At 41.7% G+C, this 72,089-nt stretch overlaps 2 protein-coding genes across 3 annotated transcripts; both read right to left on the minus strand.

Moving 5' to 3' along the window:
• Window positions 1-21,763: 21,763 nt before the first annotated feature.
• ANP32E (acidic nuclear phosphoprotein 32 family member E) lies at window positions 21,764-38,683 on the minus strand. 2 transcript variants are annotated; one of them, XM_073323532.1, is made up of 7 exons: window positions 38,437-38,683; window positions 35,017-35,166; window positions 33,595-33,717; window positions 31,954-32,119; window positions 30,207-30,364; window positions 27,412-27,463; window positions 21,764-24,980 (listed from the first exon to the last, which is right to left on the minus strand). In XM_073323532.1, the coding sequence occupies exons 1-7, from the start codon at window positions 38,488-38,490 to the stop codon at window positions 24,916-24,918; spliced, it is 768 nt and encodes a 255-aa protein (XP_073179633.1). In that variant the 5' UTR covers window positions 38,491-38,683; the 3' UTR covers window positions 21,764-24,915. The 2 variants fall into 2 exon arrangements, with proteins under 2 accessions (XP_073179633.1, XP_073179632.1); XM_073323531.1 differs by having other exon boundaries at window positions 21,764-24,983; window positions 38,437-38,682.
• A 21,120-nt stretch (window positions 38,684-59,803) lies between these two features.
• Window positions 59,804-61,806, minus strand: LOC140902688 (uncharacterized). Its single transcript, XM_073323030.1, has 2 exons — window positions 60,966-61,806; window positions 59,804-60,376 (listed from the first exon to the last, which is right to left on the minus strand). The coding sequence occupies exons 1-2, from the start codon at window positions 61,483-61,485 to the stop codon at window positions 59,856-59,858; spliced, it is 1,041 nt and encodes a 346-aa protein (XP_073179131.1). The 5' UTR covers window positions 61,486-61,806; the 3' UTR covers window positions 59,804-59,855.
• Window positions 61,807-72,089: the final 10,283 nt, after the last annotated feature.

Here is a 72,089-nt window from a genome sequence, read left to right on the forward strand (position 1 = left end):
CACCCAGTGAAGCTCCAATGGAATTTCAAGAGGAAACTGTGGCCAGTGTGGGTCTGTAGTAGAGATGCCCCAATAAAGTTGGCAGCCGGTGTCAAGTGGAGTGCCCCAGGGGTCGGTCCTGGGGCTGGTTTTGTTCAATATCTTCATAAATGATCTGGAGGATGGTGTGGATTGCACTCTCAGCAAATTTGCGGATGATACTAAACTGGGAGGAGTGGTAGATACGCTGGAGGGTAGGGATAGGATACAGAGGGACCTAGACAAATTGGAGGATTGGGCCAAAAGAAATCTGATGAGGTTCAATAAGGATAAGTGCAGGGTCCTGCACTTAGGACGGAAGAACCCAATGCACCGCTACAGACTAGGGACCGAATGGCTCGGCAGCAGTTCTGCGGAAAAGGACCTAGGGGTGACAGTGGACGAGAAGCTGGATATGAGTCAGCAGTGTGTCCTTGTTGCCAAGAAGGCCAATGGCATTTTGGGATGTATAAGTAGGGGCATAGCGAGCAGATCGAGGGACGTGATCGTCCCCCTCTATTCGACATTGGTGAGGCCTCATCTGGAGTACTGTGTCCAGTTTTGTGCCCCACACTACAAGAAGGATGTGGATAAACTGGAGAGAGTCCAGCGAAGGGCAACAAAAATGATTAGGGGTCTGGAACACATGACTTATGAGGAGAGGCTGAGGGAACTGGGATTGTTTAGTCTGCAGAAGAGAAGAATGAGGGGGGATTTGATAGCTGCTTTCAACTACCTGAGAGGTGGTTCCAGAGAGGATGGTTCTAGACTATTCTCAGTGGTAGAAGAGGACAGGACAAGGAGTAATGGTCTCAAGTTGCAGTGGGGGAGGTTTAGGCTGGATATTAGGAAAAACTTTTTCACTAGGAGGGTGGTGAAACACTGGAATGCGTTACCTAGGGAGGTGGTAGAATCTCCTTCCTTAGAGGTTTTTAAGGTCAGGCTTGACAAAGCCCTGGCTGGGATGATCTAATTGGGGATTGGTCCTGCTTTGAGCAGGGGGTTGGACTAGATGACCTCCTGAGGTCCCTTCCAACCCTGATATTCTATGATTCTATGACTCTAAGCCACACTATGAGGGGAGCTGCTGAGAGTACGGGCTCATAGGCATTGGGCCTCTGAACGGATGATCAGGGCCTATCACTAATTCTCTGGGAACCACTAGCTTTGTGCACTGAGCCCATAGTCTCCCCAGCCCCTCCACACAAATAGTGATACCCCACAACGGGATCTTCATGGAGATTACTGCCTCAGAGCCACATCATGGTTCGACCCTGACCAGTATAGAGTGTCCCGTAGAGTGTATGACATATGCACTAAAAGATTAAATTAATTCTAATTAGCTAACTATGAAAGCTCCAAGTCTGAAACTAGTCTAAGGTTAGTCACAATACATTTCTTGTTATATATGCTATAGTTTTATCCTCTAAAGCAGAATTTTTAAAAAGGAAGAAAAAAATGGGGGAAAACCCAAAGAAAGTCATTCCAGCACAGATCTTTACAACTCAGACTGGCCTGATAGGTTAGTGTTAAAAGGCTATATTACATTGGATAGTGTTTTCAACAAAGACCAGTAACTGCTCTGTGATATCAAGTTCTCAGCATGTTGGTAAGATGATTCATTAAAGTTGAATTCCATTCAACACTATCTTTGGAAGAAAATTTGAATGAATATTCAGTGTATGACCCATCATTTTTTAAAGTGGCCCATCCACTGAGGACTAATTGACCCTCTTGATTTCAAGAATTAACATTGTGCATGTGATTGTGTACTTTGACTTAATATAGTATTATTTCACTATGCTAATATTAAGAGTAATTATTTCATTTATTGCCCCTTGAAGTTTAGCATTAATGTAAAAGTGTATTCCAGCCAAAATCAACCCCAGACACAGTTCCTTCTGACAGTCTATTTCTAGACAAGATGGGAATAATTTGCAGAGGGGCTATGAGTGGAAGGCATGACCACATCAGTGAGAATATGTGGATAGACATCTCAATCATATCCCGTGACTATTAGATCACACCATATATAAAGCCCCTTCAGCAGCTCTAGTCATGGAAAGTCTGTGGGGAAAACACTTTCTGACTGTGACTGTAAGAGACCAGAATAAGTACAGCCAACTTTTGCCCTGTGCTCCTATTGCTGGCTGTGGGTTTTCTGGAGGCTGGCTATTTTGCAGTGCCAGAATTTGGCCAACTGACCTGTGTAGAAGTTACAAAGACAAAAAGAAAATCAAGCATATGCCAGTGAAAATATTGGAATAGAGACCAAAGGGCAATCAACCCTTTTAGAGTCTGCACTTATGCAATGTTATTTTAATGGACTTGCTTACTGGTTATCCAAAGTAACTTCAGCTACTGTATATGCTTGATATAACAAACTCATGTGAATGAACATAGAGAATCAATATATTTGAAAATGAATTTAAAAGTCTAGCTAAACAAAGCCATATTTCAATAAAGTACCACTAAATACTAACAAACTTCTAATATTTTATTTTGGTGGTAAAATACTTGAATTCACTTTGGCTGAATAACATTAGCTTGAAGAATTTTTATTAAACAAACTAATGATTTTTTCTACGAAAAGAAAAAGTTCAAATCCACGTCTTTTTCAAAGTTTCTTTTCATTCTCTCCAAGAGTCTGAAACTGAGATGAAGATATTTTTATAAAGCTTAACTATGCTTTTTTCCTCCCAATTTGCAATATGAGAATTTCTTTCACCTCAACACTTTTAGATTTTAGTCAATGTTTCACAGGAATTTTTTTTTATTCCTGAATTTTTTAAATTGAGGCATGTTAAGGAGTTTCTGAGGGGATTTTGGCAGAAGTTTTGGTCAAATGTTTAACATTTTCCTGTGCCTGCTTCAGCATCTGCTGTAGTAAAATCCTAATGAATATCTTTAAATATTCTCTTAGCAGTTCATGCATGTGGCCAAGTTGCATTTGTTTTGATCTGCTGTTAGGATTGTTTGGTATGTGTTTTACTGTTTCTGACAGCTTCAAATGAGTAACTAGGCTAGCAGTGTTTGTTTCTTTTCTCTGCCAATTACTTGTCTTCTGTCTCTTAAAATGAGTTGACATCATTATGGTACTTCCAAATTTGCTGTGAATTGTGGATTTTCTAGTAATCAATCCTACATTTACTATTTTGTGGTGAATTTTAGGAACTGATTTTTTTCATCTGTTTATCTTTTAAACCTTCGAATAAAAGCTATAATTTTGTGCCTCTAGGTCTTTCTGCCATTCCCTTTTCTATTTTCTTTATCTGCTTTACTGTTTCTTTATTCCCTTTGGTTTTTAAAACACTATTCTGTTCATTTGTTTTAAATGTCTTGAGTCTGAATTTATGCTCAGAATTATGCTTTATTTTTTTAAAAGAAACAGAATGAGGAGTTTTCCAAGAGTTCATGTGTGACATCTTTCTTTTCTTTTCAGCTCTTCCCATATGTTTTGGGAAGGACAGTATTCCTGGAGGCTGAGCAGTACTTTTTGATAATATTAGAATTTTCATGTTTGGTTTTTGTGTTCCTATGGGAACATGAGACTTATTTGGGGATTTTTTTATTTTAAGACTAATATCAATTCCTGTAACTTTTTCATTATCAACTGTTCTGTGTCTTGCAAAGTATTTAAGAAAATCACCAAATTTCTGCAAGAAATTATTCAAAGATGTTTCTCTTGTATTTCTTCTAAAACCAATTAGGTTTCTCCTTAGTCTTTTTGATAATTTACTCTGAACAGTAACTGGTGTAACAAAAACTGACAAATAATTGGATGAGTTATCGTGAACTACTGGATTTTTAAAATCCTTTACTCTTTTCTGTATGTGTATTTCTCTTTTTCTTCTTTCCTTCAGTACTAACGTTTGCTCCTTCTTGGCATTACTTATTGAGTTCTTTTTTCTCCAGTTAGCTTTTCTGTTCTTAATATTTTTAGTATATTTTAATGTTTTTTGGTTTTTGGCTTTTCCAGCACCGGAATATAATCTTCTGACACATTTATGAGTTTGTTTCTGATTTCTAAACTTTATATTCCTAACTTGTTCCTGCATTTTGCCTTTACTGGTCTGTTTGTTTTTTATCATACATATTTGTGTTTTATTGTATTTTCTGGAAATCCAGCTGTCATTTCTTGTGGCCCTTAGTATCGATTTTGTGAAAATAAATCTTTTTCTCCTTTTTTCCAAAAGTATTCTTCTCCTTTTTTCAGAAGCCCACCTAATCTTCTGTGAAACATCAGCGTCTACATAAATATTTCGCTTTTTCTGAGCAATGATCTCCTGAAGATTCTAAAAAAGAAAAAATATATAATACATTTTAGTATGCTCCATAGTGCACATGTGTGTGTAATATAGATAGCGGATCTATCTATCTATCTGCTGCAAGTCATAGACTACCTACTTACATTTGTAAGGTACCTAGGAATTGTCATACTGGACTGTTCCATCTAGTCCAGTATCCTGTCTTTGACAGTGGTTGTTACCAGATGCTTCAGAGAAATGAACAAGAAATCCCACAATGAACAGTTTGGAATAACTGGAAGGTTAGGAATAACAGGAGAGGCAGCTTCCTGACATCCATAAATTAGTGGTCAGTTTATAATCTGAAGCATGAAGGTTTATAATCAAACCAAAAAAATCTTAACTTATGTAACTGTAGATGTTCTCATTATTCATGTAAATGTCCCTATTCCTTTTTTGAATCCTGCTATACTCTTAGCCACAATGATAGCTTGTGGTAATGAGTACCACAGCTTAATTATGCTTTTTTGTTTTGTTTTTGTTAAGGTAAATTCCAAAAAATGTTTTGTTAAGGTAAACATACGATTGCCTCGTTTCTGAAGTGTTTTGGGGTATTTTTTGTTCAAATGCTTTAAGAAAACACATAATGTTGATTTAAAAATGCAAGGGGAGGCCTATCTTAATCAAATAAGCAGTCTGCAAGCTACAGACCAAATTTAATATATACATACTGATTCTTCACATTGATGGTTGTGTAGTCATTTATACATAGAATCATAGAATATCAGGGTTGGAAGGGACCCCTGAAGGTCATCTAGTTCAACCCCCTGCTCGAAGCAGGACCAATTCCCAGTTAAATCATCCCAGCCAGGGCTTTGTCAAGCCTGACCTTAAAAACCTCTAAGGAAGGAGATTCTACCACCTCCCTAGGTAACGCATTCCAGTGTTTCACCACCCTCTTAGTGAAAAAGTTTTTCCTAATATCCAATCTAAACCTCCCCCACTGCAACTTCAGACCATTACTCCTCGTTCTGTCATCTGCTACCATTGAGAACAGTCTAGAGCCATCCTCTTTGGAACCCCCTTTCAGGTAGTTGAAAGCAGCTATCAAATCCCCCCTCATTCTTCTCTTCTGCAGGCTAAACAATCCCAGCTCCCTCAGCCTCTCCTCATAAGTCATGTGTTCCAGTCCCCTAATCATTTTTGTTGCCCTTCGCTGGACTCTCTCCAATTTATCCACATCCTTCTTGTAGTGTGGGGCCCAAAACTGGACACAGTACTCCAGATGAAGCCTCACCAATGTCGAATAGAGGGGAACGATCACGTCCCTCGATCTGCTCGCTATGCCCCTACTTATACATCCCAAAATGCCATTGGCCTTCTTGGCAACAAGGGCACACTGCTGACTCATATCCAGCTTCTCGTCCACTGTCACCCCTAGGTCCTTTTCCGCAGAACTGCTGCCTAGCCATTCAGTCCCTAGTCTGTAGCGGTGCATTGGATTCTTCCGTCCTAAGTGCAGGACCCTGCACTTATCCTTATTGAACCTCATCAGATTTCTTTTGGCCCAATCCTCCAATTTGTCTAGGTCCTTCTGTATCCTATCCCTACCCTCCAGCGTATCTACCACTCCTCCCAGTTTAGTATCATCCGCAAATTTGCTGAGAGTGCAATCCACACCATCCTCCAGATCATTTATGAAGATATTGAACAAAACCGGCCCCAGGACCGACCCTTGGGGCACTCCACTTGATACCGGCTGCCAACTAGACATGGAGCCATTGATCACTACCCGTTGAGCCCGACAATCTAGCCAGCTTTCTACCCACCTTATAGTGCATTCATCCAGCCCATACTTCCTTAACTTGCTGTGCTTAACATGTGCAATTTGAATATAAAATATCACCAAAATCAGAGTGGCAGCATTTTACACCTTACTTTCATTCAATTTGCACATTGTAAATGACTACACAAGATACAAGGAAGTGGAGAATCAGACCTTGTCTACACTGAGAATTTATCCTGGTTGCAGCAATCATTAGTCAGCTATCAGCGCAGTTGCACTGTTGCAAACCCTGACTCCAGACAAGGAAAGCTATGATTTGTACCAGTGGCCCATACTCCTACCTGAAACTGAGGGGAAGCTCCTCTAGTACACATAGGAGTTTTCCTTATCTACAATTGAGGTTTATATTAGTTCAGCTATAATAGATGGTCATTGATTGGGAATTTGCTCTGATTTCAACAGGGCAAGTAAGGTCCTCAGGCCCTTAAGCCCATAAATTTATAAACTCATAGACTTTAAGGTCAGAAGAGACCATTGTGATCATGTCTAACCTCCTGCACATTGTAGGTCAAAAAACCTCACCCAGAGAATCTCCATCTTATATTATTACAACAAGTAACTCTTTAATAGACATTTTTTTATACCTCATTTGGAGGGTGGGGCTGCTATTGTACTAAAATAAATTAAAATAATTTAATTAAGAATAGGTTGTTTACAGAAGTATTATTGTATATTTATTATTTATATAGAGAGATTTATTGTGCAACCAATAATATGTGCAACCAATAATATATGTACACTATTCATCCCTTATTATAGATGATGTAATTCATTTGTCACAAATTTATGGGGCTTAGTTGCATTTTTAATGTTACTAGGTTTAAGTAATACTTGCATTGTTTTTACAAATTTGCAACACAAAATAGAGAAGCACAAAAGTTGAATAGCCACTTAAGTTCCAAACACAGGGGTCTCTATTGTATCTGAAGCTTTGGATTTATGTGCAGATCTTCTAATAGTGTTCTGCGTGCAAATCCTCTAAACAGAGATACCAGCGGAAGAATGGATTAAAGAAAATTTACTGGTTTATTTTTTAAAAACACAAATTCTAAATAAAAAACAATGGTGGTGGGCCCCAAATCTTCTATTAAAGGCATGTTTCCAGGCATGGGGAGGCTATCCCTGCAGCCCTGCCCCATCCGCATGAGACCCCGCTCTCTGCGGCAAGAGCCTTGAGCCCTCTGGCCCTCTCCTCTCCCCCTGCGGCCAGAGAAGCCCTGGGCCAGCTGGAACCCCAAGCCACCCTTCCCCACCCCCACCACCAGAGGATCCCCAGGCCGGCCTGAGCAGCTACAGCCCCGGACTGGGCCGAGGAGCCCCACTCCAGTGTCCTGCGGCAGTGGCTTCCTGGCCTGTTATACCCACCGCCCATGGCCTATACCTCCCTACTCACACACCCTTAACCCTCATCTGCACAAAATGGGGGAAATCAGCCACAATGTGTCCTCTATGCTTGGTCCAAGTAATGGAATGATCAGTCTTTACATTGTATTCGGTAATTGTATCTAACTTTCCATTCTTACCTTCAAAGGTAACTGTTTCCTAGGTATTACTTCCGTTGGTTCCAAATCTCCCAGAATCTTTGACATCATTTCATTAACTTCTTCATTGCTCTGGTGCATATGTGATGTCAATAATTCCCCCTCTATTGAAATAAGTTATCATAAAAAAAAAAACCTGTCATAGGGATGACCTAAACATATCAAACAAACAATAGCTTGAGTATACATTCATTTTTGGAAATTATTTGATAAAGTATATTTGTTTAGAATACTTCTGAACATTTCATATGTTTTAAAATGGAGGACTCTGCCTGGACATTACAAAGGGGTTCAGAATCATGCAGAGTCAATTAGGTACCTTAACCTCATTTTATATATATTATGGAGTTGCTAGTCGTGACTCCATAGTAAAAGAAGTCTTGAAAAATATAGTTAAAATGTGAATTTATTTAATCAGTTCTGTAGGAAAAAATATATTAGTTCCCAAACTCACAGTGCTTTTTAAAGGGATCAAATATTTAACTTTTTGTGAAAGCTTTAAGTGGTTCCATTGAATAGGTTTAATAAAATTAGAAGCATTTAAAAATATATTTTTTTTAGTGTATACTGATTTTATAACATTTCTTTGTGCCCCTCTGGTTTAATATTGCTAGAAATTAGAAACATAAAACTAATTATTATAGGATATGTGTTTAATTTAACATTTACACAATAAAGTACAGCTTATTCCATAACTACTTCCATTTATGCCACGGTATTGACAACAAACACATTTGATGATGAATGCATTTTATGATAATGTAAAGAAGGCATTTTGTTTACTACAGATAGCAAAGGCATTTTACTGCAATGAAGCCAACTTAGACTGTATTAGATAAAAGCTGCATTCTGGATTTACAGACTAAGGATAAGAAGTCACAGCAGGGCCTCCAGAACTCCAGCCTTCATACCCCCTGGTTGTCCTTGGCATCTTCCCTAGCTGTTCCATCTCCTCCTGTCAGAAGGCTTACCTCACTCTTATTTTTGCACTTCCCCTCCATTAGTATTTGTAATGCCCCAATCACACAGACAGGCAACCAAAATCAATTCAATTCATTTTATTTCAATTCAGTAATACTTTATTGGCCTGATGAGTTATACAAGTATTGCCACAGTGTAAGAGAGACAGAACTACTAAGAAAAGGAGTACTTGTGGCACCTTAGAGACTAACCAATTTATTTGAGCATGAGCTTTCGTGAGCTTCAGCTCACTTCATCGGATGCATACCGTGGAAACTGCAGCAGACTTTATATATACACAGAGAATATGAAACAATACCTCCTCCCACCCCACTGTCCTGCTGGTAATAGCTTATCTAAAGTGATCATCAGGTGGGCCATTTCCAGCACAAATCCAGGTTTTCTCACCCTCCACCCCCCCACACAAATTCACTCTCCTGCTGGTGATAGCCCATCCAAAGTGACAACTCTTTACACAATGTGCATGATAATCAAGTCGGGCTATTTCCTGCACAAATCCAGGTTTTCTCACATCCCCCCCACCCCCATACACACACAAACTCACTCTCCTGCTGGTAATAGCTCATCCAAACTGACCACTCTCCAAGTTTAAATCCAAGTTAAACCAGAACATCTGGGGGGGGGGTAGGAAAAAACAAGAGGAAACAGGCTACCTTGCATAATGACTTAGCCACTCCCAGTCTCTATTTAAGCCTAAATTAATAGTATCCAATTTGCAAATGAATTCCAATTCAGCAGTTTCTCGCTGGAGTCTGGATTTGAAGTTTTTTTGTTTTAAGATAGCGACCTTCATGTCTGTGATTGCGTGACCAGAGAGATTGAAGTGTTCTCCGACTGGTTTATGAATGTTATAATTCTTGACATCTGATTTGTGTCCGTTTATTCTTTTACGTAGAGACTGTCCAGTTTGACCAATGTACATGGCAGAGGGGCATTGCTGGCACATGATGGCATATATCACATTGGTGGATGTGCAGGTGAACGAGCCTCTGATAGTGTGGCTGATGTTATTAGGCCCTGTGATGGTGTCCCCTGAATAGATATGTGGGCACAATTGGCAACGGGCTTTGTTGCAAGGATAAGTTCCTGGGTTAGTGGTTCTGTTGTGTGGTATGTGGTTGTTGGTGAGTATTTGCTTCAGGTTGCGGGGCTGTCTGTAGGCAAGGACTGGCCTGTCTCCCAAGATTTGTGAGAGTGTTGGGTCATCCTTTAGGATAGGTTGTAGATCCTTAATAATGCGTTGGAGGGGTTTTAGTTGGGGGCTGAAGGTGACGGCTAGTGGCGTTCTGTTATTTTCTTTGTTAGGCCTGTCCTGTAGTAGGTAACTTCTGGGAACTCTTCTGGCTCTATCAATCTGTTTCTTTACTTCTGCAGGCGGGTATTGTAGTTGTAAGAAAGCTTGACAGAGATCTTGTAGGTGTTTGTCTCTGTCTGAGGGGTTGGAGCAAATGCGCTTGTATCGCAGAGCTTGGCTGTAGACGATGGATCGTGTGGTGTGGTCAGGGTGAAAGCTGGAGGCATGCAGGTAGGAATAGCGGTCAGTAGGTTTCCGGTATAGGGTGGTGTTTATGTGACCATTGTTTATTAGCACTGTAGTGTCCAGGAAGTGGATCTCTTGTGTGGACTGGACCAGGCTGAGGTTGGTGGTGGGATGGAAATTGTTGAAATCATGGTGGAATTCCTCAAGGGCTTCTTTTCCATGGGTCCAGATTATGAAGATGTCATCAATATAGCGCAAGTAGAGTAGGGGCTTTAGGGGACGAGAGCTGAGGAAGCGTTGTTCTAAATCAGCCATAAAAATGTTGGCATACTGTGGGGCCATGCGGGTACCCATAGCAGTGCCGCTGATCTGAAGGTATACATTGTCCCCAAATGTGAAATAGTTATGGGTAAGGACAAAGTCACAAAGTTCAGCCACCAGGTTAGCCGTGACATTATCGGGGATAGTGTTCTTGACGGCTTGTAGTCCATCTTTGTGTGGAATGTTGGTGTAGAGGGCTTCTACATCCATAGTAGCCAGGATGGTGTTATCAGGAAGATCACCGATGGATTGAAGTTTCCTCAAGAAGTCAGTGGTGTCTCGAAGGTAGCTGGGAGTGCTGGTAGCGTAGGGCCTGAGGAGGGAGTCTACATAGCCAGACAATCCTGCTGTCAGGGTGCCAATGCCTGAGATGATGGGGCGCCCAGGATTTCCAGGTTTATGGATCTTGGGTAGTAGATAGAATATCCCAGGTCGGGGTTCCAGGGGTGTGTCTGTGCGGATTTGATCTTGTGCTTTTTCAGGAAGTTTCTTGAGCAAATGCTGTAGTTGCTTTTGGTAACTCTCAGTGGGATCATAGGGTAATGGCTTGTAGAAACTCGTGTTGGAGAGCTGCCGAGCAGCCTCTTGTTCATATTCCGACCTATTCATGATGACAACAGCACCTCCTTTGTCAGCCTTTTTGATTATGATGTCAGAGTTGTTTCTGAGGCTGTGGATGGCATTGCGTTCCGCATGGCTGAGGTTATGGGGCAAGTGATGCTGCTTTTCCACAATTTCAGCCCGTGCACGTCGGCGGAAGCACTCTATGTAGAAGTCCAGTCTGCTGTTTCGACCTTCAGGAGGAGTCCATCTAGAATCCCTCTTTCTGTAGTGTTGGTAGGGAGACCTCTGTGGATTAGTATGCTGTTCAGAGGTATTTTGGAAATATTCCTTGAGTCGGAGACGTCGAAAATAGGATTCTAGGTCACCCCAGAACTGTATCATGTTCGTGGGGGTGGAGGGGCAGAAGGAGAGGCCCCGAGATAGAACAGCTGCTTCTGCTGGGCTGAGAGTATAGTTGGATAGGTTAACAATATTGCTAGGTGGGTTGAGGGAACCATTGCTGTGGCCCCTTGTAGCATGTAGTTTAACTTGGATTTAAACTTGGAGAGTGGTCAGTTTGGATGAGCTATTACCAGCAGGAGAGCGAGTTTGTGTGTGTATGGGGGTTGGGGGGGATGTGAGAGAACCTGGATTTGTGCAGGAAATAGCCCGACTTGATTATCATGTACATTGTGTAAAGAGTTGTCACTTTGGATGGGCTATCACCAGCAGGAGAGTGAATTTGTGTGGGGGGGTGGAGGGTGAGAAAACCTGGATTTGTGCTGGAAATGGCCCACCTGATGATCACTTTAGATAAGCTATTACCAGCAGGACAGTGGGGTGGGAGGAGGTATTGTTTCATATTCTCTGTGTATATATAAAGTCTGCTGCAGTTTCCACGGTATGCATCCGATGAAGTGAGCTGTAGCTCACGAAAGCTCATGCTCAAATAAATCGGTTAGTCTCTAAGGTGCCACAAGTACTCCTTTTCTTTTTGCGAATACAGACTAACACGGCTGTTACTCTGAGAACTACTAAGAGCTCTATCATAAGTAGGTACAGTTTGCTCAGAATGAGGCAGTATCTGCAGGGGACAATTTGTCTTTGCAACCTTTCACTTCTTAAGTAACAGTGCTTATATTCACACTGAGATTACTCTATTAACAAGTGTATGTAATAATGTTTCTAAACTAGAGTTCCATTTCTGAACAGTACTGCCCTCTTTATTTACAGTGGAGCTGCTCTGTGCCAGGCTAGATCTCTTAGCATAAATGAGACTGCTCTAATTTGTGCTGGGCTCCCACAAAGCCCAGAATATCTCAAGACATCAAGAAGGTTGTAAGGCTAATATTCAAAGAATTTTAACTTCATAACTATGGTGCCAAACAGTATCTAGGTTTCAGGAGTCCTGAATCAATTCACCAAAACACAGTTTTGTAATTTAATATAATTAAGAAGCCTAAACTGATCCTTAGCCACATCTCAGAATCACCACAGAACAAACAGTCGCTACTCAGAACAAGAGAAGCCCCAAACTTGAATAGCACTATGTTTGGAGCTAGTCTGTGCTATTTAATTAATTAATCCCTTTAATTAAGAAGCATCAAAGTTCCAAGCAATCATTAATAGAATAAACAAAACAAAAAAGCTAACACAATACAGCATTATCCTTAATAAGAGTGCTTATACAGATAAAACACATAAAAAGAGATTTAGACATTCCTATCAATTTTAGTCTTCAGTGCGTTAAATATTCAAATAATAGTCTCAGACAAAAACAATATGATCTACTTTTACCTGATTCCTTTGGCATTATGATAATATCAGGTTTAGATCTTCTTGACTTCATTGAATCAGTTTTAAAGCTGTCAATCTGTGTTAATCTGACCTTTAAAAAACATAAGTGATTCAGGAAATACTGTGTTTACACTTCTAAAGGCAGTAGTGAATGTGTTTGTTTCACTCAAAGAAAATGTAAATACAACTATCAAACTGGGGTGCTGGAACAATTTTTATAGTGAGGGTGCTGAGAGCCATTGAACCAAACTGTAAACCCTACATATAATGGAAACCGCTTCAAGCCAGGGGATGCTGTAGCACCCACAACACCCCTAGTTCCAGCACCTATGCTATCAAAAGTCTAAATTCAATAGTCATTGTGAGATCTGACAGAATCATAGTAAAAGCCAGGATGAACTGAGCCAGAATTTGGATGTGAGAATCCTAAGGAACCTTCTGGAAGTAATATTAGTCTTTAAATATCTGGTATTCTTTCTTTAGAGTAAGTGCTTAATCAAATGCTCTGTTGTAGAGCACTGTACTGCAAAATATGCAGAAGGTGTAAAATAAGTTCTTAGCAATTTACTGTTGTTAAAGATCCCATGATTATTCTGCTAAATCATGTTAACCCTGATGTCCTGAATAAATTCTAATATAGATGCTCCCATTCTGCCTACCTAAACTCTCCTTTCCAGTTTCATTTTTAGAAGACATTTTCCACTTCCTTTACTAAGTTTAAGTATTATTGTTGCATGCTGCTCAACACTGGCTGAATTTCAACAGTCGATGAAGTAATCCCTGAATACAATTTGTATGCCAGTCTCCATTTTTAAAGTATCTTGGGTTCTTTCTGATGAAAGAAGTTGTCACTGACTTACTTGTGATAGTGTGAATTTTATAAGTATTTTAAATTCAAAATACATAAGAGTTATAATATAAACCTAAGGTCATTATTATAAAATGTGAGTGAATCTATCAATTAACTTAAATGAAGTGTTATAATAAAAGTGTAAAGTGCTTCAGAATAGTATCTAGATGCTAGGTTAAATTCATCCATCATGAAACCCCATCAGTTTCAGTGGAGTCTGAAAAATGGGGAAAGCTTTCCATCATTCTTGCTCACAAAGTGCATCACAGAACTCAGTCTACACACAAGCTTGCCTAAACCTTTGAGTTTCTTTCCAAAAGACTAGACAACTCAGCTGTGCTATCAAGTACTTATATATAGCAGGGCTTATAGTTGTTTAAAGGTTTACAACAGCTGAAAACACTGGGTCTCTATTCAGGAACAAACTTTTGTTTTTAAACTTTTTAAAATTTAAGATAATAAAAAAGACACTTTCAGCAAAACAAAGTTCATCTGAAGCATGGCATTTGGTTAAGGATTTGCTTAATCACTTTCTTTACATAGGGAAAATAAACCTTAAAAATGCTGTTATAATAAAAAAATTGACTCTAAAAATCACATTGTGGTGTCCCATATGTAACTCTCCCTCAAGCATGACCAGATCCAGTATGGTCAGTACATATATCAAAATGATTTTTCTATAACCAGCACTGTGACCTGAAAATCCAATTGCATTATTACTGCCTCCTTACATCATCACTAACTAGTACAAAAGATCCTAAACTCAGAATTTAACTGACGATTCTGTCGACAATGCACACAGCTCTTTCAAATAAAACTGTATTGGTTCTGCAGTGCTAACAGTATTTAAAATTTGTTTGTGTCCATTAAGTAAACAGATAGAAATTGAAGGTACACAAGAAGCCGAAATTTAGAGTACGAAGGTGCCGGTTTTTAATAGTCACTTCTCTGATTACAACCACGTTTTAATATATTCTTCCTAATAATAAAGATTTTACCTGGTATGCAATCTTGCGACCTGAGAGAGAAGGGAAAGTTGCATAGTTTAGAAGGCTATTCGTAAGAAATCTTACTTGATACTCTTTCCAAATACTTTCTTTTGATGCTTAAACATTTTCCATCCTTTGTTAATTAGAACATACAATCTCTCAGCAGTTGTAGATTTTGAATCCAGTCTCCATTTTATTATATATTGAATTGTATAATCAATGTCATAAAATTAATTTTCAGAAACATGGAATCTTCCCTTTAATTTTACAATTTTCCAATTGTGTAATTTACTGTCATTTAGGTGGCCTTAAATACTTTCATGTGTCTTTGATGTTTTAATCCTAGGGTTGCCAGGCATCCAGTTTTCAACCGGAGTGCCTGGTTGAAAAGGGATTCTGGCAGCTCCGGTCAGCACCACTGAATGAGCCGTTAAAAGTCCGGTAGGCAGTGCAGCGGGACTAAGGCAGGCTCCCTGACTACCCTGGCTCCATGTGGCTCCCGGAAGCGGCCAGCATTTCCCTCCATCTCCTAGGCAGAGGTGCGGCCACGGGAGCTCCGTGTGCTGTCCCTGCCCCAAGTGCCGTTCCCACAGCTCCCATTGGCCCGAAATCACAGCCAATGACAGCTGTGGGGGCAGTGTCTGCAGATGGGGCCAGCACGCAGAGCCCCCTGGCTGCGCCTCTGCCTAGGAGGCAGAGGAGAATGCCGGCCACTTCTGGGAGCTGCCTGAGGTAAGCGCCGCCCGGAGCCCGTACCCCAAATCCCCTCCTGCACCACAACACCCTGCCCCAGCCCTGAGTCCCCTCCGACACTCAAACTCTCTCCCAGAGCCTGCACCCTGCACCCCCTCCCGAACCCCTACCTCCTGCCCTAGCCCTGAGCCCCCTTCCACACTCTGAACCCCTTGGCCCCAGCTCGGAGCCCCCTCCTGCACCCAAACTCCCTCCCACAATCTGAATCCCTCAGCCCGAGCCCCATACCCACACAAGAGATCACACCCCCAGCCCAGAGCCCGTACACCCTCCTACACCCTATCCCCCTGCCCCAGTCTGGAGCCCCTCCCACACTCCAAACCCCTCATTTCTACCCCACCCTGGAGTCCTCACCCCCTCCCGCACCCTAACCCTCTGCCCAGCCCAGTGAAAATGAGCGAGGATGGAGGAGAGCGAGCGAGGGAGGGAAGGGAGATTGAGTGAGCGGGGGTGGGGCCTTGGAGAAGAGGTGGAGTAGGGGGTGGGGCAGGGGTGTTCGGTTTTCTGCAATTGGAAAGTTGGCAACCCTACTTAATCCTATCCTTTTAGCAGAAAATTTTCAAAATTTATTTTGTTCCTCTTTTATCCAAAAGAAAACACCATTTTCCAAAGGTGGATATCTCCTACTTGTTTGTTTAGTTAGTGTTTCTTTGCAAAGCAGAAGTCTTTCCTGCTTGCAAGACTGGAGCAGACACACTGGGAGGATGGAGGAGAATGCATGTAATGGGAGATGCACTTGGGTAACTGAGGACAGAACTGTGCCTAAGTATTCACAACAGTTACTCTAAATTCAAACAAATTATTCTTGAGTGCTCAGTACAGTTTTATTTTTTCCTTCCCTCTCTCTGTTGAATTAACTCTCCCCTCTGATCCGCCCCAATTTTGTGTTACCCTTCTCTATTTCTTTCTTTCCATCCAGTCTGTATTGTCACTTTCATTGATGCCTTCTTTTTGGTTACTCTATGCATTGACATTGTCTACCGATCTCCTGACCTTCTTATTTGTTTCCTTCTTTCCCTACTCAGCTCTTGTTTCCGTGTTAAATTCTCACCCCTCACTCAGGTTGTCTCCCCCTTATCCACTAGATCTGTTCCATTTCTACCACTCTCTTGATTTTGCTTCCAATCTGGTTCCTTTTTTATTATTGTGTTCAAATGCACTACCATACCATTCTTTTCCCTTCCCAATCCTTTTCTAAACACTTTTATTCCCATCTCATTCAAAATATTCTCTGCCTCCTATCTTTCCCGCCCACTTTCCACTCTCATATGATCTGTGTACTGCAGAAAAATTAGATTCCTAATCTCTAAATGGCAGGAGACAGGCCCTCTCCCACTTACCCTTCTATTCTACATGTGAGCTGTCAGACAGTGCTTCACAGAGTGGGATTCAAGTAACTTTCATTTTGCTACCCACATGTCAGCAATGCATAAATGCACATTTTTAATCTGAATTTATCTTTACTGTTGAAAGAAGAACTAGTAAATACTAGAACACATCACGTATATTGTTTTAAAGCACCACATAAAACTGGCAAAAGTAACTCTTCTCTCCAACACAAAAATAAATATGTAATCGGAATCCATTTCATTTTCTGGAATAGGCTCCCTTGCCCCAATGCCAGAAGTTGACAGCTTTTATGTAATATGTGGTTTTCTTTTGATTTGTCCTGGTGTCCATTAAGTTTATTTTTGGATCTTCCCTCATTTTTGGCAGGCGAGTTAAGAGGCATGAGGATAGGGTTTCCTCATCTCAGTTATTTTTTAAAAAGGGATATGGTCAAGGTGGAAAGTCCAAAACTGAAGCTTAACATATGCTATGGTTTAAATATTTCTCTTTGTCCAGGCAAAATCATCAGCCCTAGAAAGTTAAGGCTACAACACAATAAAATCCCAGTTTTTTAGGGGACGGGCCACTGAGCAACAAATGCAGATCATGAACCTATGCATACAACATGGTGTCATCTCTCTCTACTGTGCCAGATTGCTCCATTCTTGTGGTTAAGTAGGGTATTGGATCCATGTGAACTGCAGCACTCTCACAACTCCCTCCCCAGCCACTTTAGTCTGACCTACTAGCGAACTGGAGCCATTCCCATTCTTACGAATTTACGTACCTTTTTGTGTATTTTAATATAAATGGAACATTGAATTGTATTAGCCATATGACAAATTGCAATCATAGGATACATGTAATTTGATAGATGTTTTGCTCTTGACGCAGGAACTTAATTCCAAGCAATTGCTAGGAGCCCTGCCAGGATTTCTAACTTACAGACTTGCCCAATCTCTTCTTTCAGCAGCAGAACTCACTTATTCCCCACCTCCCCTGTTGGCAGCAGGCCTGGACCAGACAGCAACCATCTATCCTGAGACCAGCACAAGAGGCAAGTCCTCATTCAATTCCCCCATCCCTCACGTTCCGCTGAAGGATCAGGGTAGCAACACTAACCACCTCAAACAGCAGGACCAAATGGAAGGCAATTCTTTGCTGAGCTACCCTATCTCCAAGGGCCCAATTAAACTCTCATTTAAATCAATGAGAGTCTATCATTAAAGGAAGTCAGATTAGGCTCCATAAACAGAATGAGCCTGCCCTCTGCTTTTCCAGCCACTTATGACCCTGCTTTTGCCCAGGGTCCTCCTTTCATAATATTTTTTTTAAAGCCCCATTTCTTGGAGGCATTTGATTAGTGAAGAACCTCAACCTTCATTTAAAGTTTCTAGCCCTTATTGCTAGAGAAAAAATTGAAAATGTGATCCGAGTACATCCCAAATGCACGGAAACCAGCAGGCAAATAAAAGGAACCAACATTGTTTTATTTTTAAACTATTTTAAAACCAATTTCATTATTATTTTGTGGCCTGACTCATGACTCGCGTTTAGCAACACCAGGTATATATATCCCATTTTCTTTTAACCACCTCTCCTCCAAACTGGTTGCTGACAAGCTCAAAACGTGCTACCCATCTTACTTGTAAGGAAATGGGGGCTTTTAGGGTTGCCAGTTCTCACAACTTTATCACAAATCTCACAATAATTGCCGCTTTTCTTAAAGCCCCAGCTCCTGAATTAATGTGATTACATGAGAATCTCAGCTTCTGTCTTTAAAAGAGTATGTTTTTAGCTCTCACAGTTACAGAGAAAAGATTGAAAACATTACCAATAAAGTCTACAGCACCAGAAAACAAAAAACCAAACAAACAGACTTCTTATTTTCTTTTTTAAAACCATGATTTTCAAGACAATCTCATAATTTTTGTGGGTGTGAGATTGGCAGCAGTGATGGTTCAGCAGTTATTTGTATCAGAATTAAAATATACCCCATGAGTGAAATATTACCTGGGGTAAGATTAAAACAGCTAGCAAGTAAGAGAAACCAGAATAGGGTTCCTGTCCCATGGAGGATAAAAGCCATAGTGCCCAATTGTGCCTCTGAGGGAGTTATGACATCTTGCCAGTATTTATTGAGAGGAAAGGTGGAGCAATGGCCTAATTGGCCTCAGAATCTCCCAGCAGACCAGCAACAAAATCAATCCTAGAGAGAGGATCTGGGGTGGTGAGGATATTTTGTAAATTGTGTACTTGATGGAATTTGCCTTATTTTGATGTTTATTTGGGCAGCAACTGACAAATTAAACAACTTTTAAAACTATGAGGGAAATGATTATTTAAAACAATCCTTGAGCTCTCTCGCCCACTACAAAAATCACATTTTCAGTCAAGATTTGAGGAGAAAGTTCAGGATTTGTGGGTGGGTGTTTCTTTTCGCGGGGGGGAGGGGTTGGGTTGAAAAATATTAACCAGCTGACAGGAATTAATTTATTTTTCAGACATTATGTAGCAAATGGTGGTTCAAAGGTGGAATATGTGGCACTGGGCGGGAGTTTCACCCCTCCTCCCTCTTCCCCCTACAAAAATAAATCATTGAGCCACAGTGGGGCAAAAGGGCGAGACGCGAAGCAGAGGGGCTGGGGAGCGACCGTTGGAGCCGAGGGGGAAGAGCTCGCGCGCCACTTCAAAGCTTAATCCCCGCGCGCCGGCTGCGCACAAGGCTGAAGGGGAGAGAGGGGGGAAGGAGGGGGGCAACTGCGGCAAATTTCAGCCAGTCAGCGGCGGGTGGCTGCCTAGCCCCTGCAGCTCCATTGGGGAAAACCCGTGGATAACGGCTTTCCCGCGCTCAGGGGCCAATCAGCTCTTGCCTCAGGCAGCCTGCGCTTGGCTGGGTGAATGGGAAGTGACAAGGCGCCCCCATTTTAGTTACCACAGGCTTCTCAGAAAAAGGCTGCTGTGTCCCCCTTGTTAGTGTGCACTGACCCGGTGGGGAACAGAGACACAATGGAGATGCAGGACAACACTGAAACAGAAGCATAGCGGCGGGGGGGGGGGGCGGGAGAACAGATACCATAGGAGAGCAAAATATGGGGCATAAAGCGAGTCACACAAGAGCGGGGAGGGAATAGGACTAAAGAGGAAGGGGCAGGAAGTGTGGGAAGAGGTAAATAGAGAAAGTATGAGGAAAAAATATGCATAGGACTCCTGTGGAGGTTGTGACAAAATGGATGACATAAGCAACAGTACAAACCTTACCACTGGTAATCAACTGCTCTTTAAGAGAAAGCACCATTCTTTGCACCCTTGATACTGACATAACTGCCCTACTACCCCACTTTCCACAAATGTGTTCAGGCAGCAGCTATCACATAAAAATAAATAAAACAGCTTTTGTCTGCCCTGTTTAAGGTTTACTAGACACTGCAAAGAGAAAGGCACGTTAGTACCGGTCAGGACAACATACTAGCCTTGGCACTCATTTTCGGAACACCTATCCCCAGGAATGCCTCAAATCTTCACATTTATTTTTGTATTTAAAAGGAAAGTACTGTGCCCTACAGTTAAGTTTTCCCCTCTGTATACTGGCATACCACAATGTAATGTTTTTACCTTTTTGCAGACTTACAAGGCTATAAAACTACTAATTCACACCCAAGATATACTCACCTACCCCTTCGCCATTATGAAAGGCAAATATTTTACTCAGTCCCAACCCTCCATCCCCTCTCCCACAAAAAATCCACCGGAGAAACAGGCACATAGGATTTTGTGAAGCTAATTTAATGCCTTTCATTCTGAAGCAGCGAAAGTGCTTCAGAAATATATCAGTGGAGTAAGCAGTCATCTAGGACAGAAAGGAGGGAGGTAACTAACTTTCACAAGTGCATCCATGGGATTTTTGTCAAGGATATTGGACCAATCTCAAAATAAAAGCAACAGGATCTCTAGCCCCTTGAAAAGTAGAGGGAGTAGCTTTCTAAAGTCCTACCTGAAGGAGACCTCAATGTTTCTACATCAGAAGAGTAAGAGACTGAGCTAGAAGTTTAGTTCCAAGAGATGTCTAGCTAACCACTTTTAAAAAGCAAAGTCCAAGCTCTTGCCTGTCATCCCACTATATCAATTTTACTTCACAAGATTGAACCAGATTTGTCTATTTACTGTAGTTGAATTGCATCCAGTTTACAGAGAAGGCAGGCAGCGCTAGCACTTGCATACTCATTTCTGCATTGAGGTTATGCAGAAAAGCATTTCAATTCTCTTGACATCATTTTAGGTTTATATATAGGTGTCAAAAATAGCTCAGGGCAGAGAAGTCACAGCAACAAAATTCAAGAACTAAATTTTTTGGTAAAATTAGAGGGCTAAGCTTAGGAAAATACAATTCTACAGAAAGTTGATTAGAAGTTTCTTTCAGGAAGCCAATATGAATCTGGGTTAGGGTAACCAGACAGCAAGTGTGAAAAATCAGGACAGTGAGTGGGTGGGGTAATAGGAGCCTATATAATAAGAAAAAGACCCAAAAATCAGGACATCTGGTCACCCTAATCTGGGTGGTCAGTTACTTAGAGTGTAAGGTCTTTGGGACAGCCACAGTATGGTGTGTAGCAAATAGGAGCTACTGCAATGCAAATAAATATCAAAACCTGTTAAGTTCACTTTTTTAAAAAACAACACATCAGTCTATCATCTTCTTAGAATCATCTTTTCACAATTGTAGTTACTTGATTCTCTGAAATATGGAATTCAAAATGCTATTGCAAAAAGTGCTATACAAAAGCTAGGTATTACTGTATTATACAAGGCAGAATTGATTCCCCCCCACCCCGCAATGACAGCCCGACTGACATGAACAACACTTAATGTATTTTAAAACTTGAGGGAAGTGCTATTACTTCAATAACAACTTTACAAGGACAGGTAGTTGCGGTTATAATAAAAGTACAGTAAGTTTCCATTAACTGAGAACAATACTGGGAAATAGCAAATACTGCTTATTCCTCTGATACAAACAAAAAATGCAGCTACTGAATGGAAGCTATATGCTAGAAAATTAATCCAATACAACAATAAATTTTCAATTTATTTGAAATAATTCAGTTTGAAAAACTTTAATTTAAAATGTACAGCACACATGGGGAAGAAACACATTTTGTTACAACTAAAAGTCATCAGAAGAGTGCTGCAGGGGTTTTTTTTTTATTATTTATTTAACACTGTCATGGCTTTATTCAAAACACAGTTGCACAAAATCAATTACTTCAAAGTTTTTAAGGAAAGGGTTTGATAAGGAACTGAACACACTATATACATACTGCCATACAAAGAGCATTAAAATAGGACAAAAACCTCTACAAAATATAAAACCCACCCTTACATATTTGCATGAAAAGACCACCCACCAAGCAAAAAAATTTTCAGGTATCTGGAGGCTCTGTGTGTTACCTTAAAAAAACAAACAAAAAAGCTGTACTATCTTGGTTATGTGTCAAGCTGACTGGCAAATGTGGAAACTATATTTAAAATGGTAACACTGTGGAAAAGACAAAAATTACTTAGCAAGTCATAGTTGCATGTGAGGTTCAGACTTTTGTTACCAGCAGCTGATGCACCACATTGTGAACTGTTTTAAAAAATGTAAGCCTGCATGTTTTATGGAAGGATCTACTAAACCCTCCAAAGGTAATTAAATAGTTTAACCTTTATAACATTGAATGATTTAAGGTAGATTTGCTGACTGAAACAAGACTGTTGATAACTTTAGTAATTTCCATCAAAAATCTCTTAATTTAAATTTCAGTTTAACGCTGTATTTAAGTACAATTTGTGTATGCCTCAGTATAAGACAGTCTAGTATAATCTTTACATTGAGAGATTTAAGTACATATTTGTAAATAGGAAGGTTTTATCATTTGCTGAGACTAAAAAAGTTAACATTCAAAGACAAACATAGGGGAAAAACTTTGAGATAGTAAAGATGAATACAAAGCAACTGCTTTGAACACAGAGCCTCCATAATGAAAGAAGGGGTGTGCACTTAATTAAGATTTTTAATTCATTTAATATTCATACAAACAAACATAGGAACTTGGATTGTGGTTGCAAATGTTGTTTCACCAATTACTTTTCTAGTGTCTCTACAGATATCCATTTAAAAGTTTAACCCATTTAATCAATATATTTCCAAATCTTTTGCCAACTGTCTCATACATTCCATTCAAATGTCTTTAAAAGTTGGCTCTGCTTTACAACCACATGAACTATGATTTACGGCTCTATTAAGAAAAAAACAGAAAAAAACCCCCAAGAAATTGGGCTTTGTGGACTTCTTTGCTCATGCGGTTTGTCTTAACTTGATTCAGGAATCATTACATTTAGGCTGTGTCTATACAAGCTAGGACTGTGATTCTCAGTAGTTCAGCCACAGTAGCACAATAATATGGTTTAGCAGTGCCGAGTACAAACCCACCTGAACCTTACGGGTACATACTCAGCACAGCTAAGCCGTGCTAAATACTGTTTATACTCATGCTAGCTCAATGAGAGCTAGCACAAGTATGCATATGCAAGCTGGAAATCACACCCTTAACTCATGGTGTAGACATAGCCTTAAAGTCTGCCAGTATGTGAAACGCCTTATTAAATATTTACAGGTAACTGTGCTATATGGGTGACTCCACTATACAGGTCCAGGAAATACCTCACGTATCTTTCCACAGTTTAAACACAGTTACTGTCAGCCAAGAAAGATATATAATAAAAAAATAGAGTCTCTTGAATAAAGCTGTGTGTGATATTTGGTTGAGTATCTATTTGAAACAATGCAAGTTAGTGTTGCATTGAGATGCCTGTTTGAAATCCAAATTACAACTGCAAAAGAGGAGTGCTGTGTCTCTGAACTTCTATTTTGCATTGGCTCAAATGGGAAGTGAGATAATCCACTGGGGCAGAATTTAAGATCTACTAGTCACAATTAACAGTCTGCCAAAGAAAAGCCTGGCCTGCATATCTTCTGCACTTGCAACCGACTATGTGAAGTGGAATAAGTTGCCGCAGCTTTCCAAGACAGAAAACTAAGAACTATTTACTGTTGAAATGGGGCCTTTAATGATTTAGCTGCAACGACACAAAAATTTTAAAAGTGACCTGCAAAGATGAGAGAATCAATCTCACACTCATTTTTTGCCTTTTTATGTTTTATAAAGGCTTTAAAAGGTTGGGGGTTTTTTAAATTTAGAAGTGTGTTTGATGGGAATACCTGCTTGTTTTTACATTAGAAATTCAGGTCCTGTCTCACCTCAAAAAGACTACGATAATTGGGGAACTAATGAAATGACAACATAACAAGAGCCAAGTGAGTGAAAGTTGAGCAAGTAAGAGGGATAGGGAGTTTTGGTTAGACTGTTAAAAACTTTGGATTGTTTTTTAGTTTGTTTGAAATACCTATATAACTTCAATGACTAAACATTCTGGAGAAAGCAAGCCTTTGTTAAGGATGCCACATCTCCTCCACTTCAATTAAAGCATGAGAGCTAATATACATCCTCAAACATATCCAACAAGTCCTCCAACACAGTTGATATTCAGAATAAACAGGGAAAACTAGGCCTTAAACCTGTTTAGGCCTTCTTCATAAGTAATAACACAGTAAAAGAGGGCATAAGCTCCCCCATCACCAAATAATTCACAGGTCACTTTTTTTTTAAAAAAAGTTAAAATAATCAAGTTGATTCCAAGTAGGACCTGTGGTCAGCTCAATTGGTTTTAACCAACTTTTCATTTGAAATAGACTGTTGACTTTATCACATTACAGCATCTTTGATTTCAGTTTACATACAATTTTAAAATCTTAAATGAAATTCACCATACTAAACCCATGTAAAAGTCTGTCTTTAATTGTGGACTAATAATGACAAACACTGCAAGCTTGTATAAAACAAAAGAAGTCCAAATAAAATTCTAGGGGAAAACTTGACAATGGGTTCAGTGATTATAAGGTTGAAAGTTGTTTTCTACATATGTTCACTACCAGGCTATTACATCTTATTTGGAATGATAAAAAGGGCAAAAATAGTAAAACCACACCTTTCCTATAAAAAGTTAACATGTTATCTTCTGTAAGGACATCTATGGTACATGGAGACATACAGATCTGCATGATCACTATTGCGTATTCTGTAACTTAAAGACTCTGGTCCTATTCATTTCTATAGTGACTTAATCATCCTCTTCCTCGCCCTCATCTTCAGGATCTCGTTTCCTCTTCTCCCCTTGGACACCCTCTGCTGAGAAAAAGAAGTTTGTATATATTTGATTACACTCAATTTAAACATCAAGAAGTTAACTTGTGTTGTGCTCTTACCTATAAAAAACTAGCAGACTACTTCAAATTATATTTTTTCTTCTTATATGCACTCATTACTATACATCTTTGTGATGCGGATGGATCTTTTTGAAACAACCAGTTTCTTATTTATTCTGAGTAACTTAGGTGAGCCATATTAAGATGAATACTCAAACTGAATATACTACATTTCATACTGGAAACAGGTTATTCTTCAGTCTGATGTACATCTGAATCCTTTCATGTCTGGACTGCAAGTTACATATTCAGTAAACCAGATTATATAGAGATTTAAAATGGAGAGAGGACACATTTAACCTGATTTTGCTTTTACTAACTTACTTTTCTTAATTTTCAACAGTTTCATACAAAAAATGTGGCAATAATTAATCCAAGTGGCCTATTATGCACTCTTGTGGCCAAAATATGAAATGCAATTTGAAAAATTTAAGATTTGACATTCTCAGAATCATTTTCTGGCCATTTAAACATCCTCACTGGCTGCTTTACTGTCATGGTAAATAAGATGAAGTGGACCGTTAACACCTTGAATGAGTCTTTAATTAACGCACATTTCAAGGGACATTCCTTATACTAAACAACCTGTTCCACCTTGTATTTAGCTGTGACATACTGAGTACGTTTTCCAGACCTGAAGAAGAACTCTGTGTGAGCTTGAAAGCTGCTCGTCTCTCACCAACAGAAGTTGAAGCAATACAAGATATTACCTCACCCACCTTTCGCTAATATCCTGGGACCAACACGGCTACGACACTGCATAGTTCAATATCAGTGATTTTAAAATCCAGAGTACAAATTTCCAAAGAGGTATTCAGTTAAGCCAAGCGCGTAGAACAAAAGTCCACTAATGCAATCAGGAATTTTTGAATTTGTCTACTAGTCTACATTTAATAAAGAAATTGGCTTCAAAGGGCTACACAAAAACTCAAGAATCTTTTCACCCTGTAAATCTCTCTAAATCTGGCCAGTCCTTACTGAAAATGAGCAGAACCACGTAAGTAAGTCACCTAACCCATCACAGTATGTAGATGTTTACTACACAGTAGCAGGATTACACTACTGCCACTAACAGAACTATTATTATTATTAATCAATCTAGCATCCAAAAACATGCTGGGCATTTTATAAACATAAAATGACTGGTCCCTGCCCTGAACATCTTGAAATCTAAACAGACACTCTAAAGTGAGAGAAGGGTACAATCCAAAGTTTTCCTTTTTTTGCCACTGCTTTTGTCTATTTGCCTTTTGATTGGCAGTTTGTTTGTAGCCTCTGCCTATTAAGTGTAAGGCTTACCCAATTTCTCTGGTTGATTCTTTTCATACTTATTGTATACATGAGTATACAGAGGTATCCCATTTGTACCATGCAAAGAAAACGCAGTATTCTCAACAGACAGAGCTTGAGATCATTCCCTCTAAAAGTATGACATACCACTATTCCTCAATACTAGCAATACACTTAGTACCAATATATTCTCCAAGTAGGATGAATTTCCTTTATTTTTGTTAGTTACAAGGCAGCTTGTCACTTTGCTTGTTTATATTCTCAACGTTCTTAGGTCTCGAGATGAAGTCAAACAGAACTCTTTTCCCTCAAACATCTATTTCCAAGCCTTTGTCTATATTTATAGGAACTACATAAGACATTAATGTATGGAATTTCACTTAAACTCTTTAAGAAGCTACTGAAAGAAACTAGATGGGAAAAAAAATCCAACCAATGAGTTTAAGCATGCAGCCCTTAAACAGGACATTGGGTTTTGTTTTTTCTTAAATGACACCTCCTTAAAATATTTTATGCAGATGCCATGGCGGGTGGGAGTAAGGGAGGGCTTTGCGGGGGTCCCAAAAATGCTGCTTTTAAGCCCTAACCAGGGAATTCAGACACTTCTGATGCATTATTAATGAACCTCTTTTAAACCTGCGATAAACGAAGTTTATGCAACAGCCCTACCTTAGGAAGTTAGATTTCTGTAGCTCCTTCATTTGGCAACTTTCCCCTTTACACTTTAGGGCACTAAAATATTTCTATAAAAATGCTTAGAAAATTGTTTTTGTTCATTTTTACTCAAAAGTTAAGTGTTAAGATATACTGGTTAAGGGAAAAGAGATAGCATATGAAGTAATACATGGCTGCTCAGCTAAATGCTTAACTTGTGAAATCTTTCATAAGTCCATATCAGGATACCTTCTTTCCCTGTGTTTACATACCTTCAAACAGACCAGCTAGACAGACATAATTTATACTAATGGACCGCCAGTCTCAACCTCCTAAATTACAGAAGTTGAAAGAATCAATTCAGAAGGGTTCTGAAACATGCTACTTTCACAATTAGTGAAACTTACCTTCTTCCTCATCACCTCTTTCTTCAACATAGTCATCATCATCCTCTTCATCCTTCACAATATGAAATATTTAATCAGATTTTTAAAAATTGCAGTATATCTAGGGTTAGTTTAAGCAGCCTATACTTCAGTTTTCTCTAAACAAAGCACTTATTCTGTTTAGTGATCACATTCTGTATTTACTTTCTCTCAGGTTTTTTTTTACTATAGCTGTGTGAAGACAGGAGGCCAAATTCTTCTCTACGTTGCACTTATCTGGGTTGCACAGATATATAAAAATCAGAATTTGGTCTGTAGTCTGAGTTTTTTCTTGTTACTTCCCACTTATCAATAGTTTGTGATGCCACCAGGAATTTACAAAATGATACATTAAGGAAGAGCAAGACAGTACAACAAATAAGCTTTCATCAAAATGTCACGGAAATAGAGGATTGTGAAAAAATGTGGAGAAACTATGGCAGCAGCAATAGATGAACTAGGAACAGATCTAATTTTTTGCTACTATGTCAATAAAGAAAAAAACACAGTAAATGAGAAGTAAGTTGCTCTTTCAGGTTTGCAGTTGGCAAATTGGCTTCAATTGGACCAACTTGTTACTGCAAACCCCAGACAAGATCACACAATGTTGTGAGATCTCTGCAGTACAGCAAGATTTGATGAAAAACTGAACATTATTTGCTAAAGCAGTAACTGCTAATGTTATACACGTTAATTTATTATACCATCTGGTAAAAATTTGAAGGCATTACAGTTAAAATTTTATCTATAATTTTGTCTTTAAACACAAAAAATTTAAGACAAGCTCTTGCTGAATGTATAAGGGAAGCTTCGAATTAGGCTACTTATTTAAAGGTCTGGTTTAAATGACATAGAATTTGGCTGATTCTAGCCCTCATTTATGCTCTCCAAAATATGATAAAAATCTGACCAGCTTGAACTTCCCGAACTGCATGCTCAATATAGGCCACTTTATCAGTAGCAAATAAAAAGCATCCTCACTATCTAGCTCTGTTGTGCTACCATGGTTTCCAACTCCTCTAAAGCCCTTTTTAATGCATACTGTAATTCCTTGTTGCCCAAAAGCAACGGTATACAGAAGCTACTGACTTACTGAAGATTTTAACATTGAAGAATTTCTGTTCTCTTTCCAAACCTTTGTTTGGCCATTCTCCAGAGGAATTTCCAAAAGGTTCTTATTCAACTCCTCAAATCAAACTTAGTTCTACCTTCTTGTAATGACTTTCAGCCATTACCTCCTCAAAATCTCAATGCTCTGATAAAAGGTTACAGAATTCTGTAAGACTATACAAAGCACTGAAAGTTCTATAAACACTTCATTATGATTAATAAAATGAAGACCACCAAACAACTGTGGTTCTCAAACTGTGGTCTATGTATCACTGGTAGTATATACACAGCAGTCATGTGGCATGCAGGATGGTTTGAAGATTAATACAGGTTGAACCTCTCTAGTCCGGCACCCTCAGGACCTGAATGGTGCTGAACCAGAGAATATGCCGAACCATGGGAGGTCAATATTGTAGCGAGCGGGTCTCTCTTTATTTTTATCTCGACAAGGCGAATAAACGGAACAACACGCCGCCGCCTAGCCAAGGCTTACCAGCTCTGTTCGTAACAAAGTGTTAGTGTTGTTACACAATTTTACTGTATTGGCACAAGGAAATAAGTAGATAAAGCATAAAAAACATAAAATAAAATCATGCTAGACCACGGATGTTGCTAGACCAGAGTCTGCTGGACTAGTGAGATTCAACCTATATTAAAATAAGAATCTGTTATAACTACACTGAAAAGTTATGAAGGTGGTATTCCAAATACTTTTGGTTCTGAATGTGGTACAGAAGATCTTAAGAGTGTGAGTACTTTCTCTATACAGAAACAAAAATAAATACACTTCCTCCATACAAAAAACAGGGTAAGTGTCTAGTTGAAGAGACAAGAACTAAGACTCAGCATTCCTGCGTTTTATTTCTAACTGCCACTGATCCATGTAGCCATGATTAGGTCACTTCACTTCTTCCTGTGCTTAGTTCACAAATCTAAAATGGAGATACCTGCCTTTCTCAATAAGCTTGTGTGAGTGAATATTGTAAAGATCTCTGAGATCCTTGAATTAAGGTAGTAATTTTGATGCTAGCCTTGCAGAAGTGCTGAGAGGAGTTACCGATGAATCAAGGGGATAAAAATTCCACCCCATGTAAAATAGCATTAGTTACAAAAAGCTTGATTTTCCCCCCCCGTTTAATTTTAATGTTACTCAGATAAAGTAGCATTGACTATTCTTGTTACTACTGTAGATTACGTAGTCAAGAACAAGGATATTTTTTCACTTTTTCTATAAAAAAGATTGGTTATCTACTTTAATCCAAAAAATATTCTAATCTGACAGTTTAGTTGGTAGTAGTGTACAATTTCAACATAGGGGAGGGGAGATAGGGTCTTGTTTTTTGAGCTTACAGAAAATGCAGACTTTTTCATTTTAGGTGGTGGGATGGAAGTTAAGAATATGGCTTTGATTTTTCTAAAGAGAAATGCAGAGATATTTAGTTGTTAGGCAATACTTATGCTCGACTAAATACTTCAGAGAGAAAACTTTATCACCAAAATCTAAAGTGGTCTGTTGCTTTACATACAATGCTAGATTTATAAGAATCGGTTTCTACAAAATGCATCTGTGTTTAGCCATTTTGCCTCATGAAAATCCTAAACCCCAGAAACAGAGTTTGTGAAATTAAAACTTCTTGGACTGAGTAGCTGAAAAAGTATAAATTTACCTGAATCTCCTCCTTCATCAGATATGAAAGGCCCACTTCCTCCTCCTCTTCTTCACCCTCCCCCAAGTCTGAACCTCCATCATCTTCATCCTCATCCTCTTCATACTCTCCTGGTGGACCAGCTTCATCCTCATCTTCATCATCATCCTCATCTCCTTCTGAAAGAAAGGAAATAGTTCCATATATCCTCACTTAAAACGTGATGATTTGTTCATAAACTCATTTTACATGCTTCCCAAAAATCTAAGACAACTCGGTAACAAGGTCTTCTCCAGAAGTTTTAAAAAATGGAGAGCATTCTGGAGAAAAGAGTATATTTAAAATATATGAAGACTATAAATGTATAAACACTAACTTAACAAGCATTTAGATACCAAGGGTGATAGGGCAAGGTCCCTGATCCTTCAAGCGACTCTTCTGCAAATGCAGATCCCTAAGCCTGCAGCAATCCTCAGAGAAGTCAGAGGGAAAGGGGGCTGTGGGGTATCTGCTGCACATAGATCAAGGTCTAAAATTTAAAAGGACAGCCAGCTTAACACAATACCCTTGAATGACTTTTACTTCCTATTTGTTCCAGGAAATGCCTAGTTAGAACTGTATTAGAGAAGAGATCTCATTTTTATTTTGTACATTTGCAGCAGCACATAGCCACTTTGACAATTTCTCTCAAATAGGCAGTTCTGTATAGGGTATTTTATGCAGCTACAGGGAAGACATTTTAAATATAAGTGTGAACCACAAAGGCTGGCAGGTGGAATTTAGGGACAGGTTTAGTATCTGAAACTACTTTTTAAACTTTTTTTTTTTTTTTAATTTACAAAATTTCTGGTTGATGCCCATTAAGAGATTTTCAGATACTGTTACATTTACTTATCCGTTGTTTACATTTTCAAACTAGAGCATTTGACACATTTAGCTTCTCTTTGGTGAAATTCTCTTAAAGAACACAACTCAGATTTAAGTATGACGACAGATGTAATCTAAAGCCAAAGTACAATCCACCAGAATAGCAACACGGAGACACTCATGAACAGCTCTATGTGAAACAAACATTTCAGATGTCTTTCATAGCTTTAGTGATCATGGTCCGAAAAGTTAACAGTATTTAAAGAAAGGCTTGCTACCTTCCATCCTTGCGTTGAAATCAGTGCAGAAATTGTGATAACTTTGCACTTCTACAGAGCCTTCCATCTAATTTCAGAACCATTTATAAACAAACATTAATGAATTAGCCCTCAATAGCAATGAAGAAGGTGGTATCCCCACTTTAGGGATAAGGAAAACTGATGCTTGAGGTCACAAGGGGATTCCAATACTAGCTTTGCTACAGGCCTCCTGTCTGTTGACTTCTACTCCTGTGATACAAGTATGCTTACTGAAATATAATTTCCACATAGATCAGATATGAAGTGAGAAAACCCTCCCGCAAAAAGCTTTCATTAACAAAATGGATTACCGCTGGCACGCTTATTTATTATTTTTAATGTAATCATATCTTTACTCAAGTAAAAGTCTCTCTCATTTAACAAGAATTGCACAACATTCTTGACTATGTTCTGACTCCAATTCTTCCTATTGTAACTCAGCATAAGCATCATTTGAATGAGTGAATGCTACAGAGCTATACTGCAAAAATGTAGCTTATGACATTGTGCTACTTCAGTCCAAGAGTAACTATATCATCAATATCTAAAGTTGAGACTAGAAAGTATATTTTATACAGCTATAGCACATTTAGAAAAATTACCCTCATCTTCCTCTTCTTCTGAATCAGGTGCCTCGTTATCTTCCTGATCAAATCCATCTAGGTATGTGATTTGGTGAAGCAGCTCAAAAACGCTTTCTCTGTAATCCTCCAGGTTTGTGATCTCACAATTGAACAAGTCGAGACTCTTCAAGTTTTTAAGATTTTGCTGAAAATGAAGAATTAAGAGTACTCATCTTTTTCTTCCAGTTAACACACACAAACTACTTGGTACCCTGAACCTTTGTCAAGTTGCAAGCCTTAGCCTAAACATAATAGGCTGTGTATCCAGCTACACAATTTACTTTGTACTCACCACCTTGGTCATCCATTCTCTGCAATGACTCCCTTTATATACAGAGTTCAGTATAAAGTCTCTGTTTTGATAATTAAAGAAGCGCCCCATAAGGTCACAGATATCACCTGTCCCTCTGCATCCATGATCTTTCTTAACAGCTATGTTCCACGAGAAGAGTGAAACTATTCAGGAGGTGGCTTGCAAGAGCAGAAAACAGAATTTAGACAGGCACTGGACCTACTCTGTGGAACTTACACCTTAAGATTTATTTCTTCAACTTAGCTTACCCCTCAGTTTCTACACAAATACAAAACTACTCACTGACACAAGCCAACCCCTAGGAGCTAATCAACCTATTTCTCCTATAAACTTGGAAGGAAGAAAGATGGGACTTTCCTGTTTTTTAGCTACCCAAGAGTGGCTTTGATCCTGCAGTTAAAGGGGTCATTACATCAAAACACACTATGGAACTTTTGGTGCTCCGTGGAAGAGTCCATAACACCAGCTGGTGTGCAGCAAGCCAGGGTGCACACTAACAGATCTTCCAGATAAGCTTAAAGAATTCTAGTACAGGTGACTCCCAAACTTTTCCCATATTACAGAACCCCTCTTCAAAGATAGTTTCATGGACACCTCCCACTCACAGTCACTTAACATTCTTGTGACAACTATTATTGCTTACATAGAAAAGTTATTAGGCAAGTAATTATTGTATTTTTAGTTTCTTTCAGTGTATTTTAGCAACTGAAAGCCAAGGAGGATCAGCAATATATAGATAGCCAGTGCTACACTGACTATAGACCACAGTTTGACAACCTCTGATCTGGTCCATACCACTGCTAACACAGGATAGCTTCCGATAGTAAATTTTCAAGTATTGTCTTGATTGAACTATGGGATGATGAATTTATTACAGCAGAGTTATGCAATATAGGATGGACTGGGATACTGACAATCTAGAAAGAAAACATCCAAGTGTTACTTGAACTGGCAAAAAACCTGATGTATGGAAAAAGTAAAACAGTAATTTGCTCTCTGGATGCCTTTCAGTTTTGTTAAAGCTATACACAGGCAGCTAAACCACCCAGTTTATTATTGTTTTGTATTTTACTGATCTCCTGTGTAACACTAGCTTAAACACCATTTATTGCATTTATCTGTTGTATTTGTAAGGCATTCCTATTGTCAACCACTTACAACCAATCACTACTGTGTTCAATATTATGATCTATTTTTACCTTTGATACTTTTTTTTAAAATAAATTTAGAGATTTAACAATGGTTTACAATTCTTTAAAAAAACCACACACACAAAAACAAAAACAAAGAAACTACTTTATACTTACAAGGGCTTCCACAGTGCTAAGATCTTTGATTTTGTTGCCACTTAGATTTAGGTATGTGAGATTTGGACATTTTTCTGCCAGGACTTCCAGGCCTCCTGAAATGATGTTGTCACTCAATTCCAACTACCATACACAAAAATTGGATCATTAGATGGTTGATTTCACTGCTATCGAAATTAAGAGCTTGTATTTTATTATAACAATAAATGCATCACAAGACCACTTGACTTCCTGTATAACCCATAAAAGCCTCAGACTACTTACATAAAATAAAGTTTGCTTAAAACAAAAGGAACCTATATTGATGTGTACGTATTTCCAAAGCCTAACATATTACTTATTTCCACAGCACTTTACTATGTGCCTGGTTCAGATAATTCATTAAGAAGTTTCATACTTGGGTCCCCATCCTTCACTTGAAGCCTGTGTGGTCCCATTGACTACAACGGGACTAGTCACACTTAGCACAGTTAGTTTATCATGTGCTTAAATGTTTTCAGGATTGGGACCTTAGATTTTCAGCAGGAAGTGAAACCTGATGTTAGATCTTTGTACAGGTTTTATTTAGACATAATGGGCAAAATCCTGGTTCATTAGTCATGGGTGAAACGCTGAGTTACTCCAGTGGAACCTGTGTTTCATACTCTGGAGCTGGGTTTTCACCTAATATATCTCATCCTCAGCCCCCCTCTCTTTCCATTCAATTGCATGAAATATCTTTAACCTAACTGTAAAAGTAAAAAGTAATATTGTACTTTTGATCATTGCCTCAGACATTAATCGGTACTCAAATTGTCAATCTCTGTTTGAAAGACTACTTTGAAGTTTACAGAAATTACGAAGGATAATTTCAAATTTGAAGCAATTAAGTTCAGGATCTCAGATCTCATTTTTAGATTAATGATGCACATGATAGAGTACACACATTAATGACTTTGTATAAATATTATGGGTGTATTTTATTAATAAAATAATTAATTAAAAGCCACAGCATCAATGAAAATGCTAATATCATGAGAAGGCTATACCAGACCCTAATTTCTAGCATTGAATAGATAAGCCACTTATTGTTCCAAGAATTCTTGGACAAGAATAATTTGAACATAATTTAAAAATACCCACACCAATTTTAAACCTTGAAAAGTTTAGACAGGTATCATTTCAAAGCCCTGCAAAGACATTCTAGTAAGACATTTCAATATGATGCAAATGTGATTGTCAATACTGAAAGGGTACAAGAACCTGTGTTAACCAAAGATTTTTACATAAAGAGGTGTATAAATTTGGCAAAAGCGAACTGACTTTTAGTCCAGAGACACCAAGCATCAGAGGGGTAGCTGTGTTAGTCTGTATCCACAAATACAACAAGGAGTCCGGTGGCACCTTAAAGACTAACAGTCTTTAAAGTCTAGAGATACATACCTTTCGGAGCTTACTTAAGGTGGGGAGTCTGGCCAGTGATGTCAGTTCTACATTGGCCATGCTGAGAAACTCTAGCTCTTTAAATGACTCATTCAGGCCTTCAATTTCACCATTGCTGGATCGACAGTTATCAAGCACCAACTCTGTCACCTTCAAACAGAACATAAAGTCACTCTTCAGGTTAATGAAGACCTTTAAGCACACTGAACTTTATCTAAACCAACAGCTTGAAGAATTAAACCATTAAGACAACATGTTTTATTTTGCACTTAAGCAAAAACTGAAGTTATCGGGGCCTACAGTCACCACAATTAACATTGCCAACCTACTAAAAAAGTACATAGCATATATTTGCAGCAAGAGAGTTTGAAGCATGGTCATAAAAAGGAAAATATGTAAGAGGCAAATTTTAGCATGTTAATGGTCAGAAATATATGGCTCTGGATAACACAACCACAATGATGCACGTGGGCCTTTATATGGCTAGAAGCATAGGAATTGCAAAACCAGATCAGCTCAATGGTTTATCAGATAAAATATCCTATTTCAGATAAAGGACAGTGCCAGATGCATCAGAGGAAGGTGCAAGAAACCCCATGCACATTGGACAATTAAGGAATAATATACCAATAAAGGAAATTTCTTCCTTAAACCCATCACTTAAGTGGTTAGCTTATACCATGAACATTTAATATCCCCAAATTTTGTTAATTCTACCAATTTAACTGGATATTCTCATTACCCATAAAAGAACCTAATCCTTTTGCAAATCCTACTAAAAGCTCTTTGCCTCAATATCTTGTGGCAGTGAGTTACACAGGTTAATTATGCATTAAGCATTTTCTTCTATGTGTTTTAAATGTGTTACTCTATTTCACAGAATGTCTTATATTATGAGAAAGGGTAAATAGGACCGCCAAATTAACCTTCTACATACCATTTACTGTGGGTTTTAACAGGCATGGGCACTACATTTTCCCACAAAACTCTGACATTTTAAATGTCCTAGCTGCAAAACAAACAAACAAACAAAAAAGGATCCAGCCCAATATTAGTATGTAAAGTTCAGCTTTGAAATAAGGGTGGCTCTAAAGAACATCACACTTGTTGACTGACAACTTACTGGTCAAATAGACAAATAAGAGGTACAAAATTTAAAGCCTTATTTCACACCACTACAGATAGAGGGGAAAGTACAAGTGGTATCTTGGCTTTGGTCTTACTTTTGTCAGTTTGAGCTAAAGCCTCAATATTGTTTTAAATAAAGTTTGTAGAGGATTTTTCCTTAAAAACAAAAATTTCATAAAACACTGGAACTATTCTTTTGGGGCTACTCCAGTCTCTTCAGTTAAATGTTTATGCTAATCTAAATGCATATTTAGGCTTTTAAAAACATCTGGCCCAGAAATTATCAAAATATGTATTGTTTATTCAACTAATGGTTTTTATGCGCTTCTACATTTACTGTAAATCAGGTCAATCTCTCAGCCTGGCATGAAGTAACAACACTTTCTGATATCAACCTATCTGGACTTTATACTCTTGGGGCACCTAGACATGCTGGTCAATAGCATTCTTACTGACCTAAATGCAAAAACATCTGCTGGAGCTACAAATCATTCGTTGGCTGAGTTCAACAGCACGGAAGCAAAGGCTGCAGGTTGATCACACAGCAGTCAATGAAATTACTATAGGAGATTAACTGAACCACCTCACCCCCCTAAAATAGTAGAGTGCAGCAAAATCCTTCCCAATGCAGAACACAATATATAAATGAGTATGATCACCTGAAAATGGTTGCCTTAAACTTCTGTTAAATACATTTGTTTGAAGTTCCTTCAGACAATCTATAGGAACACACTTGTCTACATATAATTGAATCTTACAGTGTAAACACACACCCTGGGCTCCCACATTTAAGAAGAGGTTCGTTATGATCAGAATTGCTTTTATCTGCTTGAAGAGGAAATAAAACGTTAAGAAAAGTATTTGACATGCAATCTGCACATTGCAATTCACTTCAGGACTTTCATCCTACTTCGCTATAAAAGAAAAAAAAGTTTCACTATAAGCAGGTTCCATTCCCACTGGACTTTTGTTTTGAAGTTAAGTTACAGCAGCAAGGGCTGGCGTTCTCTGCAGCACTCGACACCTCCAGTCCACTCCCATCACAGAGTTAGAAAGGAGCTACCTGACTCTAGCTGCATGGCGGGCACAGAGAAGCGAACCCTATTGTACATGACCTCGCAAAACCGAACCTTATTGCTTGGTGGGTGGAGGTACAAACGAGAAGCCTATCTTGTCTCTGATGACTGAACAGGACCTAACGGCAATCGCCTTATCTGCCTTTAGCCATTAGGAAGGCCGGTTATAAGCAGTATGATTTCAAGGAAAAGAGAGGAGGGTGCCATTACCCCATCATGCGCTCACTGGGCAGAGCTGAAAACTCAGGGAAGGAAGGGGGTGGGAAAGAGAAAGAAGAGACTAAAAACGATGTAATTCAAAATAAACAGCTCCAAATGCGAGAAGAGAAAGAAAGGGGGGAAAGCATTCTACACAGAGGTTTTATAAAAACTGCCTGCCTCTGGCAGATTGCTGGAAAAGGACTGCAGGAAATCAGTCATGTACCCAGATACTTCTAAAATGGATTCGGTGCAACTCTGACCTGTTTACAATATCCACGTAGTAGAAGTTAAAAATAAATAAGGCAAATCACAGCAGAGATGGCAACCAGAAGAGGGATCATAAAAGTTACGGATTCCAATGTGTTCATCAGCCCCAAAAAGCAGCTCTAGCTTGAAGGGTCGTAAAAAAACTCCCCCAAACCTATAGATATTGAAGCATGATGGGTGACCCACATCTTTCCATGCACAAGAGTTAAGTTAGCAGAGAAGGCGGGGAAAGGAGAAAGAAGTTCTCACTCTAAATCCAGCACTGACACCAAACGGGGAAACACCCTTAAATTCAACCAAGAACTAGCCGGCAAAAAGCTAAGAAGGGATCCGCCAAATGTGGTCGACCCCGATCCGCAGCTCCGAGAAGGGGCTGCCGGGGAGGGTGGGGGTTAATTTCTGCTCTCGGGTCACCCCGAGGACCCTCTCACACAGAGCCAAACGCCTTGGGCAAGGGGCCCATCCCAGGCACAGACTGCCCCACTTATCCAGCGCCGCGCTCGGCGTCGGCTGCGGAGACACACAGCAGCGGTCTGCGGAACAGCCAAGGGTTACGCGGGTGCACAAGCAGCCTCCCCAGGAACCTTTGGGGGCGCGAGGCAGAGGGAAGGTGTGTGTGTGTGTGTGGGGGGGGGGGGACGCGGCGGCCTCGCAGTACAGAGGCACCCGGCCCCACGTGGCGGCTGCCCCCCGGGGCATGTATCAGCTGTTCAGCAATGGGGAGCCGGGGGGCGTCACGTCCCCTCACCTTCTCCGGGGCCCGATTCCTCAACTCCAGCGTGATGCGCTTCTTCATCTCCATCTCCCCCCTCCCTGAGGCCCCCGCGCCGCGAGGGAGGGACGCGCCGCCGAGCCGACGCCGCTGTCGCTGTCGCAAATGGAGGCAAGAGTTGGGGCTCGAACTCCTCCAGCAGCCGCCCCACCCCCTCCCTTGGTACACACACGCAGCTCCTGCCTCCTCAATGGCCGCTCGCGCACTGAGCCTCCATTACACGGCGCACGGGGCCCCCTCCCAGACGCCCCGCCTTCGCTGAAGCGTTACCTCCCCGTCACCCATTGGCCCAGAAGGGCTTCACTTCAGGGCGAGGGGATTGGCTCCGCCGGACGCCATTCAAAGTGCGCCTCTTTCGAGCCAAGCCCCGCCCCGCGCGGCGCCTTTCCTGTCTTTGTGCGCTTGGCGCGCGGCTCTCACATGTGGGTTGCACCGCAGGGGCAGGGAGTTCTACCTACTGCACGCGTGTGCAGACTGCTGACGTAAGGTGTGCCTTGTGTATGGCCGTGGTACAGGTATGCGCAAAACTTGCAAGGCAAAACTGCATTAAATATCTGTGCTAGCCTAGGCCCGGGTACAAACTGGTTTCTGGCCCCAGTGCCCAAACTCCATTGGCTAAATTGAGACCATTTAACACTTATTTTGTGTTCTAGAAATCTAGACTAATGCATCCTGTACCTAGAGTCTACAAATCTGTGAGGGGATGGGGTGGGGAGGAGGCTCTGCAAACTCCATAGGTTAAATAGAATAAATTACGTTGCCCTGACTTCAGTTAAAGGATCCTGGTGCAAGATTGTCATAAAAAGCTCTAGCCATCCAGTTTTTGGCCCCAATCCTTCAAATTCTGCTGCCTAAATAGAGAAAAAGCTAACTGTCCCCAATGCATTCACAATACCCTGTACTGATGCATGCCAGTGCAGTAGCATGGCAAAAACTTAGAAATTGCTAAGTTTGGGTCTCTGCTTAAAAGTTGGATTATGTTGTTTTTTGAGCCCCAAGTCCCTGGTTTCAGTGCCTATACAGAAAATAAATGTAAATAGAATTTTATATTTAAAAAAAATCCAGACTCCAATGCAACTTGGTGTAACAGTGTCACAAATACTCAGGTCCAACACCTGGATTCTGCTGCTCCTATTGTACCAGTATCCCCAAACAAAAACAAAAAACACCCGGCAAGTGACACATGCCTATCCAGAAGCTCTGCAAAGAACTGGGTCCTGCCAGATGTAGCCAAATTTTTCCTCACAGCCCCATCTTCCCCATAAATGAAGAACAGAAGGCCCTGATGCTGATGGCGAACTTTGGGTGCCACCACCGTACAGATAATGGTAATATGCACACTTAGAAGGTCAATTTTGAGTCACATTTTTTAAATTAAATGAGAAGATTTAACTATATGAAGATAAATGCCAAAAATCCCTACTGTCCAAATACCTATCTGTTATCAGCTGGCAGGTTCCTGGAGGCACTGTGGTAGCAGTGGATCTTGAGGTATTTGAAAGAGGATGAGATTAGTGACTATGGAGTATAGAATCATAGACTATCAGGATTGGAAGGGACCTCAGGAGGTCATCTAGTCCAACCCCCTGCTCAAAGTAGGACCACTCTCCCATTTTTGTCCCAGATCCCTAAATGGCCCCCTCAAGGATTGAACTCTCAACCCTGGGTTTAGCAGGCCAATGCTCAAATCACTGAGCTAGTTTGGGGTGAGTGCTACATAAAAAAGGGGTGGCCTGGAAAAAAGCACAAAGTTTCTTGTGAGAAAAACAGGCAGCGGAGGCTGACATTGATGATGTGTGAGGCTGATGTAGGGAAGAGCAGATGGATAGGGAAGTGCCTTAAAGATAAGGTCTAGAGAGCCTGTATTAGGTGTAAGTGGGGGATGGGATAATATGGTCAGAAGGATTAACTGAGCAGCAGTGACTTGAGTGGACCTGTCAAGAAGGCTGGAGATGGGGAGGTTGCAGTAGCCGAGAAGAAGAGATGGTGAGGGCCTGGACAAGGGTTTTAGCAGTGGATGCCGAGCAAAAACTAGGTCTTAAAAATAGCACTGAGGATAAGGCAGCATGGACGTGTACTGATCTGAGGTTCTAGAGCAGTGGTCTCCAACCTTTTTATGCCCAAGATCACTTTTTGAATTTAAGGATCTGCCCCACCTCTGCCTCAAAGCCCTGCCCCACTCACTCCATCCCCCCCATCACTTTCTCTCTGCCACCCTCACTCACTTTCACTGGGCTGGGGTAGGTGTTTGGGGTTTGGGGGGCGTATGGGCTCTGAGCTGGGGCCGAGGGGTTCGCCGTGTGGGAGGGAGCTCTGGGCTGAGCCTGGGGCGGGGGTTAGGGTGCAGGAGGGGGTACAGGGTGCTGGCTCTGGGAGGGGGGGCAGGGTTGGGGCTTGAGGTGCAGGAGGGGGTTCGAGGTGCAGGATGGGTATGGGGTGCTGGCTCTGGGAGGGGACTCAGGGCTGGTTTGGGGTGCTGGCTCTGGGAGGGGGCTCAGGGCAGGGGCTTGGAGTGCAGGAGGGGGTTTGGGGTGCTGGCTCGAGGAAGGGGCTCAGGGCTGGGGGTTGGGATGCGGCCTCCTGCTGGGCAGCACTTACCGCTAAGGCAGGCTCCCTGTCCACCCCGGCCCCACGCCACTCCTGGAAGGGACCAATGGGCTGCGGCCCCTGGGGTGGGGGGTGGCACATGGCTCCGCAAGCTACCCCTCTCTGCAGGCACCACCCCCACAGCTCCCATTGGCCACAGCTCCCCGTTCCCGGCCTATGGGAGCTGTGGGGGCAGTGCTTGCAAGCAGGAGCAGCGCGCGGAGGGAGACCCCTGCCCCCCACCTGCGGGGCTGCGCTGGCCACTTCTGGGAGCAGCATGGGGGCAGGGCAGTCAGGGAGCCTGTTTTAGCGGCAGCCCCGCTGTGCCGCCAGAGATTGCGATTGACTGGGAGATTGTGATCAACGGGTTGGTGACCACTGTTCTAGAGAAAAGACAAGAGTCCAATATGTCACCCTGGTTACAGGCCTGCATGAGGGTGATGTTGTGAACAGTCCAAAACAGGACATTATAATAATTTACTAAGAACATGAATATTTGTTCACTGAGATTCTGTTTGTGCAAAATTGGCTTTGCCAAAGCTCAAAAGACAAGGAGATGAGCATTGTGGATGAAATCCCAGCCCCACTGAAGTCAGTGGGAGTTTTTGCCATTGACTTAAACGGAGACAGGATTTCATCCCTGTGTTTACAGGATCAAGACCTCTATGTCTCATTATGATTGAGGTTTGGTCTACACTAGCAACTTATGTTGTTATAACTGCATCGCCCAGAGATGTGGAAAATCCACACTCCTGAGTGATGCAGTTATACCGGCCTAACTTCTGGTGTAGACAGTACTATGTTTACGGGAGGGCTTCTTGGAGAGGTGGAGTACTCATAGGTAGCGTCTTCACTGAAGTGCTACCGCTGCATCGGTGTCGCTGTGCTGCTCTAGCATTTTAAATGTAGGCAAGCCCTGAGATTTAAGTGACATTTTAGATTTTAACTGGGAGCATATGGCTTCTTCTACAGCACCTTTATTCTAAGGCCATGTCTACACTACTACTTATGTTGGCAAAACTTATGTCACTCAGGGTTGTGAAAAAACACCCCCCCCGAGCGACATAATTTTCACCAGCATAAGTGTTCATATGTACAGTGCTGTGTCGGTGGGAGAGCTTTCCCTGCCGACATAGCTACTGCCTGCTGTTGAGGTGGTTTTATTATGTTGACGGGAGAGTTCTCTCCTGTCGGCACAGAGCGCTCTTACGGTGGTACAGCTGCACCGGTACAGCAGTGTCACTGTAAGCTCGCTAGTGTAGACATGGCCTAAGTCCTAAGTGTCATGGTAGGAGGCACCAGGTGGCACAGTTACACTTAATCTTACACGTTCTTTTACTTAGCATAAAGATATTGTTCACTCTTTGAAGAAATGCTGCATTGTTAATTTTGTGACGATGTTCCTTTGGGAGAGCTGTGGAAAGCAACAAAAGAGTTTACTCTTTGCCTTAATCTCTGTAATTAGAGTTAATTCTTGAGTCAGAATTGCTTTCTAGGAAATGGGTATTAGTGTTTGGGATGAAATTCCTGAAAGAGGGGATTGCCTGTATGCTGTTTGTGATCATCTCTGTTCAAGGACTGTATATAGCAGGGATCAGCAACCTTTGGCACATGGCCCGTCAGGGAAATCTGCTGGTGGGCCAGACCGGTTTGTTTACCTGCAGGGTCCGCAGGTTCGGCTGATCGCAGCTTCCACTGGCCGCGGTTTGCCGTTCCAGGCCAATGGGGGCTGCGGGAAGCAGTGGGCCAGCACATCCCTCGGCCCACGCTGCTTCCCGCGGCCCCCATTGGCCTGGAACGGCAAACGGCAGCCAGTGGGAGCTGCAGTCGGCCGAACCTGCAGACGCTGTCGGTAAACAAACTGGCCCGGCCCGCCAGCGGATTTCCCTGACGGGCTGCATGCCAAAGGTTGCCGATCCCTGGTATAGAGTGTAACATAAACAGTTTGCACTTAGAATATACCCAGAATCCACATCACTGATTTCTCTTCTGGACAGCGGACCCACAATTTCCTGACATCTGTGCCTGCCTTGCACGTGGGCAACTTCAAAACAGACTCCAGTGAGAGACTGCTGAATTGGAATTAATTTGCAAACTGGATACAATTACCTTAGGCTTGAATAAAGACTGGGAGTGGATAGATCATTACACAAAGTAAAACTATTTCCCCATGTTTATTCCCCCCCACCCCCTTCCCTTCATCAGACATTCTTGTTAACTGCTGGAAATGGCCCACCTTGATTATCAATACAAAGAGAGCCCCCCCCCGCTGGTAATAGCTCACTTTACCTGATCACTCTCATTATAGTTTGTATGGTAACACCCATTGTTCCATGTTCTCTGTGTATATAAATCTCCCCACTGTATTTTCCATTGCATGCATCCGATGAAGTGAGCTATAGCTCACGAAAGCTTATGCTCAAATAAATTGGTTAGTCTCTAAGGTGCCACAAGTCCTCCTTTTCTTTTTGCGGATACAGACTAACATGACTGCTACTCTGAAACCTGTCATAATGACCTCAAAGCATCTTTTAAAAAGATTAACTCTATATCTACGAGAAAGGTATTATTAGACACCTTTTACAGATGAGTAAACAAAGGGACAAATACACCGGACCCTCGCTAGAACGTAGGATTTGGGATCCATGCGTGGTACCGCGTTAACGCGGGGACCACATAGCAGGGACCGCGTTAAAATGAATTCCAAATTAAAGTAATTAAATTTGGGATTCATGGCCGCGACCGCGTTATATGCAAATTCACGCTATATAGATGCATGTTTTAGCGGGGGTCCGCTGTACATCAACTTCTCCAAGCCCATGTAAGTCAGTGGTAGGACTGGGAACGGAATCCATGAGCCTTAATGGCTAGCCCCCCTGCTCTAACTACTACACAGTACACCACCTTAGAACACAATCGTGTAGGCGACTAAAAATATGCAGGATGTGGCATGGGGAAAATAGATCATCTATAAACATGCCTTATATTCAGCTGCTGTTGCTAAAGTACTCATGTGAGAATGATTCTTTCCTTTTTAGGGTAAAAATATACATGAAACTTTGAATGTGGCTAAATTTTTCTACCATTTTAAACATTGAAATTTTCTAGTCCTCTTTTTTTAAGGCTTCAATCCTGTAAATTGCTGAGCTCTCTAGCACAATCCAATGGAACACTGAAGCATGCAAATAACTATGCCCACAAGTCATTGACTTCAGTGGGATTACTTGCATATTTAACTTTAAGCACATGCTTAAGGGTTTTGGTGGATCAGGCTAAAAGTGCACAGCATGTTGCAGGATTTAGCCCTAACAGATAATGTAAATATTTCCTTATTGATTCCAATAGCCTTACAAGTAATGATTTAGACATGAATAGACTGGGGCATTTCAAGAATTTGGTATCAGTACAAAAAGGTGGAAATGTCAGCAGTTACGTCAGACCTTGTAGAAAGTCGGTGGGAAAATATTTCCTGATTCATATACAATGTGCTTTTAATATGAAACTACAGAAGGGTGCATCAGGCAGGGGTTAAGAAATGCTATGGCAAAAAATACTGAATATTGTGCCACTCCGCAGTACATTTGGATTAGAAAGCACTCTTTTTATCGCTCTCAAGAGAATAAAAATTCACTTGCTAATGCAACAAAAATAGTGGTGTCTCATTTTTGTTTTAGGAGCAAACTGTGAAGATATTTGTTGTTTTCTATAGTGTAGTGAGGAGGTAGGATAACTGTAGTTAAGGTTGAGACTAGCTTACTGTTTAACAGCCATTATTTTTAAATCCTCTAAAATCAACATGCTTACTTGGATGTCTTGAACATTGCTGTACCTTATGGAGATCTGAGGTAGGGTTAGTGCTCCAAATTTGAGGTAATTTGAGCAAGGGATTCCTGAGATAAAGACCCTACCAAAAGTTACATGACATCAACATTTTATAGTTCTTACTAATATGATTTTTTTGCACACCTTTGGAACTGAAACTGGTTGTGATCCTCCATAAACTGATATCATCCATTCAGGATTGATTTCAGCTATCATCTGCATTCCTCTGCTCCTTTGGGAAGCAGCATTTTTAATATTGAAGGTAAATATTGGACCTACAATGTGGGTCTACCCAGGATAACAAGTCTGAGAACTAGAACCCATATAGAGTATCATAAAACAATTACAACCCATACTTGATGGGGACCACATCCTGAAAGAAATCTTTCCTGAAAGAATTCTGGCCTTCAAACAACCCCCCAGCCTTGCCAAGCAAGCTCCCCAAAGACCAGGACTCACCAACTCAAAAAGGCCCTAGATCCTAGATGATCAATATTCCCCACAACATACTTTTCAAGACCCAGGGGTTCCATACATGCTTATCACAACAGTGCATCAAACGTCCCAACAACTGTGCAAGTGAAACCAGACAATCACTGTGCTCTCAAATGACCTTATACAGAAAAATTATAAAAGACAAAAACATCTTATCACCTGTGGGCAAACACTTTTCACAAAGCGATTATTCCACATGTGACCTCTCAATCCTCAGAGGAAACCTGAATAACCACTTCAAAAGATGAGCTTGGGAACTTAACTGCTGGACATTAACAACCATGGATGTAACAGAGACACTGGTTTTTGGTTTATTACAACAATTTGTAACACAACTTACTTCCTGTGTAATTGCTCACTTCATTTTAGAACCCCTCTCAAGTCTCTCATTTGTTCTCATGCAGCCAGGCTGAGACTCTGGCAGACCAGAATGTTTGCAGGCAGCCTTAAATAACAATATGTTGGTGGCTTGAGGTGCTGTGCTGTGACTATTCAATTTGCCTAACATCCTTGTTGTACTGTAAGTTCAAGTCCTAGCCATGGCAGCTTTCTGAGAATGTGTATTTGTTGCTCTCTGTCTGCCTTTTGCAGAGGTTTCTTCTTGAAGTTTTGCCTTGTGAGCAAAGCTTCTGGTTGAAGAGCCAATATTGCAAATTTCTCTAAAATCCACGTGCGTATTCAGACTTTACTTCGGAAGAATTGTAAAAGAAAATAAATTTAATTCCGTAGAAGGAAAATGAAAGACTGCAGCAGCAGCATCATTCTCCTCACCCATTTCGTGAACAATGGGAGAGCCTTGACAGAAGAAAATCAAGTAGCTGTGATTCTCATTGATGCCAGCATCATCAAAGAGGTTGCTGAGCATCAAAAAATGCACCCAAATAGAGAGCTCTGCCTTAAGGTCTGGTATAAAGTCGACATTGACTAATATGGTACCAGGATACTGTTTTGTCAGTCAAAACAATAACATGAAAAATAAACAGAAAACAAATTTCAACTTTGTACAAGAATTCATCCAGTCAACACAAACCAAAGGTGCATACCTATCAATTTCAACTGAGTGCAGTAGTTTCTGTGAAAAAGGACCCTGAATGTATTGTCAGTTTTTAGAACATTTTAGTCACATGGCCATTTTAAAAACACTCATAGTAAACTTCAAGTTGTATTTTTCTTCCACAAACTGCTGTCGAAAAATAATGAGTACACAAGCGACAATAAAATCTAAAAATAAAACACTAAACCAAAGACAGAATATCTGTAGATCTTTTTTTCATCTTGATTCAAATGGAAATACTGATGCAACTGTAACTGGCATTACCACCCTACCATAGTATTATTGTACTGCTTTAGGTCCAGGAGTAGAGAGAGGGGTGCAAGTTGAAGCACTTGGTAAAGGAGTTTGTCAGGTATCAGTTATAATATCAGATGATTTTAATAGTCAGAGAGAGGTTATCTTAAAAACCTATGTCACAAAAGGAGCAGGAGTATGTATACCTCTTGGTGGAAATCTGCAGTAATTTGGTCAAGAGGTTCCAGAGGTACAGCATCCCAATAAGGAGCTGATTTTAATATTTCAGTTAGTATTCCACCACAGGGGGGCTGGGGTAGATATTGAGTTAGAGGAGAGGAAATCACCCACTGGGAAGAATAGGTCAGTTCACACCTCTAAGAGCTATTGTGGCAGGTTGTATGCATCTCCATGGGGTTTTCTGATTCATATGGGAACATCCTGTCGCGATGAACAGGCCACTTCACGCCTCTGCAATCTCATGTTGCAGCAGATTATGCAGAGCCGCTTCTCTTTATACTAGCCTTTGAAGTAGAGACCAAAGTCTAATATAATGCTCCCACCCACTCTGAGTTTCAGTGGGACGTAGGCTCCTAAGTGCTCACTTCTGAAAAAGGAACCTAGGCTCTGCACCGACGCAGCTGCCCCACTGTAGCATTGCTAGTACAGACGCTCTAAACGAATGGGAGAGAGGTCTCCCGTCGACTTAATTCCTCCATCCGCCGCGAGCGCTGGTAGCTATGTCGGCAGTAGAGTTCCTGACAACATAGCACTGTCCACACCATCGCTTAGGTTGGTGTAACTTACATCACTCAGGGGGGTGGCTTATTCACACCCCGAGCGATATAATTTATGCCGATTTAAGATGTAGTGTGTACATAGCCTAAATTACTTTTGCACTTTTGAAAACATTGCCCTTTAATCACTGGGAAACTGAGAGCATAGACCTATTTTATATTGAAAAATTCACACCCTAAGCACTTTAGCTAGGTTGATTTAACCTTCCGGTGTAGATGTAGCTAGGTCGACGTAAGGACGACGTAGGGGGGAGGGATAGCTCAGTGGTTTGAGCATTGGCCTGCTAAACCCAGGGTTGTGAGTTCAATCCTTGAGGGGGCCATTTAGGGATTTGGGGCAAAAATTGGGGATAGGTCCTGCTTTGAGCAGGGGGTTGGACTAGATGACCTCCTGAGGTCCCTTCCAATCCTGATATTCTATGAATGTAAGTCAACCTAGGTACCCCCACTTGGAAAGGTAGATTAACTACAATGGTGAAAAACTCCTTCCATCAGTGCCAGAAACGTCTACACTATGGTGCTGCAGCAATAGTAGTGCCGTTGTGCGCTTGTCTGCACTGGCACTTTACAGCGCTGCAACTTGCTCGCTCAGGGAGTGTGAAAAAACACCCCCCTGAGTGCAGCAAGTTTCAGCGCTGTAAAGCACCAGTGTAGACGGTGCATCAGTGCTGGGAGCTACACCCCCATGGAGGTGGGTTTTTTTAGAGCACTGGGAGACCTCTCTCCCAGCGCTCTGCCGCGACTTCACAAACAAGTGAAGGCATGCCCTATAGCAGCTGTAGTGTAGATATGGCTTGAGTTTAGAAAACAGGGTAGACAGAGGCCTTTGGTAAAAGCTTCCTTCTTTCATGAAAACAGTTATGAAGGTCTTCAAAAACAGAAATAGGAAAGTCCTCTTTAGAAGTAAAAGCTGATTATAAATTGAAGGTTTTGTCAGTCCTGGTTTTAGAACCAAGTTGCAGTAGCTGGATAGTTAACAGTGTGGGGAACAGAGTAGAATAGGGTATGTTTGGTATTCTTTATTGCATAAACAACGCTGCTACAAACCAGAATTGTTAAACATGGAATGATAGTCAGATTCAGTGCAGACGCTGGCTTCACCAACTGGCTTCTGATACAGCGCTGAACAAAGAAAAAATTTTAGACAATGTTCTTTGAGAAAGGAGTCCAGACAACTTTTTATTTTTTTTCCTCAGTCCAGGAATGTGCAGCCATACAATTCCACATTAAAAAAAGTTTGTCTTTTCAAAGCAATGGTGTAAGGCTTTAAAACGTCAAAATATCACCTCTGTTGAATTCAGTACGTTAGTAAATGGTTAACATAATGCATTAGACCAAAGATCCCACAGCAGAAAAGTTTGTTCTTTCTTTTTTCCCCCTAATAGAAGCTTTATGGATTGGACTCATAATATTAAGTACTGGCTGAGGATAAAGTATCACAGACGGGATGCAACGCAAGAGGCCATCTGGCTTAAGCATTAGCAGATCTTGTTAACTGTCCAACTGCAGGCATTTGTGTCTGCCTCTGATGGTGGCATCTGGCAGGAGGTGGTGCAAGAGAGTTGTAGTGCAGTGTAGTTTTGTGTGTGTGTGGCAAGATCCAAGAAGAGCTTTAAACCTGGCTGTACCCTTAGAAAACCACGGGATCTTTTATGCTAGTCAGAAGGTACTGTACTAGCAGCATAAATCGTTGAATAGTTTTTGATTGGGCAACCTTGTAAATAAATCTGTTAGGTCATTCAAACTTTTATTTACTGATAATGTGGTGATAATACTAAGTTTGCTTATCAAGATATGTTTCTTCTTTTTTTTGCTGATACATAAACATACCTGTGAGGTAATTTCCAAAAGTAAAACTTGTTAACGTTACACAATGTGCCAGATATTTGAACACAACAAATTACACTTCTAAGTCTTGGGTGAAATTAATACAGATATAGTATGTACGTAATCAAGCATCTAGCAGCAATGTAGTACAATTTAAAGACCTGTGTTCTTCCACAAGTTATGTGGTGTGGAGGGGAGCAAAGCCATAGAAAAAGCTGACGGTAGTGGGGATATGTATAGAGAAATCATGTATTTTTAGGATGTTCCTCTCCACCCTGTGTAAGCATCTTTGTACCTTTTCCAAAAGAACTGGGCAACAGATGAGACATGAGAGAAAAGGAGGCAAGAGAAAAAAGAAATGCTTTCAGATGAGATTTGAAATTAAATGGCAAAGTGACTACACAAGGAGATAACAGGAGGATGTGGATACGAAGAATCCTACACGAACAGCTTTGAGATTGTATGAAGAGACAGAGCGAAAGCTAGTGTTAGACTAATGGAGGGAACACAGAGGGTATTTGTGCAAGGAGAAACATATATACCTGTGTCATCACAGGCAATTTACAGGCTATTCTTTGCAAATGGTAGATTACATTAGGCCATAGAAAATCATAGAACCCTGGTGTTGGGAACACGTGTTGCTCAAATCTGCCACACAAATGCCCATCCGCTGGGATATATGTCTTTAATCAAACATTAGTTTGCTTTGGTTTTTATTTGAAGTAACTATGTTAGCATCTTGTAAGTTTGTTCAGCTTTATTGTCTGCATAGACAATCAAAACTTCCCTCCCTGAATGACGTAGTACAGGATTCTATGCAGTCCCCTGACTTTATTTAATGTCTGAATGTCATATCTCACCCAAAGGACAGCCCCAGGTTCGTTTAGGCTGGTCTCATGGCCATGGCAGTGCAAATCAAAAATTTGGAAGAAGCCGCTACTAAGTAGCTAACCAACAGTTTACTTCAGGGTGGACAGTACTGTGAGACCAGAAGTTTGTGCTCTGTCTCTACCAAAGCAGTTATCAATGAACCCCATCTGCATAGTACCGTAATTCCTCACTTAACATTGTCCCGGTTAATGTTGTTTCGTTGTTACGTTGCTGATCAATTAGAGAACATGCTCGTTTAAAGTTGCACAGTGCTCTCTTATAACGTTGTTTGGCAGCTGCCTGCTTTGGCCACTGCTTGCAGAAAGAGCAGCTCATTGGAGCGAGCTGGTGGGGGCTTGGAACTAGGGTGGGCTGGCAGCTCCCCTTTCAGCTCCCCTAAGTTCCCTGTGCGGCAGCCGCCCAGAAGGCTGTCAATTGCTGGGCAGTTCAGGTGTCCCTCCCCACACTGCCATGTGCTGCTCCTGCCCTCTGCCTGGGAGCTGCTCCCGGGAGCTTGCTGCTTGCTGTGTGGGGGTGGGGAGGAAGAAGGGGTGCTAATGTCAGGGTGTCCCCTGCACCCACCAGCAGCCAAGCACCCTGCCCTTCCTCCTCCTCCTTTCCCCCCGAGCGCGCTGCATCCCCCCGCTCCTCCACCTACCTCCCAGCGCTTGCCACCGCCAAACAGCTGTAGCAAGCTCTGGGAGGGAGGGAGAGGAGCGGGAATGTGGTGTGCTCAGGGGAGGAGGCGGGGAAGAGTGGGGCTGGGGTGAGGATTTGGGGAAGGGGTTTGAATGGGGGCGGGGCAGGGGTGGAGTCAGGGCGGGGCTGAGGGCAGAGGGGGGTCGAGCATCCACCAACGTAATGAGAAGTCGCCGCTGATGCCCCACTCCTGTACCCCATCTCCATAGAGTGGGGCGGGGGACACGACAGGGCTCAGGACGGAGGGAGCTTGCTGGCAGCAGCTGCTGTCTCAACTTGCTTATCTACTTAAAAAGGCAGTGTACTTAGAGTGGGGTCAGCGTACTTAAAGGGGCAATGCACGTGTCATAAATATAAAGGGAAGGGTAAACACCTTTAAATCTCTCCTGGCCAGAGGAAAAACCCTTTCACCTGTGAAGGGTAAGAAGCTAGGATAACCTCGCTGGCACCTGACCAAAATGACCAATGAGGAGACAAGATACTTTCAAAGCTGGAGGGGGGGAGAAACAAAGGTTCGCTCTGTCTGTGTGATACTTTTGCTGGGAACAGAAAAGGAATGGAGTCTTAGAATTTAGTAAGTAATCTAGCTAGATATGTGTTAGATTCTGTTTTGTTTAAATGGCTGATAAAATAAGCTGTGCTGAATGGAATGTATATTCCTGTTTTTGTGTCTTTTTGTAACTTAAGGTTTTGCCTAGAGGGATTCTCTATGTTTTGAATCTGATTACCCTGTAAGGTATTTACCATCCTGATTTTACAGAGGTGATTCTTTTACTTTTTCTTCAATTAAAATTATTCTTTTAAGAACCTGATTGCTTTTTCATTGTTCTTAAGATCCAGGGGTTTGGGTCTGTGTTCACCTATGCAAATTGGCGAGGATTTTTATCAAGCCTTTCCCAGGAACGGGGGTGTAGGGTTTGGGGAGGATTTTGGGGGGAAGACGTTTCCAAGCGGGCTCTTTCCCTGTTATATATTTGTTAGACGCTTGGTGGTAGCAGCAATAAAGTCCAAGGGCAAAAGGTAAAATAGTTTGTACCTTGGGGAAGTTTTAACTTAAGCTGGTAAAAATAAGCTTAGGGGGTTTTCATGTAGTTCCCCACATCTGTATCCTAGAGTTCAGAGTGCGGAAGGGACCTTGACAGTGCGTCTCTCTCTTTCTCACACACACATGGTGTATGTGTGTGTGTGTCTCTCCCTCACACACACACACACACACATACACACACGGTGTGTGTCTCTGTGTCTCCTCCCTCCATTTGTGCTGCCTTGTAGAGTGTGAGACTACATTAACAACAATGTGTTAATCCTTGAGGGCTCAGTCGAGTGCTAGTTCATCATTTAGCCGTAAGGCATTCCCTGGGAAATATCCCAACCTCTGACTCCACCATCTCAACAAGCTTCACAGTCATCATTGCATCATTACAGTATTAAATTGTTTGTTTAAAACTTATACTGTGTATATGTGTATGTGTATATATATTTATATATGTCTTTTGTCTGGCAAAAAAAAATTCCCTGGAACCTAACCCCACCTATTTACATTAATTATTATGGGGAAATTGGATTCCCTTAACATTGTTTCGCTTAAAGTAGCATTTTCCAGGAACATAACTACAACGTTAAGCAAGGAGTTACTGTACTGGCTAATCAAATTGTCAGTGATGTTCTTTTGCTGTCACCTAACACAGTCATCCGATTGGGAGAATCTTCGATTACATTCTGATGTTCAGTTGATTCCTCAGAGATGGGGCAGCAAAGGTTGAGGCCAGGGATTTCCCTACACTCCCCCCCCCCTGCATTTCCTCCCCCCCCAATTTTGTGAACTAGTTACAGCAGTGTTGCCAATTTAGTGATTTTTTGGAAATTTGAATGGAAATTGAAACATTAATACACACTTTAAAAGCATATAAAGTGTATGATAAAATATGTGTATCTGAAAAGTATAATAGATTTGAAAAGTATGAACATAGACTAGCTTCCTTATACAGCTGTTGTTTTTTATGACAATGTCTGTGCGTTCATTTCCGTGATGTTGGCCAACCTAATAATTTCAAATTATGATTTGTAAGCAAAGTCTAAATGAGCTCTCCCTGACAGCTAGTGATGAGCTGGTGACTGGGGGGAAAGGCTTCAGGACCAGATTTGGTATTTACATTCACACCTAATCTACCTAGGTATCCAGCAAACAGAGCAGTGTTGCCCAAGTGATAGATTTTGGTTGGGGTTGGGTTACAAATCACTTGAATGCGGTGGGGAGAGGGAGTAATGAAATGTTGTTATTCTTATTGTATGAGTAAAGGCCAGTAGAACTGTACTTCGCCTGTGCTGATTGAGGACATCAAGAGAGAGGGTGGGGACAGGTGTTTTGCTTGATGGTCTGCCTGAGTCACAAGTACTGTTTGACCTGCCCCTCTCCACTGTTTAAAGACAGAGCTGATTAGGCTCCATAGATAGTCTTATTTTGTTAAGTGATCACTACAGCTGAAATCACTGATAAGCAGGTCTAAGTGCTTAGACCTGCTGTGGGACAGTGTTTCTGTGGAAGAGACAGCCCAGTCTGCACTAGCAGCGAGGTTCCCCCACTGAGAGCTCAGCTGAAATCACTGAGAGCTGTGTGGAACCTCAAGAGACCAACTCGTAGAGGTCACAATGGCAGGTGGCAGCGGAAGGTGACGGCACAGGGCCATTGGCAACAGCGCGATAGAGTGAACGGTGGCACAACGAACAACAGTGGCCAGAGTGAGCAGTGAGCAGGTGGAGGAATGAGTAAGGTGCCTTCTTGACCCCCACCTGGGAGGTGAATTCATGTGAAAGCACCTCTGAACTCTGAGTCTCCACTGACCCAGGACAACACCGGTGAATGTTAATGAGGCTGTTAAGAATGCTGGAGACACAACACAGTTCATGCAAACAAACATGGCTGTGGCATCATACTTTCTATTTAAGCAAGAGATACCACACACTGCAAACTGGAGGCCAGTGTTAAGTGCATTGTCACTTGTTCATCCTGAAGTTGAACACTGGTTCCGAACAAGACCAGCAAATGCTCACTATCTTTCTGCAAGAAACTCAACTGACTGGCTAGAAACATGTGGTGAAACAGTGAAAGACTCAGCAGTTGAAAAAGTGATGAACTTTCTCACCACATTCAAAAAATTTACATACATGGCTGATGAATGCACCGATGCAAATGGGCATCAAGTATTAAGTCAATGTGTACATTATCTTGATGTCAGTGGTAGGCCAGTGGATGCATTTCTAGATGTTCAAGTTATAAAAGACACATCGGCTGCATCTGTAACAACCCACATCTTAGAAGAGTTAAATGCTTGTCAATTGGACCCCAAACAGATGGCTGCTTGTACATTTGATGGAGCTGCAAACGTCTCTGGAAGACATGGTGGAGTACAAGCTTTGCTCAGAGAAAAGTGTAACCCTATTCTCTCCTATACACACTGCAGAGGCCATCTACTTCAACTAGTGCTAGTACGAGCTGCAGACTCTTCAAAAGACATTAAAAAAAGCTATAAATTTAATGTCTTCATTATATTCTTTTTTCAGCAAGAGTCTAAAAAGACTGAATATCTTGGAAAACATAGAAGATACACTGTGACTGAAGTTCAAATTAGTCCAACTGGGGAAAACCCTCTGGCATTCTCATGAGTGATCCTTGGCTGTTGTCTTAAAATTACTCCAGCTGTTATTACTGGCTTTGGAAAGTATCTACCAAGATGGGATGGATCTAAGTAGTGAGCCTGATGGATTACTTTTGCTACTATGTTCAGAGAAGACTATTGCCATTCTCTCTCTTGTAAGTTTACTGTTGAAACCACTAGGGTCATTAAACAATGCTATCCAGGCATCTGCTACAACAGTAGTAGATGTTTGTCCAGCAATAGAAGATACCCTTGGATCAATCTGAGATATCCATTGAAAATGTACTGGAAGAAGCAAAGACTTCAGTCCAGAAGTTGACTAATGAAGGTACTTATGTTGACTCCTTAAGTGAAGAGGACAAGAAGTGTTTGTTAAGCCAGCTAAAAAAGTACACAGACTTGATTCTTACAAATCTACAGTAGTGATTTCTGGATTCTACACAGTCTCTAAATAGCTTTCACAGATGTCTGTCTTATAAAACATCTACAGTTGAGTGGATGAGGCACTACCGCAATGGGGCTGCCATGTGCTCAGACAGCACAGAGAATTTGAACACAGTGGAATATCATACAACAAATGAATGAAGATTTGACTTCAACTTTCTTTTAATTATCACTAGTGCCTCGACCAATCTTCAGGCTGTTTCCCGGGATGAAGGAAGTAGGAATTCATCTTTTGCTACTCCCAGTCACAATAGCTACAGTTGAGCATTCTTTTTCATCATTGAATAGAATTTTGTGTTCTGAAAGAAGTCACCTTCTGCCTGATCACGTGAATGAACTAATGAGCATATCAACTGAAGGAATGGAAGTACCGAACACACTAGAAGCTACCAAAGATGAATGCATTGCATTCAAGAAGTTCATTAACAGAGTTGTGCAAAATTATAACAAGAAACCAAGAAGGATGTAGATGTAGTGCTTAATAGAAGGCTTGAGTAGCCTACTTTAATTTGTGTGATGATTTTAAAACATGAGTTAAATCTAATAAAATGGTCATGAAACATTTATCAGTTTTGACTATGGTGCCATACAGCCCACCTTCACCCTCTCGGTCTCACCCCTCATCGGCCCTGACACACACCCCCTTCCCCAATTTAAATTCCTGGGGAAAACACTGGTTGAGACAACAGTGTCATCTCGTGCCTGTTTGGGGCCATAAATGTTTAATGCTGGTGAAAGATTTCATGTGGACAGAGACTGAAACCTGCTGTTTAGGGGGGCAGTGTGGTTTGGTGATCATGGAGACAAGAACTCCTAACGTCTAATCATGAATCTGACATTATTTGGGAAGATCAATTTATCTTTCTATGACTGAGTCTCTCTGCCTGTAAAATGGAGATAATAATACTTATCCACCACCAGGGATAGGAGGATTCATTAGTTAAAATATAAGGCTCTATAGAAATGCCCGATTATTAAACAGAACAGATAGGCTGCAATAGCATCCTCTGTAGTTATTCCCCCACTGTGCCTTAACCAGAGGGATCAAATGCATGAGTGAGAGGAGAATTCACTCTCCAGGGTCCATTCAATCCTTGAATTCTCTAATGTGATTGCCAATAACAAAACCAATTAGCACCAAATGTGGAGGCATTTTTTGTGACTTTTCTACTAGGAATTGGCCGGAGTCTGACTCATCAACTCATTTCATATAACTAAACAGTAATGACTTTTGATTGCTACCATTACAGGCTGAATTTGAACTCATGATCTAAAAATAAAGAGACTCAATATCCCTGAGCCAGCCAGTCCCCTTATTTAAAGACATAAATCATTTCTGTAATCACCTTATTTCCATACATCTTTAGTTTTCATTTGGAGAAAGCAAATCATATAAAACATTAACTTCACTGCTCATAATTAAATATGTATTTATGGTTACATACGTTACATTTATTTTAAAACTCTAACATAACATTTACAACTATGACATTCTTTTTGCTATCTGTGTTATATCGCTTTCCCCTACCCTGTGCCTGTCTTGTGTATTTAGAGTGTAAGTTCTTTGGAGCAAGGACTGTTTATTATTTTGTGTTTGTACGGTGCCTAGCACAATGGTACTTCATTCTTGTTTGGTCTCTAGGCACTACTGTAATAATATAATATAAATGCTAAATTTGCGTGCTTTGAACACATGCATTTCTTGCACATATTTGACTGACAATTCTTCACTCACAGAACTGCATCTGTATCATAGGACAGATAAGTAAATAGATAGATAAAAACTGTTGAACTGCTGGGACATTCAGAAGTTTTTTATTTCTTTTTCTGGCCATTATAGGCATAGGTCAAAATTATTTTAAAAGGATAACAGCTTCCGATGAAGTGAGCTGTAGCTCACGAAAGCTTAAGCTCAGATAAATTGGTTTGTCTCTAAGGTGCCACAAGTACTCCTTTTCTTTTAGGTTTTTGAAAAGTACCAAGGGGTAGCCATGTTAGTCTGTATCCACAAAAACAACAAGGAGTCTGGTGGCACCTTAAAGACTAACAGATTTATTTGGGCATAAGCATTCGTGGGTAAAACACCACTTCTTCAGATGCAACTGAAGAAGTGGTGTTATGCCCATTTAAATCTGTTAGGGTATGTCTACACTACGGAATAAGGTCGAAATTATAGAAGTCGGTTTTTTAGAAATTGGTTTTATATATTCGAGTGTGTGTGTCCGCACAGAAAATGCTTTAAGTGCATTAACTCGGCGGAGTGCTTCCACAGTACCGAGGCTAGAGTCGACTTCCGGAACATTGCACTGTGGATAGCTATCCCACAGTTCCCGCAGTCTCCGCTGCCCATTGGAATTCTGGGTTGAGATCCCAATGCCTGATGGGGCTAAAACATTGTCGCGGGTGGTTCTGGGTACATATTGTCAGGCTCCTGTTCCCTCCCTCCCTCCGTGAAAGCAAGGGCAGACAATTGTTTTGTGCCTTTTTTCCTGAGTTACCTGTGCAGACGCCATACCACGGCAAGCATGGAGCCCGCTCAGGTAACCGTCACCCTATGTCTCCTGGGTGCTGGCAGACGCGGTACGGCATTGCTACACAGTAGCAGCAACCCCTTGCTTTGTGGCAGCAGACGGTACAGTACGACTGGTAGCCGTCATCGTCATGTCCGAGGTGCTCCTGGCCACGTCGGCTGGCAGCGCCTGGACAGACATGGGCGCAGGGACTAAATTTGGAGTGACTTGACCAGGTCATTCTCTTTAGTCCTGCAATCAGTCCTATTGAACCGTCTTATGGTGAGCAGGCAGGCGATACGGATTGCTAGCAGTCGTACTGTACCATCTTCTGCCGGGCAGGCAAGAGATGAGGATGGCTAGCAGTCGTACTGTACCATCTTCTGCCGAGCAGCCATGAGATGTGGATGGCATGCAGTCCTTCTGCACCGTCTGCTACCAGCCAAAGATGTAAAAGATAGATGGAGTGGATCAAAACAAGAAATAGACCAGATTTGTTCTGTATTCATTTGCTTCCCCCCTTCCACACTGTCTAGGGGACTCATTCTTCTAGGTCACACTGCAGTCACTCACAGAGAAGGTGCAGCGAGGTAAATCTAGCCATCTATCAATCAGAGGCCAGACTAACCTCCTTGTTCCAATAAGAACAATAACTTAGGTGCACCATTTCTTATTGGAACCCTCCGTGAAGTCCTGCCTGAAATACTCCTTGATGTAAAGACACCCCCTTTGTTGATTTTAGATCCCTGAAGCCAACCCTGTAAGCCGTGTCATCAGTCACCCCTCCCTCCGTCAGAGCAACGGCAGACAATCATTCCGCGCCTTTTTTCTGTGCGGACGCCATACCAAGGCAAGCATGGAGGCCGCTCAGCTCACTTTGGCAATTAGGAGCACATTAAACACTACACGCATTATCCAGCAGTATATGCAGCACCAGAACCTGGCAAAGCGATACCGGGCGAGGAGGCGACGTCAGCGCGGTCACGTGAGTTATCAGGACATGGACACAGATTTCTCTGAAAGCATGGGCCCTGCCAATGCATGCATCATGGTGCTAATGGGGCAGGTTCATGCTGTGGAACGCCGATTCTGGGCTCAGGAAACAAGCACAGACTGGTGGGACCACATAGTGTTGCAGGTCTGGGATGATTCCCAGTGGCTGCGAAACTTTCACATGCGTAAGGGTACTTTCATGGAACTTTGTGACTTGCTTTCCCCTGCCCTGAGGCGCATGAATACCAAGATGAGAGCAGCCCTCACAGTTGAGAAGCGAGTGGCGATAGCCCTGTGGAAGCTTACAACGCCAGACAGCTACCGATCAGTTGGGAATCAATTTGGAGTGAGCAAATCTACTGTTGGGGCTGCTGTGATGCAAGTAGCCCACGCAATCAAAGATCTGCTGATATCAAGGGTAGTGACCCTGGGAAACGTGCAGGTCATAGTGGATGGCTTTGCTGCAATGGGATTCCCTAACTCTGGTGGGGCCATAGACGGAACCCATATCCCTATCTTGGCACCGGCGCACCAAGCCGGCGAGTACATAAACCGCAAGGGGTACTTTTCGATAGTGCTGCAAGCTCTGGTGGATCACAAGGGACGTTTCACCAACATCAACGTGGGATGGCCGGGAAAGGTACATGACGCTCGCATCTTCAGGAACTCTGGTCTGTTTCAAAAGCTGCAGGAAGGGACTTTATTCCCAGACCAGAAAATAACTGTTGGGGACGTTGAAATGCCTATATGTATCCTTGGGGACCCAGCCTACCCCTTAATGCCATGGCTCATGAAGCCATACACAGGCAGCCTGGACAGTAGTCAGGAGCTGTTCAACTACAGGCTGAGCAAGTGCAGAATGGTGGTAGAATGTGCATTTGGACGTTTAAAGGCGCGCTGGCGCAGTTTACTGACTCGCTTAGACCTCAGCAAAACCAATATTCCCACTGTTATTACTGCTTGCTGTGTGCTCTACAATATCTGTGAGAGTAAGGGGGAGACGTTTATGGCGGAGTGGGAGGTTGAGGCAAATCGCCTGGCTGCTGGTTACGTGCAGCCAGACACCAGGGCGGTTAGAAGAGCACAGGAGGGCGCGGTACGCATCAGAGAAGCTTTGAAAACCAGTTTCATGACTGGCCAGGCTACGGTGTGAAAGTTCTGTTTGTTTCTCCTTGATGAAACCCCTTGGTTCACTCTACTTCCCTGTAAGCTAACCACCCGCCCCTCCTCCCTTCAATCACCGCTTGCAAAGGCAATAAAGTCATTGTTGCTTCACATTCATGCATTCTTTATTCATTCATCACACAAATAGGGGGATCACTACCAAGGTAGCCCAGGAGGGGTGGTGGAGGAGGGAAGGAAAATGCCACACAGCACTTTAAGCACAGCACTTTAAAAGTTTACAACTTTAAAATTTATTGAATGACAGCCTTCTTTTTTTTGGGCAGTCCTCTGTGGTGGAGTGGCTGGTTGGCCGGAGGCCCCCGCACCGCGTTCTTGGGCGTCTGGGTGTGGAGGCTATGGAACTTTGGGAGGAGGGCGGCTGGTTACACAGGGGCTGTAGTGGCAGTCTGTGCTCCAGCTGCCTTTGCTGCAGCTCAACCATGCACTGGAGCATACTGGTTTGGTCCTCCAGCAGCCTCAGCATTGAATCCTGCCTCCTCTCATCACGCTGCCGCCACATTTGAGTTTCAGCCCTGTCTTCAGCCTGCCACTTACTCTCTTCAGCCCGCCACCTCTCCTCCTGGTCATTTTGTGCTTTCTTGCACTCTGGCATTATTTGCCTCCACGCATTCGTCTGTGCTCTGTCAGTGTGGGAGGACAGCATGAGCTCGGAGAACATTTCATTGCGAGTGTGTTTTTTTTTCTTTCTAATCTTCACTAGCCTCTGGGAAGGAGAAGATCCTGTGATCATTGAAACACATGCAGCTGGTGGAGAAAAAAAAAAGGGACAGCGGTATTTAAAAAGACACATTTTATAAAACAGTGGCTACACTCTTTCAGGGTAAACCTTGCTGTTAACATTACATACATAGCACATGTGCTTTCGTTACAAGGTCGCATTTTGCCTCCCCCCACCGCGTGGCTACCCCCTCAACCTTCCCCCCTCCCTGTGGCTAACAGCGGGGAACATTTCTGTTTAGCCACAGGCAAACAGCCCAGCAGGAATGGGCTCCTCTGAGTGTCCCTTGAAGAAAAGAACTCTATTTCAACCAGGTGACCATGAATGATATCTCACTCTCCTGAGGATAACACAGAGAGATAAAGAACGGATGTTGTTTGAATGCCAGCAAACATACACTGCAATGCTTTGTTCTACAATGATTCCGGAGTATGTGTTGCTGGCCTGGAGTGGTAAAGTGTCCTACCATGAAGGACGCAATAAGGCTGCCCTCCCTAGAAACCTTTTGCAAAGGCTTTGGGAGTACATCCAGGAGAACCGCGAATGCCAGGGCAAAGTAATCTTTTCACATGCTTGCTTTTAAACCATGCATAGTATTTTAAAAGGTACACTCACCAGAGGTCCCTTCTCCGCCTGCTGGGTCCAGGAGGCAGCCTTGGGTGGGTTCGGGGGGTACTGGCTCCAGGTCCAGGGTGAGAAACAGTTCCTGGCTGTGGGGAAAACCGGTTTCTCCGCTTGCTTGCTGTGAGCTATCTACAACCTCATCATCATCATCATCATCTTCTTTGTCCCCAAAACTTGCTTCTGTATTGCCTCCATCTCCATTGAAGGAGTCAAAAAACACGGCTGGGGTAGTGGTGGCTGAACCCCCTAAAATGGCATGCAGCTCATCATAGAAGCGGCATGTTTGGGGCTCTGACCCGGAGCGGCCGTTCGCCTCTCTGGTTTTCTGGTAGGCTTGCCTCAGCTCCTTCAGTTTCACGCGGCACTGCTTCGGGTCCCTGTTATGGCATGTGTCCTTCATGCCCTGGGAGATTTTGACAAAGGTTTTGGCATTTTGAAAACTGGAACGGAGTTCTGATAGCACGGATTCCTCTCCCCAAACAGCGATCAGATCCCATGCTGTTTGGTCCATGCTGGAGCTCTTTTGCGATTCTGGGACTCCATCATGATCACCTGTGCTGATGAGCTCTGCATGGTCACCCGCAGCTTGCCACGCTGGCCAAACAGGAAATGAGATTCAAAAGTTCGCGGTTCTTTTCCTGTCTACCTGGCCAGTGCATCTGAGTTGAGAGTGCTGTCCAGAGCGGTCACAATGGAGCACTCTGGGATAGCTCCCGGAGGCCAATACCGTTGAATTGTGTCCACAGTACCCCAGATTCAAGCCAGCAAGGCCGATTTAAGCGCTAATCCACTTGTCAGGGGTGGAGTAAGGAAATCGATTTTAAGAGCCCTTTAAGTCGAAATAAAGGGCTTCATCGTGTGGATGGGTGCAGGTTTACATCGATTTAATGCTGCTAAATTCGACCTAAAGTCCTAGTGTAGACCAGGGCTTAGTCTTTAAGGTGCCACCAGACTCCTTGTAGCTTTTTGAAAAGATCATCATGGTAATTCATTAAAAATCCAGAAGGTGGTGCTGGTAACTAAAAATAATACAGGACAGCATGAGTTGAATTACTGGAAACTGATGCTGAAGGAACTGGGACTTTGTTGTGTGTGGGAAATGACTAAACACACTCATGTCATTTTCCTGAAAAATTCCGCCTTCTACTCTGAAGGGACTGATGAGCCCAAAATGTTGATTCTGGCCTGAGTCAAGTAAGGTGTGAACCATATTTACAATCAGCTCCTCTCCTACAGTTATGTTTCACTCAGGCCATTTCTCATACCCACCTCTCTTACTACTCCTACCCCTTCCTGAGACTTCTGCTGCTGCTCTGCCATGCTTCCAGGTCTCTGATTGCCAGGACCTCTCTCCAGCTGCTCTGTCTTTGCCTTTGTCCAGGCCCAACAGGATGGAGTTCTGCTCCACTCTGAGTTTCCTGGCCCTCCTGTAAAAACAATTGCTACTGAATTGAAAGTCCTCACAACTCTGCTTTTGGTTTACTTTCCATTTCCACCCTCTTTTCATGTGTTGCACAGATGTATAAGCCAGATATGCATTGTGGCAAGACTATTTTTGCTTGATCAGAAATAAAACAGGCCCAATATTGCAAATCATTACTTGCATAGGAATTGCCATACCAGCTCAGATTGATAGTCGCACTAGACTTGTATTCCATCTCTGTCAGTAACCAGTTTCAGATGCTTCAAAGGAAGAAGCAAGAAATTGTTATGGACAGTTACAGAATAACCTTCCTATATGGGAAATTTCTTCCTAACTCCAGTCTGTTAGTGGCTGGCTTATGGCCTGAAAGAGGTTTTATATCTTTTTTAAAAAAAAGTATTGTGTGTAAAATAACTGCGGATATACTCATTATACAAACAAATTTCAATTTTTTAACTCTACTAAGCTCTTGACCCCAGTGATACTATTATTAGTCATGTTTATTACAGCAGAGTCTAGGGACCAGCCAAGAATGGAGTCTCATTGTGTACAAACACAAAGTAATAGATAGTCCCTGCCCTGAAGAGCTCACAAACTAAATAGACAAGACAGACTTGGGGTAGGGGAAAGCAGTGCTTAATTTGTGCCAAGGCTTGCCAGGGCTGAGCCTGCTGGCACCTCTAGGCTTGGCAGTTCATAGCACCTCTGGGCTTGCCATGTCAGTTATGAAAGTAAAAATACTGCTTGAGCCCCGGCACCTCTTTCATTACACATTAAGAACTGAGGGAAAGGATTTAACTTGGAAGCAGTATGAACAATGGGATTGTGGGAAATGTTATGTTAATTAGATGAATTTTTTTTTAAGAGTGGGTATGTTCAATTAATCAAGGATTAGCTAAATGGAAAGACAAGGAAAGAGAGAGGAGTGATGGGAACAGAGCAGATGAGAAGAGAGACAGAAGGAAGAAAAGGAGTACTTGTGGCACCTTAGAGACTAACACATTTATTTGAGCATAAGCTTTCGTGAGCTACAGCTCACTTCATCGAATGCATTCAGTGGAAAATACAGTGGGGAGATTTATATACACAGAGAACATGAAACAATGGGTATTATCATACACACTGTAAGGAGAGTGATCACTTAAGATGAGCTAATACCAGCAGGAGAGCTGGGGGCGGGGAGGGAAGAGAAAACTTTTTGTAGTGATAATCAAGGTGGGCCATTTCCAGCAGCTGACAAGAACGTCTGAGGAACAGTGGTGAGGGGGGGGGGGACGGGAATAAATATGGGGAAATAGTTTTACTTTGTGTAATGACCCATCCACTCCCAGTCTCTAGGAAGGAAGAAGGAGGCAATGCGGGGCAGTTGTTGAGTGAGGCAGACAGCCAATCAACACAGGAGAGAATCTCTTGAGAAATCTTGCAGCCCTGAGTTCCACATGTTAATTATGTCTTGTGTAAGAATGCATTGTCTTTTGTCAAAAGAAAAGGAGTACTTGTGGCACCTTAGAGACTAACCAATTTATTTGAGCATGAGCTTTCGTGAGCTACAGCTCACTTCTCACGAAAGCTCATGCTCAAATAAATTGGTTAGTCTCTAAGGTGCCACAAGTACTCCTTTTCTTTTTGCGAATACAGACTAACACGGCTGTTACTCTGAAACCTGTCTTTTGTCAGTTATATATTTGTTGCATTTCCGTTTCATTTGAATGTTCCCTTGATCTTATACTATGTGAGAGGGTACATGGGAGTGCCTGAATGAGCTTTTCTACCATTTTTTATTTTGTATGTCTCAATCATGTCCTTTCTTATTCTTCTCCTTTCCAAAGCACTTTTTTCAGTCTCTCATATGGAAATATCTAATAATTTGTCATCTGTGTCTGAGCCCTCTCTCTTTCTGACATATCTACTTACAGGACTCTCATGTGTGTGAGAGATTGCAGGATCTGTGGTCAATAGGAAGCCAGAGACCTGTCTAGAGTGAATAGGAACACAGCCATATAAACATGGCCAGTGGGCAATATCCATTTTAAATGTAATGGGACGGAGGTGATTGTTTTAGGGGAGGTGAACCAGTAAGTATGCTTACTCCATAGTCCCCTTTATGTCTTGTTTGTTTCAACTGTCTATAAGACAGACCGTTTCTGGATGCAGCTGAAACTATTCAAGAGTAGATCCAATGGCTAGTATAGTTCCCTTTGCATTCCCGGGAGATATCATCAGCTGATCTAGTGATGTCAGAACGTCAGATAGCACTAAAAGATCTGAAGTGATCAGCCAGTGCTTCATTTTATTGGCACATATTTTATATTTACAATAGAACCCAGTGAATGATAGTGAGGAAATGTGAGAGGAAGAAATACAGAAGATATGAAGAGCTAGTCAACATTTATGCAATTTATACTACTTATGAGGAAACATATCTGTTACATCTGTTTTATATCTTTGTGTTCCTAAATAAATACATAAACTGCACTTAAAAAAAAGGTAGTTGATTCACTGTAGGGGAAGTAATTTACAAGTGTGGCAGTGTTCTTTGTTTTCCTCCTTGAGGAATGTTCTAATTCAAAGCAAAGCTGTTCACATCTGAAATAAAGGGGAAACATAAACAAGTTATAATGGTGACTTTCCATCTATTTTTAATTTACAGTATATAGTGATAAGGGACAAATCTTCAACTGGTGTGAATTGTCTATTGAAGTCAACTGAGCTTGGATTTTATTATGAACAGTTTGCATAAAATTATAGGAGCAAACATCAAACCAGATTTAGTGCAACTGAGCACAGCTCAAAGAATGCAAAGGACAATAAAATTGTTCCAATAAAGAGAAGTCAACATTTTATATAAGAGACCATTTGCTAGGATCTAATGAAGATGTGTTTTTTTGGAGGATGAGATTTACATATCGTCACTGTGTGTTTGAAAGAGCCTTGAATCATGACTGTACTGAAATCTCAGAGACAAATCCTTACCTGCTGTAAATTGTCCATTGAACTTGATCGAGCTATGACAAAAGTTCTGTCCCAAAAGTCAATGGGAATTAGGCTCATAAATCAGATAGGCGGTTTTGAAAATTTTATCTTAAATGACTTGTCCATATCCTACTAAACTGTGACATTGACTATTGCGGCCTGTTCTGTGGTCTTCTGGATGCTTACCATGTCTCTCCTCAGTCCATCCAAAACTCTGCCACCAAATCATCTTTCCCACCTGTCATTTTGATCATCCCCTAATTCATATCCATCCACCAGCTCTACTTTGCTCTACATATCAATTTCAAGGTCCTTACCCTTGCTTTCATCTCCAACCTTGTCTCCCTTTGCATTCCCCCAGTTTTTTCCATTCTGCCATTGAGATCAACCTTGATTCCCCCTTCATTTCTTTCTCCCATGCCCAGCTTTTGTAGCTTCTTTTGCCAGGCCTCCACTCCAACCTCATTTGGGTCCCTTCTAAGAACTCGCTTCTGCCATGTCACTTGTGAAAGCATAGCCAACTACCCCCCATAACTGAAATTAATGGATACACCAAGGTGTTTCCATGTCTTACCAAGTTACTGCATAATCTAATTTTTGTACTCCTTTCCCTTCTTTCTTTCCCCTTTTTTGTCTGACTTTGGCTCTCACTCATGTCCTATCTGGTTTTTACATTGCAAGCTTTATGTAGCAGTGACAGGATCCTTTCTTTTTGCTTTGAAATTCCTAGCACATATTTGGGTGCTCAGAATGAGTTGTAATTTCCACTTGGAGTTATAACACACAGCCTGCTGCTGCCTTGGAAACTAGTGAACTGTTTGCTAGATCAAGAAATCAACAGTGATGACACACAAATACCCAAGTAACAATACAGAACCTCAGTACCTTCTACAAAAGAAGTGTGAATTGCTGTAGCAAAAACCATAGAAGATGGAGAAGGACAAAGAAGGGAAGATGGCCCTGATGTGATGATCCTGCAGACTCTGTCAAATCCTGTAAAGTTAACAAAATCAGTCATTCTGAATACTGTTGCATCAAAGCTAGAGTTAAGGTTCATTACCCCTTGTCGTGTCTATAGGACATAACTGGGGAGAGTGGTTCAGCTAGTTTGGAGACTCATTAGCAGATATTTGTTCACTGTCTTTAAGAGTAGCAAGGCTGCTGAGTCTTGCAGCGGCATTGAGAGGAGATATCAACAGATTAATAGATATATGAAGAGGTGACATATCCTTTTCCTATCCCCCTCCTCTAGAGCCCTTCAGTAATCAAGCACTTGGTTTATGCAGTGTAGTAGTAGCTGTGTAGGTCCCAGGATATTAGAGAGATAAGGTGGGTGAGGTAATATCTTTTATTGGAACAACTTCTGTAAGATTAGGGTGACCAGATGTCCCATTTTTATAGGGACAGTCCTATTTTTTGGGACTTTTTCTTATATAGGTGCCTATTATCTCCCCCCCCCCCATCCCGATTTTTCACAGTTGCTATCTGGTCACCCTATGTAAGATGATCCAATAAAAGATATTACTCACTCACCTTGACTCCCTAATGCACTTGGTTTTACTGACGACACCCTAACCATCAGCCTGTCGCGCGGGCATACTGTAGAACATAAGAACGGCCATACTGGGTCAGACCAAAGGTCCATCTAGCCCAATATCCTGTCTTCCGACAGTGGCCAATGCCAGGGCCCCAGAGGGAATGAACAGAACAGGTAATCATCAAGTGATCCATCCCCTGTCTTCCATTCCCAGCTTCTGGCAAACAGAGACTAAATCCATGTTATCACAAGATAAAACTGAATCCATTCTATGCTAGATATGCAGGAGTGTCTGTGATTTTGGGTGAGTTTGATACTCTTCCATTATACAGTGGAACTAGAATTGTTGCAGTAAATATTTTCCCTGACACTTGCTTTTTCTGCATTAACTGCAAAAATAACCATATCTACAGCATGTTTGTTATGGGTTTCAGTTTGAGTATTTGATGAATATTTTGTGGCCAGATTTATTTAATTTTACATTTCTGAATCAAGAATTTGGTAAGTGTTTTTGTAAATAAACCGCCTGTAATGAGGGCCCTCACCCCTGAAACATCTACTGGTGGCACAGTTCACTGCTGCAGTTATGTCTCTGTCTCAGTTTCCCCCATTGGGCTTTCAATAAGTCCAATGAGGCTTATGTTATTTGAACAGTGCCCCTTCACGGTATGGGTTTAGTTAACCCAAGGGTGGAACATTTACACAAATAGGGCTCCACCCCAGCATCCTAGGTGGAGGGGGAAGAGGCTGAATTAATCTTCATCCATCTCTCCCATTTATGTCCAGATCATTGGCCAGTGGGGTCCTCTTGATCCAAACCCCTCTTCTGGAGTCAGTGTCTCTTGTCATCCAGTGGGGAAGGTTCTCCTCTTGATTCAGGGTCCCCACAGAGGTGATACATGACAACCCTTCCTTGGAGCAGCATATAATTCCTTTTTTCTGGTGCTCCTGCTGCTGTCTGGTGAAGTCTGTCCATTGGGACCAGCTTTTGCTGGAACTTGGCATTCATAGTTCCCTCCAACCTCTCCCACCTAGGAGCATTTTGCCTTGGTGTCCTTTCCCAGTGAGCTCCCTCACTAGCTCCCCCTGAGAAGCCCTCCACATGGGTGCTTTCCTCTTTCTGCCTTCCGGAATGTTCCTTTTCTCAGAAGAACGAGGAGTCCAGTGGCACCTTAAAGACTAACAGATACATTTGGGAATAAGCTTTCATGGATAAAAACCCCACTTCTTCAGATGCATGGAGTGAAAATTACAGATACAAGCATAAATATATATTGGCACATTAAGAGAAGAGAGTTACCTTACAAGTGGAGAACCAGTGCTGGCAAGGCCAATTCAGTCAGGGTCAGTCAGAGAAGACCAATTCATTCCCTTCTCTTCGTGTGCCAGTATATTTATGCCTGTATCTGTAATTTTCACTCCATGAATCGGAAGAAGTGGGTTTTTTACCCACAAAAGCTTATGCCCAAATAAATCTGTTAGTCTTTAAGGTGCCACTGGACTCCTCGTTGTTTTTGTGGATACAGACTAACACGGCTACCCCTCTGATTCTTCTCAGAAGGTGTTCCTTAACTAATTAGCTGCTGGCCAGCAATTTAGGCAATCAGTTGTCCCCAGATGGATTGGGCTTGGTTCATTCTCGTTAGCAGAGCCTGTTGCGGGTAGGCTGAAGGCCTGATTGTTCTCACGGACCAGCTTCTCTGTGGCACCCCCTGTGTATAGATCTGAGTTAAATGTATAATATTAGGGTGATCTTCAAGATGGGACTGAAGGGGTCTTAAGTGATGCAAAGTCTTTATGGTGGCCCTTTGCATACAGGTGAATATCCCTCTCCTTGAATAATATGTTGATGATTTTCTTAGCATATTTTTTTAAATAAATTATCTGACCATTTTTAGAAATCTATCCACTTCATTGCAACAGCCTTTACTGCAAATAATGATTGCATCTTTGTGTTTTGAGGAATAGGAAAGAAACTAACCTACCTTTCCAAATGAAGTTTTGAATTCACTATAATCAGCTGTGAAGAATTCTGGAGAATAATAATCTGTGTAGTTTTCTGAAGGATAATCATCATACGTGTAATTGTCTAAATGACAAAATGGTTTTGGATGAGTCTGGTTGCATCTTGTACAAATATATTTATAATTATTGAAGGTGCCTCTCACATACCCAGAGTATCTATGTTCTATTTAAAATCACACATCAGAACAGATGAACCCCTCTCCCAACCTACTTTGTTCTCTATGCATGTCAAACATTTTGAACATTGGAAAACACAAGAAGTTCCCAAACAAAATTAGCTTTGTTAAGCTGGAGTTAAGGATATGAGCACATACAGAGACAGAAGAGTATAGAGACAGTCTTGGACTTAGATGCTGTGACATTTTCTATTAACACTTTAGACTCACAAAGTTCATCAGAAAATTCAAAACTCATATTTTTCGGTACATGTAAATATTGGTACTTAGCTGTTTATTAGCTCTTTCAGGAACAATTTAAATATAAAGTTAAATATTTTACTTAATATTTTATTTAAATATCAAGGTACAATGTTCATGTTTAACTTGAGGTCTGCACCAATATTTATATTCATAATTGCACAGGGTAATACTTCAGAACACGCAGGGAGATACCAACAGGCCGTCCCGTAAGCGTGATATGCATGTGTTGAATGGGGCTGTGTGGTGACTGCCTTTCATACAAGCTGCTGATTTGCTCTCTGGGCAGTGTGTCCTCATAACCGAATTTCCTCGTGTCCTTAATGTGTGGGTTGCTTGTTGGAGTACTTGAGCAATTGTAAGTGTTACACAACAGAGGGTTTTTCTCCTGGGATATACTGAAACTTGCATGCAACCACAGCCTTCCTGGGGTTGGAGTGTGTTTTAGGATGGGAATATAGAGGAAACAATGTAAAATAAGTCATTCAAGGGTATATGTTTTAATAGCCAAACTTTAATGTTACCCATCAGAGGGACACAATCTGCACCCGTTGCACGTGGTACACATTTGCACATTCAGAAGGTACATTTCTGTGAAAGTAGGATCTGAATGAGCTCTCCCCTGACATCTAGTGATGAACTAGGGAAAAGATCTGAGGAGAAGACTTTGCAGACATACCTCTGCCTAGAGAGAATCAGGAGAAAGACCCACATTGCCAAAGTGATCAATTTTGGCTGTTTTGGGTTAAAATTCACTTTAGTATTGAATACAGGCGTAATGAAATGTTGTTATCCTTATTGTATGAGTAAAGGGCAGCAGGTCTGTACTTAGCATGCCCTGTTTGAGGGGGCTACCCTACATTTAACTTCATTCAGTAAGCAGGGTGTAGTGATGCCAAATCCAAATAAGAATTAGAGGGCATGGGGATGGGTGTTCTTACCTGGTTGTGTGGACCTGTTTAAAGGGTCCTAGAAGCCTTTTGATTCCTCTCTGCTTTCCACCCAGTGTTAAGAGCCAACTAGATTCATTTTTCCTGAGTGACCACTAGAGCAGAACTCATTGTTAATTGATCTGAGGGAGATGAACCTGAGCCCTAGTATGGAGACAGTATTGCGGTGAAAAGACAGTGCAGAAGAGGCAGTCAGCAGAGAGGTTCCTCACTACCCAGTGAAATCACTAAAGAGCTAAAATCACTGAGAACTGGGCTAAATGAAGGAACCTCAGAACAGCGTTGGGGTGAAAGGCGGAGGTGATGACTGTGGCAGAAAACAGCAGCAGAGACAACCAGTGGCAGAGACTGCAAAGACACTGATGATCAGAGGAGCCAGAAAAGGGGCTACAACCTACATATGTGTGTGCCGGGCTCTCTCTTGTCGCAGATGGGGCAGGGGTTGTGGGAGTTTGTGAACCATGCCAGGTACACACCTGTGCTTACAGCTCCGTGGAGGAGCCTCCAACTACTATTTCTGGTGCGCCTTGGAACCAGAGTGGAGTACAGACTAACCCACCTGGGTTCCTCACCCTCCTCAGGTGCAGGTGACTGCAGGTCCCACCACTCAGCATCAGGACAGGACACAAGAGTGAGGAAGTGGATGGTATGAAGCATGAGCACATACAGAGGTTCTCTGGGTGCAGTTTGGAGGTAGACTGGCTAGATATCACGCTGCCGGCTCCTGTGACATATCAGAGTATCTGGGGAGGCTCCTGGAGGAGCTGGGTTAGGGACAGTGGTGTAATGGTAAAAAAATAATTTAAAAAAAATGCATAAACTAATTGGCATAAACTAACGTGGTGCCGGCCGCTTCTGGGAGCGGCGTGGGGCCGGGGCAGGCAAGGAGCCTGCCTTAGCCCCGCTGCGCCATGGGGCTGGCAATCCCGCTGGCCAGATTGAAAGCCCTGACGGGCCAGATCCGGCGCACGGGCCGTAGTTTGCCCTCCCATGGGCTAAACCATAGAAGACATAGCCACAAACAGGCCATCACAGGGCTCAAGAAGAGATTAATAGGGGTTGCTAGAGGCTAAGACCACTGTAACACTGTGACCTGGCACCAGGGGTTCAACAGCAGTGAGCATAGCCACTTACACTCCTTTTCAGTCATATTGTAAAATCTGTGCCTGTTCTCTGAACAGCACAGAAGCTGTGAACAATACATGTCAAAAGAAATTTGAAAACACCGAAAAATATTGTTTTTCTAAAAGAGATGCAAGAAAAAGCTTAAATTCAGGGTAGATCGTCTTGAAATGTTTATGATCTGTTTACATATTTTATACAACTTGATCAAAGTGCAGTATGTTCTCTCACCATAGAAATAAAATGTGTAGTTCCAAAGGAAAAAATTTTCATATGATTTCTGTCCTTCTCCAGCAGCATTTCCTGGTGGGACGGGGGGAAAGCAATACATTAGTGCAATACAAATACAAGTGCAATACATTTCTGGGCAGGAGGGAGGAGAGGGGGGAAGCAATACACTAGTGCAATACAATACAAGTGCAATACATTTCCTGGGGAGGAGTGGGGAAAGCAATACATTAGTGCAAAAAACAATACAAACCTGTCTTCATATATCCTGAGAACTGAGATTCTCATAGGGTCAGACTGTGAATGCCTCACTCCCACTGGTGAACAGCTACTCACATGAATAGTGACATTGATTTATTGGGATTTCTTGTGCCAGTAATTGCTCCCTAGCGGGAGTAAGGGGGTCACAGAATGGCTCATTATTGGCTTTGAGAACCTTGG

This window comes from Lepidochelys kempii, chromosome 24, assembly GCF_965140265.1.
Source record: "Lepidochelys kempii isolate rLepKem1 chromosome 24, rLepKem1.hap2, whole genome shotgun sequence".
Lineage (NCBI taxonomy): Eukaryota > Metazoa > Chordata > Testudines > Cheloniidae > Lepidochelys > Lepidochelys kempii.

Excerpts from the sequence above, each read along its gene's own strand:
- ANP32E (XM_073323531.1), bottom strand. The coding sequence starts at position 38,490 with ATGGAGATGAAGAAGCGCATCACGCTGGAGTTGAGGAATCGGGCCCCG. Across the intron at positions 32,120-33,594 it reads TTAGCACTGTGGAAGCCCTT|CAAAATCTTAAAAACTTGAA; the intron begins GTAAGTATAAAG and ends CTTCATTTTCAG. Across the intron at positions 27,464-30,206 it reads TGATGAAGGAGGAGATTCAG|GATGAAGAGGATGATGATGA; the intron begins GTAAATTTATAC and ends CATATTGTGAAG.
- LOC140902688 (XM_073323030.1), bottom strand. The coding sequence starts at position 61,485 with ATGGACCAAACAGCATGGGATCTGATCGCTGTTTGGGGAGAGGAATCC. Across the intron at positions 60,377-60,965 it reads AGGCGGAGAAGGGACCTCTG|CTGCATGTGTTTCAATGATC; the intron begins GTGAGTGTACCT and ends TTTCTCCACCAG.